The sequence below is a fragment of the Triticum urartu genome, chromosome 7 (genome assembly GCF_003073215.2).
Source record: "Triticum urartu cultivar G1812 chromosome 7, Tu2.1, whole genome shotgun sequence".
NCBI lineage: Eukaryota > Viridiplantae > Streptophyta > Magnoliopsida > Poales > Poaceae > Triticum > Triticum urartu.
Window position 1 is genome coordinate 56947261 of NC_053028.1, and position 72089 is coordinate 57019349.

The following is a 72089-nucleotide window of genomic DNA, read 5'->3' on the forward strand; positions in this document are numbered from 1 at the left end:
GGGACATGCAGACATGACCGAGATGACTCTCCGGTCAATAACCAACAGCGGGATCTGGATACCCATGTTGGCTCCCACATGTTTCCACGATGATCTCATCGGATGAACCACGATGTCAAGGACTTAATCAATCCCGTATACAATTCCCTTTGTCTAGCGGTACGATACTTGCCCGAGATTCGATCGTCGGTATCCCGATACCTTGTTCAATCTCGTTACCGGCAAGTCTCTTTACTCGTTCCGTAACACATCATCCCGTGATCAACTCCTTGATCACATTGTGCACATTATGATGATGTCCTACCGAGTGGGCCCAGAGATACCTCTCCGTTTACACGGAGTGACAAATCCCAGTCTCGATTCGTGCCAACCCAACAGACACTTTCGGAGATACCCGTAGTGTACCTTTATAGCCACCCAGTTACGTTGTGACATTTGGCACACCCAAAGCACTCCTACGGTATCCGGGAGTTGCACAATCTCATGGTCTAAGGAAATGATACTTGACATTAGAAAAGCTTTAGCATGCGAACTACACGATCTTGTGCTATGCTTAGGATTGGGTCTTGTCCATCACATCATTCTCCTAATGATGTGATCCCGTTATCAATGACATCCAATGTCCATGGTCAGGAAACCGTAACCATCTATTGATCAACGAGCTAGTCAACTAGAGGCTTACTAGGGACATGGTGTTGTCTATGTATCCACACATGTATCTGAGTTTCCTATCAATACAATTATAGCATGGATAATAAACGATTATCATGAACAAGGAAATATAATAATAATCAATTTATTATTGCCTCTAGGGCATATTTCCAACAGTCTCCCACTTGCACTACAGTTAATAATCCAGTTCCCATCGCTATGTGACTAACACTCAAGGTCACATCCCCATGTGGCTAACACCCAAAGAGTTTACTAGAGTCAATAATCTAGTTCACATTACCATGTGATTAACACTTGATGAGTTCTGGGTTTGATCATGTTATGCTTGTGAGAGATGTTATAGTCAACGGGTCTGAATCTTTCAGATCCGTATGTACTTCGCAAATCTCTATGTCATCTTGTAGATGTAGCTACTACGCTATATTTGGAGCCATTTCAAATAACTGTTCTACATGGAGCTATTCTAAATTGTTGCTCCATTATACGTATCCGGTATCTCTACTCAGAGCTATCCGGATAGGTGTTAAGCTTGCATCGACGTAACTCTTTACGTCGAACTCTTTATCACCTCCATAACCGAGAAACATATCCTTATTCCTCTAAGGATAATTTAGACCGCTATCTGGTGATCTACTCCTAGATTACCTTTGTACCCTCTTGCCAGATATGTGGCAAGGCACACATCAGGTGCGGTACTCAGCATGGCATACTGTAGAGAGCCTATGATAAAAGCATAGGGGACGACCTTTGTCCTTCCTCTTTCTTCTGCCGTGGTCGAGCTTTAAGTCTTAACTTCATACCTTACAACTCAGGCAAGAGCTCCTTCTTTGACTGATCCATCTTGAACACCTTCAAGATCATGTCAAGGTATGTGCTCATTTGAATGTACCATTAAGCGTTTTGATCTATCCTTATAGATCTTGATGCTCAATGTTCAAGTAGCTTGATCCAGGCTTTCCATTGAAAAACACTTTCCAAATAACCCTATATGCTTTCCAGAAATTCTACGTCATTTCTGATCAACAATATGTCAACAACATATATTCATCAGAAATTCTATAGTGCTCCCACTCACTTCTTTGGAAATACAAGTTTCTCATAAACTTTGTATACACCCAAAATCTTTGATCATCTCATCAAAGCATACATTCCAACTCCGAGATGCTTACTCCAGTCCTTAGAAGGATTGCTGGAGCTTTGCATACTTATTAGCATCTTTCAGGATTGACAAAATCCTTCCGGTTGTATCACATACAACCTTTCCTCAAGAAAATTGTCGGGGAAACAATATTTGACATCCTATCTGCAAGATTTCATAAATAATGCAGTAATCGCTAATATAATTCCAACAGACTCTTAGCATCGCTACGATTGAGAAAGTCTCATCGTAGTCAACTCCTTGAACTTGTCGGAGAACATCTTAACGACAAGTCGAGCTTTCTTAATGGTGACATTTACCATCATTGTCCGTCTTCCTTTTAAAATCCATCTGCACTCAACAGCCTTACGACCATCGAGTTGTTCTACCAAAGTCTACACTTTGTTTTCATACATGGATCCTTTCTCGGATTTTATGGCCTCGAGCCATTTATCGGAATCCGGGCCCACCATCGCTTCTCCATAGCTCGTAGGTTCATTGTTGTCTAGCGACATGACTTCCAAGACAGGATTATGTACCATTCTGAAGTAGTACGCATCCTTGTCATCCTACGAGGTTTGGTAGTGACTTGATCTGAAGTTTCATGATCACTATCATAAGCTTCCACTTCAATTGGTGTAGGTGCCACAGGAACAACTTCCTGTGCCCTACCACACACTAGTTGAACAGACGGAATAACCTCATCAAGTCTCCACCATCCTCCCACTCAATTCTTTCGAGAGAAACTTTTCCTCGAGAAAGGACCCGATTCTAGAAACAATCCCTTATTGCTTTCGGATCTGAGACAGGAGGTATACCCAACTGTTTTGGGTGTCCTATGAAGATGCATTTATCCGCTTTGGGTTCGAGCTTATCAGCCTGAAACTTTTCACATAAGCGTCGCAGCCCCAAACTTTTAAGAAATGACAGCTTAGGTTTCTCTAAACCATAGTTCATACGGTGTCATCTCATCAGAATTACGTGGTGCCCTATTTAAAGTGAATGTGGTTGTCTCTAATGCCTAACCCATAAACTATCGTGGTAATTCGATAAGAGACATCATGGTATGCATCATATCCAATAGGGTGCAGTTATGATGTTCGGACACACCATCACACTATGGTGTTCCAGGCTGTATTAGTTGTGAAACAATTTCCACAATGTCTTAATTCTGTGCCAAACTCGTAATTCAGATATTCATCTCTATGATCATATCATAGATCTTTTATCCTCTTGTCACGACGATCTTTCAACTTCACCCTGAAATTACTTGAACCTTTCAATAATTCAGACTCATGATTCATCAAGTAAATATACTCAACATCTACTCAAATCATCTGTGAAGTAAGAACATAACGATATCCACTACATGCCTCAGCACTCATTGGACTGCACACATCAAAATGTATTACTTCCAACAAGTTGCTTTCTAGTTCCATTTTACTGAAAACAAGGCTTTCAGTCATCTTGCCCATGTGGTATGATTTGCATGTCTCAAGTGATTCAAAATCAAGTGAGTGCAAACGGTCCATTTGCATGGAGTTTCTTCATGCATATACACCAATAGACATGGTTCGCATGCCTCAAACTTTTCAAAAACGAGTGAGCCCAAAGATCCATCAACATGGAGCTTCTTCATGCGTTTTATACCGATATGACTTACGTGGCAGTGCCACAAGTAGGTGGTACTATCATTACTATATTTTGGCATGAACATGTGTATCACTATGATCGAGATTCAATAAACCATTCATTTTAGGTGTAAGACCATTGAAGGTATTATTCAAATAAACAGAGTAACCATTATTCTCCTTAAATGAATAACCGTATCACGATAGACATAATCCAATCATGTCTATGCTCAACGCAAACACCAAATAACAATTATTTAGGTTTAATACCAATCTCGATGGTAGAGGGAGCGTGCGATGCTTGATCATATCAACCTTGGAAACACTTCCAACACATATCGTCAGCTCACCTTTAGCTAGTCTCCATTTATTTCATAGCTTTTATTTCGAGTTACTAACACTTAGCAACCGAATCGGTATCTAATACCCTGGTGCTACTAGGAGTACTAGTAAAGTACACATTAACACAATGTATATCCAATATACTTCTATCGACCTTGCCAGCCTTCTCATCTACCAAGTATCTAGGGTAATTCTGCTCCAGTGGCTGTTCCCCTTATTACAGAAGCACTCAGTCTCGGGTTTGGGTTCAACCTTGGGTTTCTTCACTAGAGCAGCAGCTGAATTGTCATTTCATGAAGTGTCCCTTTGTTCCCTTGCCCTTATTGAAACTAGTGGTTTCACCAACCATCAAAAATTGATGCTCCTTCTTGATTTCTACTTTCGCGGTGTCAAACATCGCGAATATCTCAAGGATCATCATATATGTCCCTGATATATCATAGTTCATCACGAAGCTCTAGCAGCTTGGTGGTAATGACTTCGGAGAACCATCACTATTTCATCTGGAAGATCAACTCCCACTCGATTCAAGCGATTGTTGTACTCAGACAATCTGAGCACAAGCACAACAAATTGAGCTTTTCTCCTTAGTTTGCAGGCTAAGAAAATCGTCGGAGGTCTTATACCTCTTGACGTGAGCACGAGCCTGAAATCCCAATTTCAGCCCTCGAAACATCTCATATGTTTCGCGATGTTTCAAAAACGTCTTCGGTGCCTCAATTCTAAACTGTTTAACTGAACTATCACGTAGTTATCAAAATGTGTATGTCAAATGTTCGCAACATCCACAGACAACGTTCGAGGTTCAGCACACTGAGCGGTGCATTAAGGACATAAGCCTTCTAAGAAGCAATGAGGACAATCCTCAGTTTACGGACCTAGTCCGCATAATTGCTACTATCAACTTTCAACTAATTTTTCTCTAGGAACATATCTAAACAGTAGAACTAAAGCGCGAGCTACGACATAATTTGCAAAATCCTTTTTGACTATGTTCAGGATAAACAAGTTCATCTTATGAACTCCCACTCAGATAGACATCCCTCTAGTCATCTAAGTGATTACATGATCCGAGTCAACTAGGCCGTGTCCGATCATCACGTGAGACGGACTAGTCAACATCGGTGAACATCTTCATGCTGATCGTATCTACCATACCACTCATGCTCGACCTTTCGGTATTCTGTGTTCCGAGGCCATGTCTGTACACATGCTAGGCTCGTCAAGTCAACCTAAGTGTTTCGCGTGTGTAAATCTGTCTTACACCCGTTGTATGTGAACGTTAGAATCTATCACACCCGATCATCACGTGGTGCTTCGAAACAACGAACTGTCGCAACGGTGCACAGTTAGGGGGAACACTTTCTTGAAATTTTAATGAGGGATCATCTTATTTACTACCGTCGTTCTAAGCAAATAAGATGTATAAACATGATAAACATCACATGCAATCAAATAGTAGTGACATGATATGGCCAATATCATATAGCTCCTTTGATCTCCATCTTGGGGCTCCATGATCATCTTGTCACCGGCATGACACCATGATCTCCATCATCATGATCTCTATCATCGTGTCTTCATGAAGTTGTCTCGTCAACTATTACTTCTACTACTATAGCTAACAGTTAGCAATAAAGTAAAGTAATTACATGACGTTTATGTTGACACGCAGGTCATAAATAAATTAAGACAACTCCTATGGCTCCTCCCGGTTGTCATACTCATCGACATGCAAGTCGTGATTCCTATTACAAGAACATGATCAATCTCATACATCACATATATCATTCATCACATCCTTTTGGCCATATCACATCACATAGCATACCCTGCAAAAACAAGTTAGACGTCCTCTAATTATTGTTTGCATGTTTTACGTGGCTGCTATGGGTTTCTAGCAAGAACGTTTCTTACCTACGCAAAAACAACAACGTGATATGCCAATTGCTATTTACCCTTCATAAGGACCCTTTTCATCGAATCCGATCCGACTAAAGTGGGAGAGACAGACACCCACTAGCCACCTTTATGCAACTAGTGCATGTCAGTCGGTGGAACCAGTCTCACGTAAGAGTACGTGTAAGGTCGGTCCGGGCCGCTTCATCCCACAATACCACCGAATCAAGATTGGACTAGTAACGATAAGCATATTGAACAAAATCAACGCCCACAACTACTTTGTGTTCTACTCGTGCATAGAAACTACGCATAGACCTAGCTCTGATACCACTGTTGGGGAACGTAGTATAAATTCAAAATTTTCCTACGTGTCACCAAGATCTATCTATGGATTCATCTAGCAACGAGGGAAGAGTGGACCTACATACCCTTGTAGATCGCGCGCGGAAGTGTTCAAGAGAACGGGGTTGATGGAGTCGTACTCGTCGTGATCCAAATCACCGATGATCCTAGCGCCGAACGGACAGCACCTCCGCGTTCAACACACGTACGGAGCAGCGATGTCTCCTCCTTCTTGATCCAGCAAGGGAGAAGGAGAGGTTGATGGAGATCCAGCAGCACGACGGCGTGGTGGTGGAAGTAGCGGGATTCCAACAGGGCTTCGCCAAGCGTTGCGGGAGGAGGGAGATGTGTCATGGGAGGGAGAGGGAGGCGCGAGGGCTTAGGTGGTGCCGCCCTCCCTTTCCCCCACTATATATAGGGCCAAGGGAGAGGGGGGGCGCAGCCTTGGCCCTTCCTCCAAGGAAGGGTGCGGCCAGGGAGGAGTCCCTCCTCCCCAAGGCACCTCGGAGGTGCCTTCCCCCTTTAGGACTCTTCCTTTCCCTCTTCTCTTGGCGCATGGGCCTCATGGGGCTGGTGCCCTTGGCCCATATAGGCCAAGGCGCACCCCCTACAGCCCATGTGGCCCCCGGGGCAGGTGGCCCCACCCGGTGGACCCCCGGGACCCTTCCGGTGGTCCCGGTACAATACCGGTGACCCCGAAACTTGTCCCGATGGCCGAAATAGGACTTCCCATATATAAATCTTTACCTCCGGACCATTCCGGAACTCCTCGTGACATCCGCGATCTCATCCGGGACTCCGAACAACTTTCGGGTTACCGCATAGTAATATCTCTATAACCCTAGCGTCACCGAACCTTAAGTGTGTAGACCCTACGGGTTCGGGAGACATGCAGACATGACTGAGATGACTCTCCGGTCAATAACCAACAGCGGGATCTGGATACCCATGTTGGCTCCCACATGTTCCACGATGATCTCATCGGATGAACCACGATGTCAAGGACTTAATCAATCCCGTATACAATTCCCTTTGTCTAGCGGTATGATACTTGCCCGAGATTCGATCGTCGGTATCCCGATACCTTGTTCAATCTCGTTACCGGCAAGTCTCTTTACTCGTTCCGTAACACATCATCCCATGATAAACTCCTTGATCACATTGTGCACATTATGATGATGTCCTACCGAGTGGGCCCAGAGATACCTCTCCGTTTACACGGAGTGACAAATCCCAGTCTTGATTCGTGCCAACCCAACAGACACTTTCGGAGATACCCGTAGTGTACCTTTATAGCCACCCAGTTACGTTGTGACATTTGGCACACCCAAAGCACTCCTACGGTATCCGGGAGTTGCACAATCTCATGGTCTAAGGAAATGATACTTGACATTAGAAAAGCTTTAGCATGCGAACTACACGATCTTGTGCTATGCTTAGGATTGGGTCTTGTCCATCACATCATTCTCCTAATGATGTGATCCCGTTATCAATGACATCCAATGTCCATGGTCAGGAAACCGTAACCATCTATTGATCAACGAGCTAGTCAACTAGAGGCTTACTAGGGACATGGTGTTGTCTATGTATCCACACATGTATCTGAGTTTCCTATCAATACAATTATAGCATGTATAATAAACGATTATCATGAACAAGGAAATATAATAATAATCAATTTATTATTGCCTCTAGGGCATATTTCCAACACATACTAGGGACACTCTGTTTGTGTATGCATCCACACATGTACTAAGTTTCCGCTTAATACAATTCTAGCATCAATAATAAACAGTTATCATGATATAAGGAATTATAAATAACAAATTTATTATTGCCTCTAGGGCATATTTCCTTCATATTTGATATACATGTTATTGATGTGTTCCTTACTAATGCTTGTAGTAGCGCCTGGGTACTTGATACTTGTTTTGTTGCTCATATTTGCAACTCGAAATAGGGGCTACGGATTAAATGAAGATTGGTTAAGGATGAGGAGACGATGCGCGTGGGAAATCGTTCCAAAGTCGATGTCATCGCCGTCGGCACGCTACCTCTACATGTCCCGTTGGGATTAGTTTTAGACCTAAATAATTATTATTTGGTGCCGGCGTTGAGCATGAACATTATATCAGGATCTTTTTGATGTGAGACGGTTATTCATTTAAATCAAAGAATAATCGTTGTTCTATTTGTATGAGTAATATCTTTTATGGTCATGCACCCTTGATGATTGGTCTATTTTGTTGAATCTAGATTATAGTGGTACACATATTCATAATATTGACGCGAAAAGATGCAAAGTTAATATTGATAGTGCAACTTATTTGTGGCGCTGCCGTTTAGGTCATATTGGTGTAAAGCGCATGAATAAACTCCATGCTGATGGGCTTTTGGAATCACTTGATTATGAATCACTTGATGCTTACGAACTATGCCTCATGGGTAAGAAGACTAAGACTCCATTCTCCGGAACAATGGAGCGAGCAACTGACTTGTTGGAAATAATACATACTGATGTATGCGGTCCGACGAGTGTTGAGGCTCGCAGCAGGTATCGTTTTTTTCTAACCTTTCATAGCTGATTTGAGCATATATGGGTATATCTAGTTAATGAAACATAAGTCTGAAACATTTGAAAAATTCAAAGAACTTCGGAGTGAAGTGGAAAATCATCGCAACAAGAAAATAAAGTTTCTACGATCTGATCATGGAGGTGAATATTTGAGTTATGAGTTTGGTCTTCATTTGAAACAATGTGGAATAGTTTCGCAACTCACGGCACCGGAAACACCATAGCATAATGGTGTGTCTGAACATCGTAACCATACTTTATTATGTATCATGCGATCTATGATGTCTCTTACCGATTTACCGCTATCGTTTTGGGGTTATGCTTTAGAGACGGCCGCATTCACGTTAAATAGGGCACCATCTAAATATGTTGAGACAACAACATATAAACTGCGGTTTGGCAAGAAACCTAAGCTGTCATTTCCTAAAGTTTGGGACTGCGATGCTTATGTGAAAAAGCTTCAACCTGATAAGCTCGAACCCATATAGGAGATATGTTTCTTCATAGGATAACCAAAGGAAACTGTTGGGTACACCTTTTATTACAGATCCGAAGGCAAGATATTCGTTGCTAAGAATGGATCCTTTCTAGAGAAGGAGTTTCTCTCGAAACAAGTGAGTGGGAGGAAAGTAGAACTTGATGAGGTAATTGTACCTTCTCCGGAATTGGAAAGTAGTTCATCATAGAAATCAGTTCCAGTGATTCCTACACCAATTAGTGAGGAAGCAAATGGTGAAGATCATGAAACATCAGATCAAGTTACTACCGAACCTCGTAGGTCAACCAGAGTACGATCCGCACCAAAGTGGTACAGTAATCCTATTCTGGAAGTCATGTTACTAGACCATGACGAACCTACGAACTATGAGGACGCGATGATGAGCCCAGATTCCGTGAAATGGCTTGAGGCCATGAAATCTGAGATGGGATCCATGTATGAGAACAAAGTGTGGAGTTTGGTTGACTTTCCCGATGATCGACAAGCCATAGAGAATAAATGGATCTTTAAGAAGAAGACTGACGCTGACAGTAATGTTACTATCTACAAATCTCGACTTGTTGTGAAAGGTTTTCGACAAATTCAAGGAGTTGACTACGATGAGACCTTCTCACCCGTAGCGATGCTTAAGTCTATCCGAATCATGTTAGCAATTGCCGCATGTTATGATTATGAAATTTGGCAAATGGATGTCAAAACTACATTCCTTAATGGATACCTTAAAGAAGAGATGTATATGATGCAACCAGAAGGTTTTGTCGATCCTAAAGGTGCTAACAAAGTGTGCAAGCTCCAGCGATCCGTTTATGGCTGGTGCAAGCCTCTCGGAGTAGGAATATACACTTTGATAGTGTGATCAAAGCATATGGTTTTATATGGAATTTTGGAGAAGCATGTATTTACAAGAAAGTGAGTGGGAGCTCTGTAGCATTTCTAATATTATATGTGCATGGCATATTGTTGATTGGAGATAATACAGAATTTCTGGATTGCACAAAAGGATACTTGAATAAGAATTTTTCAATGAAAGACCTCGGTGAAGCTGCTTATATATTGGGCATCAAGATCTATAGAGATAGATCAAGATGCTTAAATGGACTTCCCCAAAGCACACACTACTAGGGAAAACCTTATACACAGAAACATAACAATAGTGCGGGACAAACGAAGTGCTACTACAATTTACCACTAGCGCATGTTATCCAAACGCGTTGCAGCTAAGATCATAGCAGTAGTGCGTCTAACTGTAGAGGCACTACTACTACAATTCTCCTTACTATTCTCGCCAGGGTACCTATAGTAGTAGCGTGCCTAAGGAAAGCGCGCTGCTGCTAAGATTGTTGTAGCAGCGTGTTTCGCGCAGGAAGCGCTACTGCTAAGGAAAGGAAAATAAGATCAAAAACATATAGAAAAGTAAATGAAAATGAAAGAAATAGAAAAAGGGGAAGGAAAAAAAGAAAATGTGAATGAAAATAAATGAAAAATAAAAATAAAGGAGAAATGCGTAGCAGCAGCGGGCCTTATGGACAGGCGCTATAGCTAATGTAGCAGTAGCGCTTTCTGTGGAACGCGCTGCTGCTACTTTCCACGTAACCAACCGTTTTCTTCTTCCCCAACGCCCACTTCCCCCAAATCCAACAAGCGTGCGTCTGCTGTCGCCGCCGTGCGCTCTCCCGTCGACCTCTGCACTCCGTCGACGCTGCCCCCGACCCCGACCTCGACGCCCCCCTACATCGCCACCGTCCGTCGTGCGCCCTGCTACCTCTTGAGCACCGCGTTGGTTTTCCCTTGAAGAGGAAAGGGTGATGCAGTAAAGTTGCGTAAGCATTTCCCTCAATTTTTGAGAACCAAGGTATCAATCCAGCAGGAGATCACGCTCGAGTCACACACACCTACACAAACAAATAAGAACCTCGCAACCAACGCGATAAAGGGATTGTCAATCCCTTCACGGTCACTTACGAGAGTGAGATCTGATAGATATGATAAGATAATATTTTTTGTATTTTTATGATAAAGAGGAATAAAGATGCGAAGTAAAATAAATGGCAATAGAAATAGCTAAGTGTTGGAAGATTAAGATGATGGAAGATAGACCCGAGGGACATAGGTTTCACTAGTGGCTTCTCTCAGGAGCATAGGTATTAGGTGGGTAAACGAATTACTATCAAGCAATTGATAGAATTGAGCATAGTTATGGGAATATCTAGGTATGATCATGTATAGAGCCATCATGTCCGTGACAAGTAGACTGAAACGATTCTACATATACTACTATTACTCCACACATCGACCGCTATCCAGCATGCATCTAGAGTATTAAGTTCATAAGAACAGAGTAACGCCTTAAGCAAGACGACATGATGTAGAGGGGATAAACTCATGCAATATAATATAAACCCCATCTTTTTATCCTCGATGGCAACAATACAATACGTGTCGTTTCCCCTACTGTCACTGGGATCGAGCACCGCAAGATTGAACCCAAAGCTAAGCACTTCTCCCATTGCAAGAAAGATCAATCTAGTAGGCCAAACCAAACTGATAATTCGAAGAGACTTGCAAAGATAAACCAATCATACATAAAAGAATTCAGAGGAGATTCAAATAACATTCATAGATAAACTTGATCATAAACCCACAACTCATCGGATCTCAACAAACACACCACAAAAGAAGATTACATCGAATAGATCTCGAAGAAGATCGAGGAGAACTTTGTATTGAGATCCAAAGAGAGATAAGAAGCCATATAGCTAATAACTATGGACCCGAAGGTCTGAACTAAACTACTCACACATCACCGGAGAGGCCATGGAATTGATGTAGAGGCCCTCCGTGATCGATGCCCCCTCCGGCGGAGCTCCGAAAAAGGCCCCAAGATGGGATCTCTCGGGTACAGAAGGTTGCGGCGGTGAAATTAGGTTTTCGTGGTGCTCCTGGATGTTTGGGGGTACGTGGATATATATAGGAGGAAGAAGTACGTCGGTGGAGCAACGAGGGGCCCACGAGGGTGGAGGGCGCGCCCCCTGCCTCGTGGCCTCCTCGATTGTTTGTTGATGCCCACAACAAGTCTCCTAGATCACGTTTGTTCAGAAAATCATGTTCCGGAAGGTTTCATTCCGTTTGGACTCCGTTTGATATTCCTTTTCGGTGAAACTCTAAAATAGGCAAAAAAACAGCAATTTGGGTTGGGCCTCCGGTTAGTAGGTTAGTCCCAAAAATTATATAAAAGTGTAAAATAAAGCCCATTAACATTCAACATAGATAATATAATAGCATGGACAAATCAAAAATTATAGATACGTTGGAGACGTATCATGCATCCCCGAGCTTAATTCCTGCTCGTCCTCGAGTAGGTAAATGATAAAAAAGAATTTTTGATGTGGAATGCTTTCTAACATATTTCTCAATGTGATTTTTCTTTATTGTGGCATGAATGTTCAGATCCGAAAGATTCAAGACAAAAGTTTAATATTGACATAAAAATATTAATACTTCAAGCATACTAACTAAGCAATCATGTCTTCTCAAAAATAACATGGCCAAAGAAAGTTATCCCTACAAAATCATATAGTCTGGCTATGCTCTATCTTCACCACACAAAATATTTAAATCATGCACAACCCCGATGACAAGCCAAGAAATTGTTTCATACTTTTGATGTTCTCAAACTTTTTCAATCTTCATGCAATACATGAGCGTGAGCCATGGACATAGCACTATATATGGAATAGAATGGTGGTTGTGGAGAAGACAAAAAGGAGAAGATAGTCTCACATCAACTAGGCATATCAACGGGCTATGGAGATGCCCATTAATAGATATCAATGTGAGTGAGTAGGGATTACCATGCAACGGATGCACTAGAGCTATAAGTATATGAAAGCTCAACAAAAGAAACTAAGTGGGTGTGCATCCAACTCACTTGCTCATGAAGACCTAGGGCATTTTGAGGAAGCCCATCATTGGAATATACAAGCCAAGTTCTATAATGAAAAATTCCCACTAGTATATGAAAGTGATATCATACGAGATTCTCTATCATGAAGATCATGGTGCTACTTTGAAGAACAAGTGTGGAAAAAGGATAGTAGCATTGTCCCTTCTCTCTTTTTCTCTCATTTTTTGGGGCCTTCTCCTTTTTATGGCCTTTTTTCGTCCGGAGGCTCATCCCGACTTGTGGGGGAATCATAGTCTCCATTCCTCACTTGGGACTATGCTCTAATAATGATGTTCATCATACTTTATTTACTTACAACTCAAGAATTACAACTCGATACTTAGAAGAAAATATGACTCTATTTGAATGCCTCCGGTGGTGTACCGGGATGTGCAATGATGCATGACTGACATGTATGAAGAATTATGAACGGTGGCTTTGCCACAAATACGATGTCAACTACATGATCATGCAAGCAATATGACAATGATGAAGCATGTCATAATAACGGAACGGTGGAAAGTTGCATGGCAATATATCTCGGAATGGCTATGGAAATGCCATAATAGGTAGGTATGGTGGCTGTTTTGAGGAAGGTATATGGTGGGTGTATGATACCGGCGAAAAGTGCGCGGTACTAGAGAAGCTAGCAATGGTGGAAGGATGAGAGTGCGTATAATCCATGGACTCAACATTAGTCATAAAGAACTCACATACTTATTGCAAAAATCTATTAGTTATCGAAACAAAGTATTACGAGCATGCTCCTAGGGGGATAGATTGGTAGGAAAAGACCATCACTCGTCCCTGACCGCCACTCATAAGGAAGATAATCAAAATAAATCATGCTTCGACTTCGTCACATAACGGTTCACCATACGTGCATGCTACGGGAATCACAAACTTCAACGCAAGTATTTCTCAAATTCACAACTACTCAACTAGCATGACTCTAATATCAGCATCTCCATATCTCAAAACAATTATCAAGTATCAAACTTCTCATAGTATTCAATGCACTTTCTATGAAAGTTTTTATATTATTCCTAAAAGAAAATTTCCATGTTGTTCTAAAGGACTCCCAAAATAATATAAGTGAAGCATGAGAGATAAATTATTTCTATAAAATAAAACCACCACCGTGCTCTAAAAGATATAAGTGAAGCACTAGAGCAAAAACTATATAGCTCAAAAGATATAAGCGAAGCACATAGAGTATTCTAATATATTTCGAATCATGTGAGTCTCTCTCAAAAGGTGTGTACAGCAAGGATGATTGTGGTAAACCAAAAATCAAAGACTCAAATCATACAAGGCTCTCCAAGCAAAACACATATCATGTGGTGAATAAAAATATAGCTCCTTGTAAAGTTACCGATAGACGAAGACGAAAGAGGGGATGCCTTCCGGGGCATGCATGCCCAATCTTAGGCTTTTTGGTGTCCTTGAATTTTACCTTGGTGTGCCATGGGCATCCCCAAGCTTAGGCTCTTGCCACTCCTTGTTCCATAATCCATCAAATCTTTACCCAAAACTTGAATAGAAAATCTCGTGAGCTCCGTTAGCGAAAGAAACATTGGTAGGAACCTTTTTTCTAAGGTTCTCATTAAAAGCAACATAGTCTAAAGATTGAAAACACATTATTTCCTCTGGATCAAAGAGGATTGCCTCTATGGGAGGACGGCCAACGTCCACACTATAGTGCGTAAAGATTTCGTTGGCCTCTTTTACTATGAATCGGAACTCATGAGCCAAAAAGATAGTAGCGGCACGCTTTATAGAAGAATGCTCAATATTAAAAAACTCTAGGAAAATCCTTTGTATGCAAGGATGCATGTGCATAAATGGCCTTTCAAGTTCAAATACAAGCATGGCGATAGCATCCGCAAGACTACTAGTTCTATGAAGAATAGAACTACCCACAGAAGGCAAAGCACCGGCACAAGTAAAGAAATCTTCGATAACTCCTTTTCCAATAATAATACCACTACCGATTCGGAATTTTTTTGTATGTAAGATAGGGGGTTCCTCAGCAGGAGCATCAGAATTTTCCATGTTATTATTATTGTCCATACCGACAATAATTTCCCCAATTTTAGACATAATGGCAGAAAGTGCGAGGAGCAAAAGAAAGAGGGAGGCGCAAAATAAAGGGCGAATAAAATGGCAATGGTGAAGTGGGGGAGGGGAAAATGAGAGGAAAATGGAAAATAATGTAATGTGAGGGATAAGAGTTTGTGATGGGTACTTGGTATGTCTTGGCTTGTGCGTAGACTCCCCGACAACGACACCCGAAATGGCTCGTTGTCGGGAGTCAAATCTTGACTTGACTTCTCATGAATCTCCCCGCCAACGGCGCCAAAAATCCTTCTTGCTACCTCTTGAGCACTGCGTTGGTTTTCCCTTGAAGAGGAAAGGGTGATGCAGTAAAGTAGCGTAAGTATTTCCCTTAGTTTTTGAGAACCAAGGTATCAATCCATTAGGAGATGACGCTCGAGTGCCACGCACCTACACAAAAAAATAAGAACCTCGCAACCAATGAGATAAAGGGGTTGTCAATCCCTTCACGGTCACTTACGAGAGTGAGATCTGATAGATATGATAAGATAATATTTTTAGTATTTTTATGATAAAGAGAAATAAAGATGCAAAGTATAATAAATGGCAATAGAAATAGCTAAGTGTTGGAAGATTAATATGATGGAAGATAGACCCAGGGGCCATAGGTTTCACTAGTGGCTTCTCTCAAGAGCATAAGTATTACGGTGGGTAAACGAATTACTGTCGAGCAATTGAAAAAATTGAGCACAGTTATGAGAATATCTAGGTATGATCATGTATATAGGCATCACGTCCGTGAAAAGTAGACCGAAACGATTTTGCATCTACTACTATTACTCCACACATCGACCACTATCCAGCATTCATAAATACATAGTAACGCCTTAAGCAAGACGACATGATGTATAGGGATAAACTCATGCAATATGATATAAACCCTATCTTTTTATCCTCGATGGCAACAATACAATACGTGTCGTTTCCCCTAGTGTCACTGGTATCGAGCACCGCAAGATTGAACCCAAAGCTAAGCACTTCTCCCATCACAAGAAAGATCAATCTAGTAGGCCAAACCAAGCCGATAATTCGAACAGACTTGCAAAGATAAACCAATCATACATAAAAGAATTCAGAGGAGATTCAAATATTGTTCATAGATAAACTTGATCATAAACCCACAATTCATCGGATCTCGACAAACACACCGCAAAAGAAGATTACATCGAATAGATCTCCAAGAAGATCGAGGAGAACTTTGTATTGAGATCCAAAGAGAGAGAAGAAGCCATCTAGCTAATAACTATGGACCCGAAGGTCTGAAGTAAACTACTCACACATCACCGGAGAGGCCATGGAGTTGATGTAGAGGCCCTCCGTGATTGATGCCCCCTCTGGAGGAGCTCCGGAAAAGGCCCCAAGATGGGATCTCTCGGGTACAAAAGGTTGCGGCGGTGGAATTAGGTTTTCTTGGTGCTCTTGGATGTTTGATGGGAATATGGATATATATATATATATATATATATATAGGTTTTCTTGACGCCCACTCCAAGTCTCCTGGATCACATTTGTTGAGAAAATCACGTTCCGGAAGGTTTCATTCCGTTTGGACTCCGCTTGATATTCCTTTTCGGCGAAATTCTAAAATAGGCAAAAAAAACAGCAATTTGGGTTGGGCCTCCGGTTTGTAGGTTAGTCCCAAAAATGATATAGAAGTGTAAAATAAAGCCCATTAACATCAAAAATAGATAATATAATAGCATGGAGCAATCAAAAAATATAGATATGTTGCAGACGTATCACGCCCGCCGCCCCGACCCCGACCCCGTCCCCGACCTCGACGCCGCATGCCCCTCTCCCTAACTCCGTAGGCGCCCGAGGTGAGCACGCCCTCCTCCTCCTCCCCTACCTCTGCCTAGCTGGGGTTCTTAGGGTTAAATTTCAGAGTTCATCTAATTAGTTAGGGTTCATCAAATTAGATGCTAATTATGGCAGTAGTTGTTAAATAGAATTAGGTTTAGAGTTCATCAAATTAGTTAGGGTTAAATTTTAGAGTTCATCAAATTAGTTAAATTTTAGACTTCATCTAACTAGTTTTTTGTACTGTTTTTTAGTAAGTGTTTAATAGATAGTAAGAAAATTAATATAACTTGTAGAACTAGTTTATTTTTAGTAAAAACTAGTTTTTTTATTTATATTAAGTGATTAATTGAACTAGTTGAGTTAATACAACTATTTTATTTTTTGTACGAAAATTAATAGAACTAGTTACTTTTTTAGTTAAAGCAATTATTCCCGCATCATCCTCGTCGTCGAGTCGGCAGAGAACACTTGCATCACCAGATGGGCCATGTTCGGGACTGGGCTCCGCTCGGGTGGTACTGGGAGGCGCTACCTCCTGGGGGCACAGGTTGGTGAGGAGTCAGCCCATCGCTGACCCGAACCTTCTTTGGTGGCGGTCGCGTGGGCCAGTGACGGTCCAGAGGCTCGAGGACCCCGCGGAGGTGGTGCGTCACCGTGTCAGTGAGGAGGACGCGCACATCCATCGCTACTTGTTTGCGTTGGACCACAGGTTCTCCAATACCTAGCAGGTTCTCTAGGGATCTCACTAGAGCTATGATCATGTGATGGTTCCTTCTCTGTGGGTGTCCATCGCCCGCACCGATACCCGTCGTGCGCTAGGGTTTTAGTTATGTTAGTGATGTTATATGTATGATACTATCCGGGATGTATTAGTGATAATATTCGACGATTTACGAACGCATGAGATGATTTACTTTTTCTTACTGAATGCCTGCTAATTTGAATACTTATTTATTTTACGATTTGGTTTTGCTTATTGAATGCTCATGTCAATATGAGTCCTATAAAATAATTTTAAATGTATATCTTGTGTTGCTCAAATAGGATATGTGCTTGCCCAAGTCGCCGGTCATGTTTGCAGGTTACACCTTCGAGTGGCCTATGTTTTGCTGGAGTGTTGATTCATTTCCGTTCCGGCAAATTTCAGGCGCTCAATATGTCCTATTTTAGCAAAGGTCATGCCGGATTTTTCCATGAATTTTGGCATGAATTGTGCCAGAATATGTAGGAAATATCGAGTGCCCCGGATTTGTGTGTTGAGTATCCTGGTAGTTGCCTTCGATCGATTTTCAATTGTGGATACAGTAAGTCACAACGCAAGTCTTTTTTTCGTAATTAAGAATGACATTTTCTTCATTTGCTTAAACTTATAATTTAAACTTTTTACTATTCTACTAGCGTATCCCCTGCCATGCAAGAGTTTGTGTCTTGGATAAGATAGGTTTCAGTCCTATGAAAACTACTATGGAGGTAAAGAGAGTTAACTTGAAGACCGAGCATGGTTATACTTTCCACGCAAAATTATACAACACAGACACCTATGCAAGGCTTATGCATTTGAGCCTGATATGGTTATCACCTTTGATATTCGTCCCGAAGATGATATTGAAGGTAATATCAACATCTGGGTCGATGTGCAGACGCCTCCAGTTATACCATTATGTGAGTTTCTCAACCATATTTATGTCTTCGATATTGTTTATTCAAAAATAGTTGACAACTAATTTCTATTGACAGCTAATTTCCATTCAAGCAAACATGTCCGGCGCTTGGTAGACATGACCGTCCACTGTCCCGGGCTGAACTAAACTGCGAGGAGATAGATCGTTATGTTTCATGGCTTGAGGATCTTCATACTATCAAGACAAATTATTTTCCGGGATTAAATATCTTAGTACTAAAAACGTGCGACCAATAGTGTTCGTACTGAACTACGGTAACATCTATTTAGGAAAGATGGTAAGATTTTTACTATTTGTCCTCGGTGCATCTTTTGCATACATTATTTTTTAAGCTAAACTTCATTGCTAAGTATGTTACTATACGATGTTCTTCAACAGGGACTCCCGATGAATGTTGTGCCTCATTGGATCGAGACTAAAGGTCGCATGAGAATTGTTAGCTTATGGCCAAGATTTCCTACAATGCACTTTGGTGCATTCAGGATTTCTAATAGCGAGGAATGCTTAATAGTGAAAGACTGGAGCAAAATTGTGAACGATTGCAGAGAAGTACTAGGGGGCAGCAATCAGAAGTGCAGCGCACGATTAGGAGACAGGTTCATCTGCATGCTCCAACTTGATGAACAAGGAGTGCTACACATGTTTTATGGTATTTTAGCTGAGCAAGAGCAGCATGACTGATTAGTTAGCTAGAAATGAGTTATGACGATTAAATAGCTAGTGTTGGTGGTAATAACTATGATGATTATTATTAGCTAGTGTTGGTGGTGATTAGATAGCTACCGCAGCTAGTGTTGGTGGTGATTAGCTAGCTAGAATGAGTTTGAAGATGATGATGTGTGCTACACTATGACTATGATGATTAAATAGCTACTGTTGTTGGGAATGACTATGATGATGATTAAATGGCTTGTGTTGGCGGATTAGATTCAAGTGGAGGCAACATGTGGTGCACATCGAAAGTACTACTAGTCCAAACTAGATCAAGTTTGGATTAGTAGTATACTTTTGACATGCACCACATGTTCCCTCCACTTAAACCTAATCCACCTTCATTTCACACACTGTTATGGACATATTGATATAACAACCTCATAATTGGTATTGTACCAAAATTTATATAACGGCGTATAAATACACTAAAAATTAAAAAAATGAGAAAAAGAATACTAGTAGCGATGCAGAGTAAACACACTACAACTAGCTATATTAGCAGTAGCGCTGGAGTGAACAAACGCTGCTGCTATATGTCTTAGCAGCAGTGCACGTAGCACGCGCTACTACTAAGGAATAGCTATAGCGCCTTATCAGTAGCGCGTCCTCCCGCGCTACTGATAGGCAAAATACCCGCGCTACTACTACGGTTTCCCTAGTAGTGACATACCTTGATAAAGTTTTGAAGAAGTTCAAAAGGATCGGTCAAAGAAAGGGTTCTTGCCTGTGTTACAAGGTGTGAAGTTGAGTCAGGCTCAATGCCCGACCACTGCAGAAGATAGAGAGAAAATGAAAGTCATTCCCTATGCCTCGGCCATAGGTTATATCATGTGTGCAATGTTGTGTACCAGATCTGATGTGTGCCTTGCTATAAGTTTAACATGGAGGTACCAAAGTAATTCAGGAGTGGATCACTGGACAGCTGTCAAGAACATCCTAAAATACCTGAAAAGGACTAAGGATATGTTTCTCATTTATGGAGTTGACAAAGAGTTTGTCATAAATGGTTACGTCGATGCAAGCTTTGACACTGATCCGGATGACTCTAAGTCACAAACCGGATACGTATTTATATTGAATGGTGGAGCTGTCAGTTGGTGCAGTTCCAAGCAGAGCGTCGTGGCGGGATCTACGTGTGAAGCGGAGTACATAGCTTCTTCGGAAGCAGCAAATGAAGGAGTCTGGATGAAGGAGTTCATATCTGATCTAGGTGTAATACCTAGTGCATCAGGTCTAATGAAAATATTTTCTGACAATACTGGAGCAATTTTCTTGGCAAAGGAATCCAGATTTCACAAGAGAAGCAAACACATCAAGAGATGCTTCAATTCCATCCGCGATCAAGTCAAGGAGGGAGACATAGACATTTGCAAAATACATACGGATTTGAATGTTGCAGACCCGTTGACTAAGCATCTTCCATGAGCAAAACATGATCAGCACCAAGACTCTAGGGGTGTTAGAATCATTACTATGTAATCTAGATTATTGACTCTAGTGCAAGTGGGAGACTGAAGGAAATATGCCCTAGAGCCAATAATAAAGTTGTTAGTTATATTTCCTTATATCATGCTAAATGTTTCTTATTCATGCTAGAATTGTATTAACCAGAAACTTAGTACATGTGTGAATACATAGACAAACAGAGTGTCCGTAGTATGCCTCTACTTGACTAGCTCGTTTATCAAAGATGGTTAAGTTTCCTGACCATACACATTGTTGTCATTTGATGAACGGGATCACATCATTAGAGAATGATGTGATGGACAAGACCCATCCGTTATCTTAGCATTACAATCGTTTAGTTTTATTGCTACTGCTTTTTTCATGACTTATACATATTCCTCTGACTATGAGATTATGCAAGTCCCGAATACCGGAGGAACACCTTGTCTGCTATCAAACGTCACAACCTTATTGGGTGATTATAAAGACGCTCTACAGGTGTCTCCGAAGGTGTTTGTTGAGTTGGCATAGACCGAGATTAGGATTAGTCACTGCGAGTACCAGAGAGGTATCTCTGGCCCCTCTCGGTAATGCACATCACTATAAGCCTTGCAAGCAATGTAACTAATGAGTTAGTTGCGGGATGATGCATTACGGAACGAGTAAAGAGACTTGTCTGTAACGAGATTGAACTAGGTATGATGATACCGACGATCGAATCTCGAGCAAGTAGCATACCGATAACAAAGGGAATAACGTATGTTATTATGCGGTTTGACCGATAAAGATCTTCATAGAATATCTAGGAACCAATATGAGCATCCAGGTTCCGCTATTGGTTATTGACCAGAGATGTGTCGGTCATGTCTACATAGTTCTCGAACCCGTAGGGTCCACATGCTTAACGTTCGATGATGATTTGTATTATGAGTTATGTGTTTTGCTGACCGAAGTTTGGTCGGAATCCCGAATAAGATCACGGACATGACGAGGAGTCTCGAAATGGCCGAGAGGTAAAGATCCATATATTGTAAGGTTATATACAGACACCGAAATGGTTCCGAAGAGGTTCGCAGATTTTTTCGGAGTACCGAGATGTTACCGAAACCCCCCGGGAAAGTTAATGGGCCTAATGGGCCTTAGTGGAGGAGAGGAGGTAGGCCACGGGAGGTGGCGCACTCCCCCCATCCCCAATCGAATTGGACAAGGGGAGGGGGCGCCCCCCCTTTCCTCTCTCCCCTCTCTGTTGGAAGGAAGGGGGCGAATCCTACTAGGAGTAGGACTCCCCCTAGGCGTGCCTCTCCCTGGCCGGCCACCTCCTCCCCCTCTCCTTTATGTACGGGGGCGGGGGCACACCAAGATTTCTCTTAGCCATGTGCGGTGCCCCCTCCACAATTTACTCATCCGGTCATAGCGTCGTAGTGCATAGGCGAACCCCTACGCGGATCACATCACCATCACCGTCACCACGCCGTCGTGCTGTCGGAACTCTCCCTCGACCCTCTACTGGATCAAGAGCTCAAGGGACGTCATCGAGCTGAACATGTGCTGAACACGGAGGTGTCGTATGTTCGGTACTTGGATCGGTTGGATCGTGAAGACGTTCGACTACATCAATCACGTTAACCTAATGCTTCCGCTTTCGGTCTACGAGGGTACGTGGACAAACTCTCCCCCTCTCGTTGCTATGCATCTCCTAGATAGATCTTGCGTGATCATAGGATTTTTTTAAAAAAATGCATGCTACGTTCCCCGACAAACGCCACCGTCCGCGCATGTCTTCATCACGTTGTCGGGTTCTTCCTCGCCTACTTCGAGCATCACCGCCGCACTGCTAACCTAGCTACCACCATCGTCGTCAGGCCTCGGCCGCCACTCTTCTTCGGTGTCGTGCCGCTTGTCCAGCCCTTTCGTCTTCGTCCCGCACCAGCTCATCGCCCGCGTCGCCGCCATCTTCCCCGACCACTTTGTCTACTCCGAGCACCGCTGGCGACATCGGCCCCATGTCAATTGGCGTTGCAACCATCATCGAGTCCTCCTCTGCTTGCCCGTTCCACTCCTCCGGCATGGCATACAACTCATGCAGGTCCCTGTCTATGCATGCTCGGTGCTGACAACACCAACGCGTGCCTTCGTCCCCGATGTGCTCCCAGGCATGGTAAGCCTGGAGCGGCGCATCGCCAACATCGACTTCGTCCGTCTACGCATGCCCGGTGCTGGCACCACCAATGCGTGCCTTCATCCATGATGTGTTCCTAGGCTTGGCAAATCCGGCGCGACGCCTTGTTAACAACATCTTCTTCCCGGCGCACCACTACGCCTATAACTAACTCAGTGCCTCCTTGCGCCCGCCGCTCCCCAGCGACTTCCTTGACACCGGCCACCCCGACTTGGCATCGACCACTGCGTTCTTCGCACGGCTACCTCGACCATGGCTCCACCCTATGCTCTCAGCTACCTCAACAACGACACAAAGGGCTACCGCCTTGCTTGAGAAACCTCGTCGGTTTCTACTCCAGACACGACTTCCGTGATGCATCGACTGTTACGACTATGTGTGTGTGGGAGGGGGTGTCCGTCGGCTTACCTTGAGATTTTTCTTCAGTCTCATCGTCTGCGTTGCTCCCGTTGTGAATGCAGGGGATGTTGAATATCGTGATTAGATTGGAAACACATGATAGACTAGGAAGTATTCTGACTTGTCTTTGTATTCCAAGAAGATCATGTACTTTTATATATATGCCCACGAGGCTAAAGCAATAAACATCGATCCCACCAATCCCTCTTTTTCTAAGAACATCCATATTTTGTCTCAAAAAAACCTCCACATTTATATTTATTATAAATAAATGTAAGTAGGAGTAATATAATTCGGTACTGATCAATCAGTGGAGGGAGAAAAAATGCCACAACCGGCGTAGGCAAACATGCCTACACAAAAAGCATAATATTGGATCATCTATCCTACGTAAAATGTTATATTATTTTTAAACAAAGAAAAAATATTTGCCTCATCTATTAAGTAATAAAAGAATGATGGGAGGGGCGTTTTGGTGGATGAACGGTACCGCAAAAAAAGATGTCAAATGTTTCCAAAAAATTCTGAATTTTTTTGTGGATGTTCGTGTTAGTGTCACAAGCATGCTTGACAATTTTCATGTGAAATAGAGTAGTAGTGTTTCGTTGCTGAAAAAATCAAATTTGGGGTGATACTTTGGGGCAAATTTGTTGTTCAAATTTGTTTTTTTGCATAGACCAAAATGTTTAACCTCTTTGCCTAAATCTTTGCAGGTAGCATTTGGATGTGACTATAAATACATAAAAAAATTGTTGAGATTATTTTGACATTTGAAAAATTATTTTTCACACGCAGGAGCACGTGCTCCCAGAAGCCAAATTGAATTTCCGAAGAATGACTAAAAAAAGTAAAATGAGAATAGAGTGCGTGTTACAAGCCCCAAATTATAAAAAGATTACTCTCAAGCCCCAAATCTAGGTGACTTTTTATATGACATCACCCTTATAGATCGTAAAAGATTTTAGTACATTATTCGGACAGATGATCGAATTTATTTTCCTCAAAAACACGTGCTCAACTTTATCCAAGCGCATATTCGTATACACCCTCGGGACAAAAATATATGATATTTTTACAATTTAAACGAACTAAAAACATTTTCTCTTCATGAAGGCGTTGCTGTTGAAGAATCTCATTGTCCTTGTGGTGTAATGAGATGGTTTGTGCTGACATGGTTACTACTGTAGATTGTCGGGTGTGGATTTGATCTTTTCAGATTTTTTTTCGTGTTTAGACATAGCTTTAGTCTTATATGACTTTGCTATTTGCCGGCTGTTTTGTGTGTGTAGAAGTTGGTGTTAGTTGTGTGCGTCTTAACTATGCAGAGGCCAAATGTGTGCTTATTTTAATTGTATTCACTTAATGCTTTATTTTGTGTAATAAAATTCACCCTTTAACGAAAAAGGGGGGCCGACCGCGGCAAACAAAGGATCAGGCGCTGGCGGAATTGGATCGCCAACTGGTTGGCCGTAAACTGGGAGCGCCCACACCACACACGTCGCCAACAAAACGGAGTGCACGCAGACAGACACTGACTCCACTCGAGCACATGGTCCTACGTTTTATCCTACGCACGAGCACGCTCCCCGCCTACTCCGATGGATCGATCCATGCCCCTGGCCCTCTTATCCGGTGCAGAGTCCGCCACCTGTGCTCTGCCGCACCGCCCGCCGGTACCAAAAAACCACGGTCTTCCTGCCCGGCCGCACGCTGGTTGCGCGGTTTCCTGCAACCTATAAATCCCGCCCGATCACCTTGCTCTGCCCATCTCATCTTACTCACATTCACTCAACTGATACTACTAGGTAGTCCCCTTCCTTCGGATCTCTTGCCACCAAGCTCTGCTCACGCGAAGATGTCGACGGTGACCCGTGCCTACCTCGACCAGAGGCTCGCCGCCGCCAAGCGCTGCTCGAAAGGTAACGGTTCCGGCCTTAGGCCAGCACTGCTCTGCTCGTATATCCCATTCATTGCAGCTTTATGTGTCTGCTGAAACTTGATCTTTGATTAACATTCCTGCGTTGATCTGAAACTGCAGAGGCTGCCATGGCGGGAGCTAAGGCCGCGGCCGTCGCCACCGTCGCTGCCGCAGTCCCCACCGTAAGTAGCCGTTCAGTTCTTCAGTTCCAGAGTTCATAGCACATATCTCATGAATGTGTTGCCTGTAATTTCAGCTCGCGAGCGTGAGGATGCTGCCGTGGGCGAAGGCGCACCTCAACCCAACCGGGCAGGCGCTCATCATCTCCACCGTCGCCGGAATGGCCTACTTCATCGTCGCAGACAAGACCATCCTCTCCATGGCAAGGAAGCACTCCTTCGAGGACGCGCCGGAGCACCTCAGGAACACCTCCTTCCACTAATTAGCCTATTGTAGATCCATTAGTATAGTGCGTAATAAACCGTGTTCTGCTGAAGCCTGAAAGATGGTATAATGTTCAGCGAGAGGGTATAATTATCTGATGATGTATGTAATAATGTGGCCATGTTCTCCATCTTGTCATCTTTCCAGGGATCGTGAAATAATAACCAGCTCTTGTACAACTTTGCTTCAAGTCCAGTCACTCATGACTCATCTCACTTTTTTCTTGTTTGCGATTACAGTTTGACACGCGTCAGATCATTGCAAAGACCGAGATAACACTAGACTACTAGTACATTCTGTCGACCCCCCCTACTACTATCCTCTGTTCTGTCGCCAAAGGCCACCTGACCTCACACTCTAAATCTTTTGAGACAGTTTATTGGATGCCTTGGCAAATAAGGATGGAAAATTTAGCAGTTTTGAAACTAGCTTTCTGTACTAGTGGAGCCCCCCTGATTAGGTTGGAGGTGTTTCTCGAGACCGGAGACACCTCGACATTTTTCTTGGTCGCGAGTTAATATACATTTATATCACATCCGCGTGTAAGAGTGCATGTGAGATATTCCAAAGAATGAAAACATATGTAGAATATACAAAAGTTCCTCTTGTTGGGCAGGATTTAAGACTGTAAACCTATGTGTGTCGAATTTGTTACGCAAGAGCTCCTACAGCCAGAGCTCCCATATCCATCCTAAACTTCTCAAATTGCTTAACTAGATCCCTCCGAGTTACTATGGTAGCGTCTAAAGGCAATTGATAGTAAAATATGTCACTAATTAATTGTCTACCTACCATCGGGCAGACGATCAGTGTGACACCTATGCCGTATCTTCAACAACATCATTAAGCTGCTGGGTGACACTAACCAATGCAAAGTAGCATAGCATGGCACTACCAGAAAAAACCTTATACACAGAAACTTATCAGTAGTGTGGTCTATGAGGGGACGCTACTGCTAATTAGTAGTAGCGAGGGGTATAAAACCCGCGCTGCTACTAACTGGTCTCCACCATGTCCCCGGGATAGGCTATAGTAGTAGCGAGTGGTATAAAATCTGCGCTACTACTAAGTAAGTAGCTATAGCGCAGGTAAGACCCCCACACTATTACTAAGCGTTTCCACTACTGCACCATCCACTCCGGCATGATCCACTCCCACCCCATCACACTCTCTCTATCTCATCCCTAAAAAAACTCTCTCATGAACTCACTTGTTCTTTGGTCCACCCCACCCCGGCTTCTCTCCCCACGATCTCCTCGCCGCCGCCACCACCCATGCCGGCCGGTTCCGGCGAGCACCGGCCGCGCGCAACACTCCCCCAAGCTCCGCCCCTCCCTCCCCTCCGTCCAGATCCGTGCCTCAAGGCCTGCACCCTTGCCCCAAGCTAGCGTTTCAGGCGCCTCCCGTGTTCTTGCCTGAATCCACCACAATCGGCGATGGCGAGGCCAGAGCTTGCGGAGACCGCAATTGTCAGGTCTACCTACCGGATTCAGTTTTCAGTTTACTTTTTGAGAATAGTATATTTAGTATCACTAGTACAGACATGCTCTACAAGTACTTATCTCTTTCTGGATCTTCCTTTTAAGAAGTTTCGGGCATTGTCTGATCAATTTTACCGAACTCCTGAACACCATAGATTTGTGCGGCAACAGGTGGTGAATCAGGTTAGTATTGTGAATTCAAGCATTCCACCCCCTCTCATAGTAAATTCAGTGTTATATTAACAATGACCCCCTTGCATAAACACCGGTGCAGCATAGTCGTATGTATAAGAAGCAGAGCGCATCAGTTCATGCTCGAGCCCCGAAGAAGGTAGCAATGCGCGCGGCTGCTAGGGGTGCTCACTAGAACGCGTAGATGATTTCTCTTGTCTTGACGGCGAAGTCGGCAAAAGACTGATTGACATGGTTCATGTCCCTGTAAGTAGCACTGCTCGCTTTCTACCGATCCAAGTCCATATATCCAATATAACAGAATAATTTGCTAGAATGGTTGGGACCAAGGTTGTCAGAATCGCGATTCTGTTATACGATTCTACGACTTTACGATCCAAACTAACCCCTCTGATTCTACGATTTTAGTTCATAGAATCTACGTTTTTACGATCCTGATAGTGAAGATTCTACGATTTGCGATCCTACCATCTGAGCTCCGATCCGATTCAAAATCACGATCCTGACAACCTTGGTTGGGACATATGCTAAAATTTCTTCACTACATCAAGGGGTTAAGCACAATAGTTTTGAGTTTCTACAGTTCCAAGGGGATTCAGAGTTCCACCTCTGAGTATTTGGGTCTTATGTAACCATGCTCTGAGATTTAGATGTGTTGGGGAATGGGGATTGCTAGTTCCTGCTGGGTAATCAGAATAATGTTTGGGTTTTCCTCGAGGATGGCAGACACTATTTACAGTATGTTAAATGCAGACAATGTTGTTGATTTATGAGAATTATTTATTTACCTAGTGGATCCTCAATTGTATATATGTCCCTCTCAATGCAAATGTTGAGCCATGTTCCACTTTTACTGCTCTACATTATATTTTCACTGCCTGAATGGGTTAGTATGCTCCTTGTCTTTTTCACTGATTGTATTTTTCATCAACATACACCGCATTATTTTTCGGTGTCATTCTTCTGAAGAATCTGAAGTTTCTGATCCTCTGTTGGTAATGCTGCAAGGTTCTGGTGGCGATGCCGAAGGTCGTCGAGAGGTTCGTGGACTGGACGGTGTCGTGGCTGCCGATGTACGGAGAGGCGAAGCTGCTGCTCGTCATCTACCTCTGGCACCCCAGCACATGAGTGAGCAGTCGATCAGACACCCCGAGCCCGAGAGATGATCAACATTTCAGATAGACTTGATTCGGTATGTGTCCAATTCTGAAGATGAATCTTAATGGTGTTCGGATTTCAGGGTGTGGGGCACGTGTACGATGGCTTCCTCCATTCGCTGGTAGCATGGCACGAGGCCGACATCGACCAGGGCCTGCTTGAGCTGAAGGCTAGGGCGAGGGACGTGACGATGTCGCTACTCAAGGCGGCGGCTGCCGTCGGTCAAGTGTGCTCGTTGAGGCTGCCCGTTGTGTTTCGTCGCAGATGCAGGCCGCGAGATCAGGCCGGGAAGGCGCCCGCATTGACGGGTGAGCCAACTTTTGGATCGGACCATAACAAAGTGTCTCAGTCTTTGATGTCTAGAAGTAGTGGTAAAGTTTTGAATTTGAATTTGCATGGCAGGAACCATGTAACGCCCCGTATGTAACCTTTCATATTTGTATTCCAACTCTTGCCATTTCCGGCACTAAGATATGATATTTCCTCGTTGTTGGGTTTCGTCTTCGTGTCGCTTTTGTCTTTGTCATGCATCTCATATCATGTCATCATGTACATCGCATTTGCATACGTGTTCGTCTCATGCATCCGAGCATTTTCCCCGTTGTCCGTTTTGCATTCCGGCGATCCTATGTCCTCCGATGTCTCATTTTACCTCTTTTCATGTGCGGATGTCAAACGTTCTCAGATTGGACCGAGACTTGCCAAGCGGCCTTGGTTTACTACTGGTAGACCGCCTGTCAAGTTTCTTGCCATTTGGACTTCGTTTGATACTCCAACCGTTAACCGAGGAACCGTAAAGGCCTCATGTGTGTTGCAGCCCAACACCTCGACAAAGTGGCCCAAAACCGACCTAAACCCCCTCCAACATCTCGTTCATTCGATCACGATCGCGTGGCCGAAAACCGCACCTCATTTGGAGTCTCCTAGCTCCCTCTACCTATAAATATGTGCCCTTCCCGTCCATTTCGCGGTCCAAAACCCTAGATCCATCCCCGCCACCGCCGGACACGTCCGCCAACGCCCGCGTCCAATAAGAATTTGACACGTGTCCCCCGCCGGCTCTCTCTCCTCCGGCCCGCCGGGCCCATCACGGACCCGCCCGGCCCGGTCGCCGCCGTCGCTCGCCCGAGGCGAGGCCGCCTCGCCACGCCGCCAACGCGGTTTCGCCCCGCCGTCCCCGCCGCAAGTCCGGCCGTCTCCCCGCCGGCGATCACCACCGACCATCGCTGTGCCCGCTTCCGGCGCCGCCTCGCGCGCTATGCTCCGGCCACCGCTCGACCCGCCGCCGCCAGTCGCCATCGCCCCGAGCGCCGCCCCACCACCAGCTCCTCGTCGCCGCGCCTCCTACCTCGCCGCCTTCGGTGACCGGAGTTCGCCGGAATCGCCCTCTGTCGCCGTCACCCACGCTTCCGGCCACCTCGCCGTCGCCGGACCCGGCCCGCTCCCGATCCGGTCCGGGTGGACCAGATCCACCAGGCCCGCGATCCAAACGCCTCCTCTCGTCCCCGCACGTCTCCGTCCCGGAACCCCGAGATCCAGTTTTCCCGCGAGGTCGTTTTTCTACTAAGTCCCCAGCATTTTTAGCATACTTCATCATGCCATATCTTTGCACCCGTGGCTCCGTTTTGGGCGTGTAGCATATCAAATTGTTCGTCTCGATGTGGACTTCATTTCATTCCATTGCACCATGTTCATTTGAGTTCATCTTGATGCCCTAAATGCTGTTGCAAGAGTGCTATGTGATATTAGTTTCAGATTCTTAATAGATATTGGACATTTGTCATTTTTGCCATGTTTAATGTGTGCCTCCTATGAACTTGAGCCCTACATGTGTTTTGAAGTATGCCATGCCATCTTTACAGGGGTGTATGCCATGTATTTTTGTGATCATTGTGGTGACTAGCACAAGCATGCAAAGTAGCTCTCGTAATGTTGCTGATTTCAGGGACATCGAATTCTTCCAAGTCTTTTCCCTGATAATATTTTTATGCCATATATTCTTATTGCTAGAGAGTGATCCATGCCTCTTTTGAGCATGTTCAGTAAGGATTATTTTGAGATATTGTTATGCTCTATCCATCCATGTCTTTGTTTGCAATTATGGAGTTCCCTAGCATGACTCAATCTTTCTCTACTTTTGCTATAAAATATTCCTGGCAGATTGTTTACGTGTTAATCAATTTTGCCGAGGTTGTTATAGTCTATCCATGCATGCTATGAGAGTGTTCTTGCCATGGATAGCTTATTTATCATGTCTACTTGCTGGGTGTATGCTTAGTTTGTCATGCAATGCCTTGTGGTGAGTGCATCGAGCTCGTAAACATGCCTACGTAAATCTGTTTTGCCATGTTCCAGTTTTCTGCTAAGTCTGAATCTGTTAACGAAACTTGCTATGTTCACATGGTTGCCATTGTACTTTCTGATCCCTTTTGGCTTATGGTCAGTAAGGGACTTTTGTTGTATGCTTTGAGTACTTCATGTCATGCCTTGCTTTGCCATGTTATGTTCCTGTAGCATGTTGTTATCTTGCTCTAAACATTGCTTCCCGATGTTAAACATGTCATGTTGTTATTTTCACTAAGTCTGAGAACCTGATATCTTTTGCACTTTTGTCATGCTTGTTTGAACCTGCTATTGAGTGAACTAGCCGTAGCTCAGTGTTCATCTTTTGTCAAGCATCTTGATTGGATCACTTCCATGTACTTTGTTGCTATGTTAGAGTGCAGTAGCTTGTTGTTCTTGATGCATTTAGATGGCCTCGTGCTGTTAATCGCAGATCGGTGCCATATTTGTTTTGCTTGTCATTTGCAAACCGTGGATCCGTTTCTGGTGATCTTTATATCGATTTCGACCAAAATCAACTCATCTTTCTAGCGGAACTCTTGGTTTGTCAAGTTGAGGCCTGGTTCAATCATTCTCTTCCAAAGCATGCATATGCATTGAATATCACATCCCGCATATCATGCCATGTTTTGCATCATGTTGCTTGTGCACTGCACCGTGGTTGATCGTGGTTCCCTTTTGTTGTGTTCTTGCTTTGGGTAGAGTCGGGAGACGGGTACGTGAACGAGGAACCCGTTGAGTATGCTTACGAAGATCAAGGTTACGCAAAAGCGGAGAACTTTGCAGGCAAGATGACCATACCCTCAAAATCACTTCTATCTTTGCTTGCTAGATGCTCGCTTTATTGCTATGCCTATGCTACGATACCTACCACTTGCTTATCATGCCTCCCATTTTGCCATGTCAAACCTCTAACCCACCTTGTCCTAGCAAACCGTTGTTTGGCTATGTTACCACTTTGCTCAGCCCCTCTTATAGCGTTGCTAGTTGCAGGTGAAGATTGGAGTTTGTTCCTTGTTGGAACATGTTTATTGTTGGGATATCATTATCATATTTTTGTTTACTTCAATGCATCTATATACTTGGTAAAGGGTGGAAGGCTCGGCCTTATGCCTGGTGTTTTGTTCCACTCTTGCCGCCCTAGTTTCCGTCATACCGGTGTTATGTTCCTTGATTTTGCGTTCCTTACACGGTTTGGTTATAATGGGAACCCCTTGACAGTTCGCCTTGAATAAAACTCCTCCAGCAAGGCCCAACCTTGGTTTTACCATTTGCCACCTAGCCTCTTTTCCCTTGGGTTCCGTGGACTCAAGGGTCATCTTTATTTTAAACCCCCGGGCCAGTGCTCCTCTGAGTGTTGGTCCAGACTAGAGTGCTTTGCAGCGCCCCCTCGGGGAAACTCGAGGTTTGGTTTTAATTGTACGGAGCGTTCATCCATTTTGCCCTAAGAACGAGATATGTGCATCCCCATGATTCACAGTTTATTTCCAAAAACCAGATGCAGGGACCGATGATACCATTCCAGAAGATGCGACTGAGCTCAAGTGGGAGTTCGATGAGGACTCACGACGTTACTACGTTTCCTTTCCAAACGATCAGTAGTGGAGCCCAGTTGGGGCGATCGGGGACATTATGCTTTTGGGGTTGTCTTTATTTTGGTTCCATAGACGGACCTTGATTGTATCTGGATGATTGTAATGATATATTTATGCTATTGTGTGACGTGGCGATTGTAAGCCAACTATGTACCTCTTTCTTATTCAGTACATGGGTTGTGTAAAGATTACCCCTCTTGCGACATTGCCTTCAATGCGGTTATGCCTCTAAGTCGTGCTCCGACACATGGAAGATATAGCTGCATCGAGGGTGTTACAAACCACTTATGTAGGTAGCTGACACACACAACAGTGTGTTTACACTCTTACTTATGTAAAAGATATGAATTATACATGAGTTGCCTCTACAATGAGGAACCGTGATAGTAGATACGGCAATTGTGTGATATAATGGAATTGATTGAGTTTATTTTTTTTAATTTCTAATAAGTTAGTAGTAGGGTTGGAAAAAACTGCTCGCTAGTAGTATTTAGGATACTAGTAGCGTTGGAATTGTAGACACGCTACTACTATTTCGTTAGTAATAGTGCGGGTACGAAATAGCAGTAGCGTGGGTGGCACACGCTACTACTAACGAAGTTAGTTAGTAGTAGCACGGGTTTAACCCACGGTACTATTAACTATTAGCTGTAGTGTGATACTAGGAGTGTGGGTACCCATGCTGCTAGTAGCCTTTTTCCTAGTAGTGTGACCACACTATTCGAAACACAAAAGGGGAATCACAAAACAACACAAGACAATGATTTCTTTACCAAATGGGAGAAATGCCACTTTCAACGGGCTCCAGAGGGCGTTGTTCCTCGCCGCCAAGATCCGGGTAAATGGAGGCCGTGGAAGCAACAAGGCGGTGACAGATCAGTGGGAGCATATGACTCAAAGTGGTGGGGAAAAGGGGGGCAACCAAAATTTAGGGGTGTGTCACTATCGAGCACTGCAGGTGCGCCCACAGTGGAGAAAGGCACGCACCAGAGGGGCAAAATGGGAATTATGGCCCCAATGGTGGGTCCCCACATCAACGGACACTCAAAGAGTCTTGTCATCAATACTGGTGGGCCCATGTTGGAGTGGAAATGGAAATTATGGCGCAATGTTGGGCTCGCACATCGCCCAGAAAGGGTCAATCGAGTCTCGTCGTGGGTGCAATTGATGTGGTGAAGTGGTGTGTCCAAAATGGAAGGAAGCAACGCAAAGTTGACGACAAGCGATGGAGATGACGTGTAGTGTCATACACCTATTTTTTCACAATTGTTAGTGCCCAGACCCGAAATATGGAAGATGGAGTGGCAGGATTCGAATACGCAACTTTGGCAGTGGCACGGACCAATTGTTCCCGAAAATATAATATGAAAACTTTTTCATGATGGGTTTGAGGATATTGATCGCTATCATACATGTTAATATTTCCTTCTTATAAACTAGATCAAAGTGTAATCAACAAAACTAATATGCACTCTATTCTGAAATGAGGGGAGTAAGCCCTATCTATAAGACAACATGACCGTAGCTATTGATGATTTCTCGATTTACTAGTAATGACATTTCATAGGATTTACTCCCTCCATTCCTAAATATAAGTCTTTTTATAGATTTCAATATAGACTACATACGGAGCAAAATGAGTGGATCTACACTCTAAACTATGTCTATATACATCCGTATATAGTTCATATTGAAATCCCCAAAAAATACTTATATTTAGGGATGGAGGAACCATTGCCATCTATTTGGAGAAGGATAACCATTATCCAAAGAAAAATGAAACATGTCATTTAATGACATTATTGGATAAGGATAACCTTGATGCCACCACATATATATAAGGCGACTGAACGGTACCCCTCACGACCACAAAAACATACTGGTTGACAAATTATTGCATAACTATATATCTTTTGTTGTTCTGTGTTCTTAGGCATTGGCGGACAATGGCATCTTCCAAGTGATCATAGTTTTTCTCATGGCGCAAGCCTGCTTGCTCATGATGATGGCTTCATCGGTAGCACATGCAGCTGCTAGACCGGTGGGGTACAATCCAGTGTGCTGCCCTAGGAACATCTTTTGTTGCGGGTTCTGTAGCGGATTGGCCAATTCACCCGCACCATCCATTGTATCTTGATGTGTGACTTTATTCTCCGCCAAGTAGTAAGCCCAACGTATAAATGATATGTGTGGTTCATGTGTTACCTAATCCTAAATATTTGTGATGCTACTTTCAAGAAGTTATTGTACTAGTTACTTACATAATAAAATGAGAGGAGATTATTATATGTCTTGTTCGCAATATACCGCAAAGAGACTTAAGCTTATGTTTACTTTAGTCCTTTTGAAACTAGATTATTTTGCCGCATTGATTTAAGAGAAAAAAAGAGTGGCCAAGCATACACGTTGACCCCATGAGTCTGCAGTGCGTACCTGTGGGAATCTCTGTTTTATCATTCGGTTGGCCGTACATTATGTCAAGATCGTCCATGTGATGGCGACATGCTCTATGTTTGCAGAGAACATAATGTTGTAAAGCATTTATTGGGTAATGGAGTATATCGTCAATTAGTAGAAACCAACTACCATTGGCAGGCTTGTCTACGAATTCACGTATGTACACTGTTTCGTTTTGCATGAATGCCAACATCATATATTAAAATGGTCACATCCCCGACAGCGGTGGATCCGACCCAGGATCGAAGCAAGTGCCAAGGACTTGATTGCTTTTTAGTTTCGTCCTTTGGGTTCCTGTTTGCAAAGTTTCTCACCTAGCCTGTAATTTCTACTTTCTGTTGGGTCCTTTTGTAAAATGTTGCATGCTTATCTAATTTAAGTCTCGGTTCTTCCCGAGTCTAGAAAAATATATACATTAAATGATCCAACCCTTACAATACCATCCTTCCAAAACCAGAAAATAAAACACATACCCTCGTGTATATCAACGACGTCTTTCTCCCGCACTTGCACCCCATGGGCAAAGCTCGATATTGCATTTGGATATCCAAAATACTCTCAGAGCCAGGGTAGATCATTCTCTGTGTGTGCCCATATGTGTAATCTATATGTGTAATCTATCTATCTATACTATACCAATTAAAGAGTTCTCAGAAACTCCAATGACTAATCAGAAATTATGAATTGTTCATTTGGTGGGACCTAGTTTGGCACATGGTCTGTCCAAGGACCGAAAAAGGGAAGTGAAATGGACGGAAACTAAAGTGAAGGCAGAGGACCAGTAGACAAAGAGAAGTGAAGGCCCTGTCCTGATCTACTCACTAAGCTTAGGCGGTTTCAATAGTAAATGCAGTTTTTCTTTGTCACCAGCCGCCTCCAATAGTTACTGCAAGCGGTTATGTTGTCCTAACCGCCTCCGGTGTGCATATATACAGGCAACTTCGTTTTATTTGATCACAACCGCTTGCGGAGGCCGCTTCTAATGCCCGCTTTCTGTTAGTAGATGTTGGTTTCGTGCATCAACCTTTGATGATTGTTTTGTTGATGGTCGCCTTCGATGAAGTCGGAGTCGCTTGATCCAGGGCGATAGGTGATGATGATGACGCCTGTATGCAGCCATGGCGGTTGCTCTTTCCGTTTATGTGTGAAGTCTATGTTGGTAGCTAGATCAGCCGCTGGCATGTGTATTATCATGTTCCATGACGATCGTTTTTGGGCTTGTTGTTATGGTTTTTGCCCAATTTTTCTAAATTAACTAGAGGATTATATTTTTAATTAATGAAAATGATAAATCTTTTGTCTCGTTTAATTTTTTTCAAATCAACTAACTAGTACTTTCTCCGTTCTTAAGTATTTGTCTTTGTTGAGATTTCAACAAATGACTACATACAAAGCAAAATAAATAAATCTACACTCTAAAATATGTCTATATATATCCCCATGTGATAGTCAATTTAAAATCTAAAAAAAGCAAATATTTAAAAACGGATGGAGTACTTGTTAATTTTCCCCTGGAGATGGACGTGCCATTTGTTTTTTGGGAGTACCTAGAACTCATCTAGATGAGACGTAATTTGGTCTCATTCATCTGGAAAACAAGAACGGATACAACCCACGTCAGCACACACGCATCTTATAGCACCACATCCAATGGCTATAAAAGGTGAATGAGACCAAATTAAATCTCATTTAGATGAGTTCTAGCAAAACTGTTGTTTTTTACCCAACCACTAGCTGAATTGGCCTGATTGCCGATGCGGCGAGCCGAGATGGTATTCTTAGTTCAACTATCTATTCAACAAATAAATGGAAGTTCAATCTATCAATATCTATGATCTTGGACCGCTCAGTAATGAATTTTCTTTAGAATTTGGATACTTGATTGACCCAGTTACTTCTATTATATTATATCTAGGCCGAAAACTAGGAGCACCTGCTCAAACAGAAATGGGGTGCACGCTGACTGACACTGCACTCACGCACATGCTCCTACCTATGTGTTATCCTACGCAGACGACCTGCCAACCCCGATTGATCGATCATGCCTCTTATCATGTGGAGAGTGTAGTGGAGTGCCCGCCCATCACGTGCTATGTTTTCTATATGACCAACGACAACGAACCGCCGCCAACTGTGCTCTGCCGCAGCGCCGGTCATCCCGCCCGCCCGCCGCTCGTCTCAATACCCTTCCCACCATATCAAACCGCCTTTTTCCCCGCCCGCTGGTTGCGCAGTTTCCTGCAACCTATAAATCAAGCCACAGAACCTCAGTCAACTCCAGCGTGGGATCCCGTCTTGTCCGGCCCTGTTTGTTTGAAGCAAAACAGACATACTACACAGCCTAGCGCGCGACATCGTGAACCCATTTAGTCCGTTTTGTTTCGGACCGGGCAATTTCAAGCGCAAACATGCGTCGAGTTTGCATCGCGGCGGACAGCAAACGAACACGTCGTTCGTCCGCTCCGAGGCCGCGTGGCAGGCAGTCACCTACCACCCACCGCCCGACCTTAATGCACACACGCAGTCGGCCTCATCTGTCATCCGCCCAGGCGAACGGTCGTCTTCCTTCTTAAATGGGAAGTCGTGGATCGGTCGCAGTCCACTCCAGCCCATGCTGCCTCCTCGAAACCCGACACTCCCCAAACCCTAGCTCTTCCTCTCCCCATCCTCGATCTCGCCGGCCGACCGCCACGCAGCCATGGGATTCTGGAACACCGGGCGCAAGGGGAAGCACGACTGCGAGGCTGGCTCGTCCTCGGGCCGCCGCCGCCGCCGCGGCGTGAAAGAGGAGCACGCGTCACCACCGCAGAGGGAACCCCGCGCTGCCCGCATTCTGTATCGCCCCCACGGCCGCCGGCGAGCGCTACCGGCACTACATCCACGCGGATGTATGCCGTCGTTATTGGGAGAAGAGGACGCCGCTCCCCTGGAGCGACGTGCACCTCCCCAATAACTGGCATCTCTCCACCAATCCGGTGCCGATCCTGCCGGTCCCTACGAGCGGCCATGCACGCCGTGAGGAGATCGAGTGACGCCGCCTCCTGTCAGACGACCTGTACTACGACCCCAGGTACGCCGTCGACTCCAACCTTTGGGACACTTGGTTCCGTGACGAGCACGACATGCGGCGCGCCTCCTTCGCCGGCACGTCGTCTGGGCCGCGACAGCCACGTGAGCGCCGCGCGCGTGCTCCGAGCCCTCCCCAAGTTCGCGGGCGTAGGGTGGTGTGCGGCATCACGCCGACGCCGTCACCATCGCCCTCCTTGTCGCCACCACCTCCTCATCGCATGACAGAGGAGAAGGATGTTCGGCTCCTTCAACGTGTCATGGAAGAGTCCATGAACATGTACGACGAGCGCCAATGGGTGGGCCTAGAGACCGTGATGACCCTCTCTACTCCCGGCGACGTGGCTGTGCCGGAGCTAGAGATGGTGAGGATCGAGGAGGTGTTGGAGAACGAGCCCGTCGCCGCGTTCCACCCGGGCCTGGTGGGCCAGCGGTGGAGCTGGTCGTGCATGGTTCAGGAGATGGCCGACGCCGCGGGGGCGTGAGTGAAATGGTGCCCCACGCCACCGCGATCACCGGAGCAGGAGGCGTCGCCACAGAAGGAGGTGGTGCAGGCTCAGAAGGAGCGGGAGGCGTCACCACGGCATCGACGGGCATGGCAGGAGCGCGCGGGCGACGGATTTCTTTTATTTGTTTTATGTTAATTATGTCCATGTGGACTGTGGAACTAGGCCGTTTTGTGGCCGTGATGTTTAATTATGTTGTCTGTTTTTATGTTTGCATTTATTTTATTTGTTTCGGTATTTTGTTTTAGTTTTTACATTTTTTTAATCACGTCCACCTCGGACATGATTCGGGGTGCGGCTGCGCGTTGGGTGCACTGACAACCCAACGGCACCAAGCGGACATCAATGTTTTAAATAACGGGCTATGGAAAATAGAGACGGGCCTACAAATCAGCTATAGCGGGCTAAAGCGGGCTATTTGTGAAGGTGACCATTTAGCGGCACCCTGTTGCTGGCTATTTAAAACTATGGCGGACATGAACGTCCTCATTGCCGCCCCAAACGGACGAAAACAGACCAAACCAGACGTCCGTTTGGGGTCGTGGGCTGGAGTTGGCCTCAGCTGTTCATCCATCTCATCTCACTCAGACTACTACTGATCTACAGCTACGTGTACTTGAGTTCACTACCTACTAGTTCACTTCCTTCGGCACCAAGCTCTCTCCGGCAAAGATGTCTACGGTGACCCGCGCCTACCTCGACCAAAGGCTCGTCGCCGCCAAGCGCTGCTCCAAAGGTAATCAACGGCGGCCTGCTCCTACGGCCAACGCACTCTTGCCATTTTTTTGCTGCTTTCTCTCTGTGCCGACACATGACTTGATCCTGTGACATCGGGCTTACCATTTAACTCAAACTGCAGAGGATGCCATGGCCGGAGCCAAGGTAGCAGCTGTCACCACCGTCGCTGCCGCAGTCCCCACCGTGAGTCCATTAGAAGCAACCACTCACTGACTCGCCCTACATTTTTGAGAATACCATCTGATGTCTTCCGTGCAATTTCTCTGCAGCTGGCGAGCGTGAGGATGCTGTCGTGGGCGAGGGCGCACCTCATCCCGAACGGGCAGGGGCTCATCATCTCCACTGTCACCGGGATGGCCTACTTCATCGTCGCCAACAAGACCATCCTCTCAATGGCCAGGAAGCACTCCTTCGAGGACGCGCCGGACCACCTCAAGAACACCCTCTTCCACTGTTTACGCTATAATGGATCCATTAGTAGTGTGTAATAAACTATACCGTGGCCCGTACGGCCGCACCTGTCTGCTGAATGATACAATAATATAATGTTCAGCGAGAGAGGCGAGGCGATGCAGATCAGGCCTTGCGCTTCTATCGGTGCGAGCACTTATCTGATGAAGTTACCATGTAATCCAGCCAGTATTCTTGAATAAATGGATTCTATTAGTATTTGTACAACTCTGGTTCATCTGCAATCACTACTAATCTTACATGTGCCAGAGCATGCAAAAAAGAAGGGCACCTCCAACGCCAGCCCCTAAAAGAATACTAGTATTTGTACAACTCTGGTGCATCTGCCATCACTCATCTTACATGTGCCAAAGCATACAAAAAAGACCAAACTAAGGGCATCTACAACGCCAACCCCTAAAACAGATACGATATCCGTTTACGAGCAGGCCATCCAATGATCAAACTCCAGAAACATCTCAGATAGTCCCTCCGTCCTATAATATAAAAGCGTTTTTGACACTAGTGTAGTGTAAAAAATGCTCTTATATTATGGGACGGAGGGAGTAGAATTTAAACAAACTAGATAAAATTCATACAAACCAGATAATTTTCATTCAAACCGGATCAAAATAATTACATTTTAGATATGTTTCAATTAAACGAAAGCGGACGACACCTTTTTATCCCAGTCTAAATATTTGTCTATCATGGAGCGTTCGTGTTCTGCATCTGTCTTCCCCATGTCCAGCTAGTTCAATGGCCACGAGCTCTGTGAAGTGAAGTTACGGAGGGGAAGAATATGACATGGGACACGGCTCACATGGGACACGAGACTTGTCCATGTCGGTGTCCCAACTCCTACTCTTCCCGGCCAGAGTCTGTCATGTGGACGTCGCCGGACGTGGATGGGTCGGCCTCGTGGTCGTTGCGGCTAGGCACAAACCATGCTAGCGGCGCGACCAACATGGGACTGACGACATCCGTGATCCTTGCGCCTCCTCTTCTTGTTGGACCCAAGAACACCGACGAGGCCTAGATCGCTATCGCAAGGAGAACAAGAGGTAGACGAAGACACACACAAGGTTTTGTGCTGCGCACGGTTCTGCAGCTTTTCTCATTAATTTTCAGAATATGTGTACATCAACTAAGGAACGGGAAAACCTCCACGTTGCCGAGCCTACCGGACGTGCCATCCCATGTCGCCCGTCGTGCGCGAGGTGAGTGCGAGCCGAGTCCTACGTTGCATGCCATCCCATGCACTCACAACGGCCGCACTAATCTAGCTAGCTACTAACTCGAAACAAAGACAGCTTCTGCGTGTACATGCACACGAGACAGAGCCGGTTATTGAGCTAACTGAAAAACAAACTATCCTAACAGGCAAAGGATTACAAGCTCAACAATTCACCCCCTAATCCTTGTGCCCAGAGATCACCTTAACGACGCCGAGCTTCTCTCGCAGCTCAATGAACTTGATTCTGCCCAGCGCCTTGGTGAGAACATCGGCAAGCTGTCCGTCAGTGCCAACATGGTCGACATCCACCTTGCCATCTTCAATGCATTCACCAATGAAATGATATCGTATGTCAATGTGCTTACTTCTTTCGTGATGCACTGGGTTCTTGCTGAGCTCGATCGCCGACTTGTTGTCGACGCGCAGCTTCGCCATTGTTTGGCGCGTCGCCGGTGAGCTCGCCAAGGAGCCTGCACAGCCACACACCTTGGCATGCCGCAGATGCCGCCGCCATGTACTCAGCCTCGCATGACGAGATGGCGACGACCTTCTGCTTCTGAGATATCCAGGTGATCACGCTGGAGTTGAGGAAGAACACCACTCCAGTCGTGCTCCGCCGATCATCCCCATTGCCGGTGTGATCGCTGTCGCTGTAGCCGATCACCTCCGGTGCTGAAATTCCTCCCCACTTGTAGCAGCAACCATACTCCAAAGTTCCACTAACATAGCGGAGGATTTGCTTCACTACAGCCCAATGCAATTCTGCTGGCGCCTCCAGATACCTACTGACGATGCCGACGGCGTAGGTGATGTTGGGTCGAGTGTTGCAGAGGTATCGTAGGCTGCCGACGACGCTTCTGTACCGTGTGGCATCCACGGCGTCGCCTGCGCCTGTCTTGGACAACTGGAGACGGTTTTGCATCGGAGTGTCGCTAGCGTTGCACCCCCTCATCCCAGCAGCTTCGAGGATCTTCATGGCGTAGGCGCTCTGACAGAGAGTGATATGTCCGTCCTTCTAACGTACCTCGATCCCAAGGTAATAGCTCGGGAGACCGATATCGCTCATGTCAAACACTCTGCGCATCTGCTTCTTGAACGCCTTGATGTCGTCGATGCTGCCACCGGTGATGATAAGATCGTCCACGTACATGCCGACCAGCAGTGTCGCCGCGCCGGTGCTCCTCCTGTACACCGCATGCTCAAGGGGGCTGCGCTCAAACCCGAGCGATGCAAGCGACGCGTCGAGCTTGGCATACCACGCTCGGGGCGCCTGTTTCAGACCGTACAGGGCCTTCCGAAGATGCAGTACCTTTCCCTCCTCGCCGGCGATGACGAAACCCGGTGGCTGGTGCACGTAGACCTCCTCGATCAGATCGCCGTTCAAGAACGCCGACTTGACGTCCATGTGATGGACTTGCCATCCTTGCCGTGCCGCCAACGCCAGCAGTAGCCACACTGTTTCCATGCGAGCCACCGGCGCGAACACCTCGTCATAGTCCACGCCTTGCCGCTGCGAGTAGCCCTTCGCCACCAAGCGCGTCTTGTGCTTCACAATCTTGCCGGCGGGATCCCTCTTGACCTTGAACACCCATTTGAGCCCTATCGCTCGGTGCCCAGGCGGGAGCGCGGCAAGCTCCCAGGTCTTGTTCTCGCGGATCGCGACCAGCTCGGCGTCCATGGTGCGCATCCAGCACGCCTCCTCCAACGCTTCATCGACCCTAGAGGGCTCTTCAGCAGCGATGAGGCAGAGCCCAACTTGGTCTTCTCTCGCCGCTTCCACCTCAGCCAGTACATGCGTCATCTTGCGGTAGCGCGTTGGCGCATGGTCGAGGTCATGCCGCTCCCAGTCGTCACTGGGCGGCGTAGCCCAACCTCGTCATCAGGGGCTGGAGAGCGCGCTGGCGCTGTTGGTGTGGCCGAACAACCCCTCGATGCGGAAGAGCTCGATGAAGAGGATGACGTGGACGACCCGTCTGAGCTCGACGAGGCAGACTGCATGTCGACGCTCTGTTCATCGATGTAGACGACCACAAAGTGTTCGTCGATGGGGGTCGCCGTAGCACCTGGGGCCGGCGTCCAGTCCCACTTCCTCCGTTCTTCAAAAACGACGTCGCGCGTGACGTGCACCTTATTCGTGGCCGGATCAAACACCCTGTACGCCTTAGCTCCTTCTGCGTACCCAATGAAATCATCGGCGTCGAGCGATCGGCCAGTTTATCGATGCCGGGGCCGATCCGCTTGACGTGTGCGGGGCACCCGAAAGTGCGCAGGTGATGGACCGCCGGCTTCTTCTTGTGCCACGCTTCGTACGGCGTCTACCCGTCGACGCTGCGCGTGGGGGGTCGATTGAGTAGGTACACCGCGGTCTTGACCGCGTCGCCCAAGAACATGGCGGGCACGTCCATGCTCTTGAGCAGACACCGCGCCATCTCCACCACGGTCTGGTTGCACCTCTCGACCACGCCGTTTTGCTGCGGCGTGTATGGCGCGGTGGTGCAGTGCTTGATCCCTCCATCCTTGCAGTACAGACGAAAATCAGTGGAATTGAACTCACCGCCCCGATCGGAGCGGAATGCCATGAGCCGGCGTCCAGATTCGGCCTCTGGAAGAGCCTTGATCTTCTTGAAGCGTTGAAATGTCTCGTCTTTTAATTTGATCACCTCCAGCCACATGTATCGTGAGTGATCATCGAAAACTAGCAGGAAAAAACGATTACCTCCGGTCGTTGCCGGCTTGATCGGTCCACAGAGGTCCGTGTGGACGAGCTTGAGCGCGTGATCTGCGCGGTACGGCGAGGCTTGCGGGAACGGGAGCTGGTGCTGCTTGCCCAGGACGCATCTGTCATAGTACTGTTCGACGCGGTCGACGAGGGGCACGCCATTCGCCATCTCCAGGCGCGCGAGATCGCGCAGCGCCCTGAAGTTCAGGTGGCCATAGCGCGAATGCCACAGCCACGCCGTGTCGTCGCCACTCGCCAGCAGGCACACCGGCTTGGTTAGCGCGAGGGGAAGTACGTAGAGGCGCCCCGCGTTGCGTGCCACGCGGGTGAGCAGCCGCCCGTCCGGATTGCGGAGGCGAAGGACCCCGCCGTGGATCACCATCTCGCAGCCGAGCTCATCCATCTGACCGATGCTCAAGATGTTGCTGCACAAATGGGGTATGTAGTATACCTCAGCGAGCGTCACATGCTCACCGCTGCGGCACTCGAAGTGGGTCGTCCCTCTCCCCTCGAACTGCATACTGGACCCGTCACCGTGCTTCACGGTCCCCCGCGCTCCCACGTCGAGCTCGGAGAAGATCTCGCGGCGACCGGACATGTGGTTGCTTGCCCCGGTGTCCAAGTACCAGGAGGTGTCGCAGGTGCCACCCTCCTGGGCAGCGCGCGCCTGGGAGCGTTCCTCGTTGAGAAGAACCCGCTCGACCGGGCGCTCGGTGGTGACAGTGAGCGCGGTGACCGTGGCGAGCAGAAGTGCCGCCTCGTCGTCCTGGTTGCCCGCGACCGCAAGGTTCGCCTGATCCTTGCGTTCACGACGCGGCTCGGTGCAGTGCTTCGAGAAATGCCCAGGTTTGTTGCAGTTGTAGCACTTCACCTGAGACATGTCGTGTTCTCCGTTCGGCGCGCCGTCGCGGCAGCCGTTTCCGCCGCCGCCTTGACCGCCGCCCCGACGATTCGAGCCGCCGCCTTGTCCACCGGACCCGCCTGGCCTGCTGGAGCCACCGTGGCCGCCGTTCTGGATGCCGCCCTGGCTTTGGACGTGCTAGTTCTTGCGCGCGTTCCACTACGCCTCCGTCATCAGCAGCTGGGGCCCGCCGCCTCCACCTTGATCGTTGGTGAGATAGCGCTCCTCCACGGAGCACAGACGGCCGACGAGCTCCTCAACTGAGAGCGTGTTGAGGTCGAGCATCGTCTCGATGGCGAGGGCGATCTGCATGTAGCGAGGCGGGACGACGCGTAGGAACTTCTGAACCACTCTCACCTCGTCCATGGTGTCGCCGAGCGAGCGCAGATTGTTGACGAGCGAGGTGATCCGCATGCCGAACGCGTCGAGTGTCTCGCCGTCGCGGAACGTGATCCCCTCGAACTCGGAGCGCAGCCATTGCGCCGTGGCCTCGCGCACGCGCGCGACTCCCATCCGCATGGTCTTGATCGTATCCCATGTCTCCTTCGCGGTCTTCTTCACCATGATCATGCCCACCATCTCCGGCGGAATGGATCGCAAGATGATCGTATCCCATGTCTCCTTCGCGGTCTTGTTCACCATCTCCCCGCCGCCATTGTCATTGGGGACGCTCGACGGGTTTCCTTCCACCGCGTCCCACATCAAGTTTGCCTCCATGTTGATCTGCATCAGCATAGACCACTCGAAGTAGTTTGTCGACGTGAGCATCGGCCACACCGTGGTGCCGCTCGGGACGAGACGCTCCTGGACCGTGCGCTCGTGGATGACGACCTCCTTGCCGTACCGGCGGGTGCGGCTATGACCGCGGCTACGGCCGCGATCGGGCGTTGGCGAGCGCGCGCCACCACTGCCGCTGCCGTCGCCCTGGTGGGCTGCAGTGCGTGCCGCTGTCGAATTCGCCGGAAAGGTCATGCCGGCCATGGTCACCGAGGAACAACACGGCTCTGGTACCACTTGTTGGACCCAAGAACACCGACGAGGCCTAGATCTCTATCGCGAGGAGAACAAGAGGTAGACGAAGACACACACAAGGTTTTATGCTGCGCACAGTTCTGCAACTAAGGAACGGGAAAACCTCCACGTTGCCGAGCCTATCGGACGTGCCATCCCACGTCGCCTGTCGTGCGCGAGGTGAGTGCGGGCCGAGTCCTACGCTGCATGCCATCCCATGTGCTCACAACGGCCGCACTAATCTAGCTAGCTACTAACTGAAAACAAAGACAGCTTGTGTACATGTGATGTTGCTATTGCTTTCTTCATGACTTATACATGTTCCTATGACTATGAGATTATGCAACTCCCGTTTACCGGAGGAACACTTTGGGTGCTACCAAACGTCACAACGTAACTGGGTGATTATAAAGGAGCATTACAGGTGTCTCCAAAGGTAGATGTTGGGTTGGCGTATTTCGAGATTAGGATTTGTCACTCCGATTGTCGGAGAGGTATCTCTGGGCCCTCTCGGTAATGCACATCACATAAGCCTTGCAAGCACTGCAACTAAAGAGTTAGTTGCGAGATTATGTATTACAGAACGAGTAAAGAGACTTGCCGGTAACGAGATTGAACTAGGTATTGGATACCGACGATCGAATCTCGGGCAAGTAACATACCGATGACAAAGGGAACAACGTATGTTGTTATGCGGTCTGACCGATACGTAGAATATGTAGGAGCCAATATGGGCATCCAGGTCCCGCTATTGGTTATTGACCGGAGACGTGTTCGGTCATGTCTACATTGTTCTCGAACCCGTAGGGTCCGCACGCTTAAGGTTACAATGATAGTTATATTATGAGTTTATGCATTTTGATGGACCGAAGGTTGTTCGGAGTTCCGGATGTGATCACGGACATGACGAGGAGTCTCGAAATGGTCGAGACGTAAAGATTGATATATTGGAAGCCTATGTTTGGATATCGGAAGTGTTCCGGGTGAAATCGGGATTTTACCGGATTACCGGGAGGTTACCGGAACCCCCCCGGAGCCATATGGGCCTTATTGGGCTTTAGTGGAAAAGTGAAAGGGGCTGCCCATGGTGGGCTGCGCGCCTCCCCCCTCCCCTAGTCCAACTAGGACTAGGAGAGGTGGCCGGCCACCTATCTCTCTCTTTCCCACTTGGGAATCCTATTTGGAATAGGATTGGGGGGGGGGAGTCCTACTCCCGGTAGGAGTAGGACTCCTCCTGCGCCTCCATAGGGCTGGCCGCACCCCTCCCCCTTGGCTCCTTTATATACGGAGGCAGGGGGCACCTCTAGACACAAGTTGATCCACGTGATCTATTCCTTAGCCGTGTGCGGTGCCCCCTGCCACCATAACCCTCGATAATACTGTAGCGGAGTTTAGGCGAAGCCGTACTGTTGTAGTACATCAAGATCGTCACCACGCCGTCGTACTGACGGAACTCTTCCCCGACACTTTGCTGGATCGGAGTTCGGGGATCGTCATCGAGCTGAACGTGTGCTCGAACTCGGAGGTGCCGTAGTTTCGGTGCTTGATCGGTTGGATCGTGAAGACGTACGACTACTTCCTCTACGTCGTGTCAGCGCTTCCGCAGTCGGTCTGCGTTGGGTACGTAGACAACACTCTCCCCTCTCGTTGCTATGCACCACATGATCTTGCGTGTGGGTAGGAATTTTTTTGAAATTATTACGAAACCCAACATACACAACATCCATACACAATGCACATGTGGACTAAAGAAACGTACGCGGTGAAGGAAACATACGAACAAGGAACTGCTTAAGTGCTTATACATATGCGATGGTTACACTTTACATGAAGGACCTCCACATAGAAAAACAATAAATGAGTCCTTCTTTCTTGCAAGAAGAACCTTACAAAAAATTGTAAAAAAGCAATCGAGTCTTCGTCTTCTCCTGGGCAAGGCAGGGCCGGCGGTGTGGCTGGGTGCGGCGGTGCTGACATGGCGAGGCAGGGAGGTCCGGCGGGGTCATGGGCATCAGATCCGGCGATGGCTGCTCGACCTCGACCGGATCTGCAGGGTCGTGCGCGACGTTAGGAGCTCGGGCGGCGGCAGCGTGAAGGACCTCCATGGCCAGCTCCTGCGGAAGAGAGAACTTCGTGTGAGAGGGAAATAAATGAGGAAAGGGAGAAGAGCTCGGGCCACGGTGTATGGTGGCCGGCCGGTGGGAGTCCGTGGTCGACGGGCGGCGGACGCGGACGGACGCTTATGGTGGAGGTGGCGACGGGAGGCCGGCGCGGCGGAGGCAAGGGGAGACGGGCCGACCGCGCCTGGGCGACGGGGCACCCGGCCGGCACAGTGGAGGCGATGGGCGACAGGCCGACGCGTCGGAGGCGACTGGAGGCGGGGCCGACCGCGCTAGACGGGCACCGGGCCGGCACAGCGGAGCCGACGGGCGATGGAGGGGCCGGCTGGACCGGAAGTGACTGAAGGCGGAGCCGGCCACGCCGGTGGCGAGTAGAGGCGGGGCCGCTGCCTCCCTACTCGCCTGCGCTGGCCATGGATGTGTGCTAGATGTGTTGTGTGGTGTGTAGTGTGCGTGGGTGGGTGGGGTGGGACGTGTAGTGGGTGTGTGGTGTGTAGTGTGCGTGGGTGGGTGGGGTGGGGTGTGGGTTAGTGGGTGGGTGGGCCTGGCTAGGTAGTGCGTGTGTCAGGATGGGTAGGTGGGGCTGGTGGGTTTTGGATGGGCTGACACGTCATCGATCCGTGGGATCGATCCGCGTGATGTGCTTCTTCTTTGCCGTCTATGATTTTTATTACAGACGGCAAAGAGCATACTTTGCCGTCTGCAATAAAAAACACAGACGGAAAAGATCTTTGCTGTGTGTAATTTCTTATTATAGACGGCAAAGTGTATATTTTGCCGTCTGTAATAAAAAATGTAGACGGCAAAGATGTTTGCTGTCTGTGTTTTTTATTGCAGACGGCAAAGTGAGCTCTTCGCCGTCTGTGTTTTTTTCCACAGACGGCAAAGTATATTTTACCGTCAGTTTTTCTTTGCCGTCTATTTGGCAAACCCTTTCTTTGCCGTCTTGCCCGACGAAAAGCTGACGGCAAAGCTGCCTACTGACGGCAAATTAGCTGTTTCCCGTAGTGCTTATAATGTGGCTTCCATCGTAGGGCTTGAACCCACGTCCACAAGGTTAAGAACGTTGTGCTTTACCAACTGAGCAATGGATCCTTCAATATTATGGACGAAAACTTGTGTACCTTGAATTGTTGACAGGAGCAATTGGTAGCCTCCAAGGGTCGGCTCATTATAATATGATGAGTTGGGTCTTCAATAAGACTAGTAAAAATGACTTTGCATTAGCCCCCAATTGTCATGGTGCATGCTTGCAGCGACATGAGACTTGCATGTAATCTCAATTTGAATAATATAGCCCCCAAGTGCCGGGTTGTAAGCCTACAACGACTCGGGACTATTCCTTTCATTGTAGAATAAATCATATCCTTTGATAAAATAATAGCCATTGCGCTAAAGCGACTTTGAAAACTCGATAATACCGGTTATTAATAACCATAAAAATACAGCCATGTTGGCTATTCAAGATAATATAATCTGGTGAAAACCTTATTCATTCAATATCATAATGAAAATTCAGCCAAGTTTGGCTATTTGAATAATATAACCCAATGATTTGTAAGCGCATGATTTCAATGGCGCAATCCAAATATATATATACTGGCGACTTATAGTACAAAGCTAGGCCGGCTTAACAAACCTGTTTTTGCATACAACAAGTTTAAAGTGTCCTGGCGGTTTATCGTCGGACGGGTCATAATGCCCAACATATGACCCGGGTTTATAACCAAGGCTGCACTTAAGAATAATCAAATATAAAATATATCATACCTGTGACATTGAATCACATCATTGGTTTTACCAACTTTTTGTAGTAAGGGTGATAATCCCAATCTCGAGTACTGATAACTCTTTCCATATTGTGCCGGTTTATGATAAAACTGTACAGGGTTATGATAGACACCGGATTATCCATATATAATACTGGCGACTTGTAGTCAACCAGACCGGGTTAATAATCGCCGGATTATAACTGATCATGTACTGACAACTTGTAGTTGATAGCCGAACCGGGTTGATGAACACCGGTTTACTCCATCATAAAATGGTAACAGAAAATCAAACCGGGCAGATAGTCTCCGAATTAAGATTTGACTGTGTTCCGTCAATTTGACAGTCGAACCGGTTTGAGAATTTGTGGGTTTAAAAACACAACAAAAGAAATATTTATCAAAAGAAAGGCAAGAGTCAATCAAAGGCAAAGATAAAACCATTTGCAAAAAAGAGGTTGTTTAGGCCGATCAAGTGGCATTACCATGATCGGACACGACCAAGCCCCCAGTAGGCGTAGCTATGGTTCAAGTCAGCCAGGTCCCCAAATGATGCATTGACATTATGCCGATCAAGAGGCGTGGCATGGTTCTGGTTCGACCAAGCCCCCAAGTGATTCTGTGGCCTTAGGCCGATCAAGAGGCGTGACTATGGTTCAGACGTGACCACAAGTCCCCAAGTGATGCATTGGCATTACGCCGATCAAGAGGTGTAGCGATGGTTCGGGTTCGACCAAAGCCCCCAAGTGATGCTGTGGCACTAGGCCGATCAAGAGGCGTGACTATGGTTCAGATGTGACCACAAGTCCCCAAGTGATGTTGTGGCTTTCCGCCTACCAAATGGTGTTGCTATGGTTCGGACGCGACCAAAGCCCCCAAGTGATATTGTGGCATTGCGCCGATCAAGAGGTGTGACTATGGTTCGGATACGACCAAAGCCCCCAAGTGATCAAGAATATGATAAGCCAATAAGGCATGATACCCATGTTTGAACCGCGCATCATGGCAGCAGGTCCTCTTTGGCACCCTTTAACTTTTTGCAAGAGATAAATCCTTCTTGAACCAGATGTTAAACCGGATATTGAGAGCTTCAAAGCTTCGTGGAAGACATCTTTACCTTGAACCGGATTGTAAACCAGAATACTTTCTGATGACCCGGAAATTTTCTGACAGCCTCTTAAACTCGAACTTGCGAGAAGTTAATTCCTTTTTGAACCGGAAATTCTTAAACCAGATTTGAGAGCTTCAAAGCTTCGTGATTTAATTTGTCCTACATTGAAGAACTTGCAAGACAAAGTAATGGCTCCTCTTTTTTAAAAGAAAGCAATATATAATATAAAAATATACCGGATGGATTTCACCTGATGCGTCAGGTCAGAGATTATCACCGCGGAGTTGATGATCACCGGCTGAAGCTGAAATTACTCACAGGTGAGTCGGCCGCGGGAGCTAAGCAGATGAGCCGGCCCGGTGTTGTAAACCGGCGCGGACGAGCAAATTGTCCTCCACGTTGTAGACCGGCGCAGACGCGTGAACCGGCCGCGAGGGTGGACGGGCGAGTTGTCCGTGTCGTTGTGAACCGGTGCGGCCGCGAGAGACGGCCACGGCGTTGTAAACCGACGTGGGAGTTCATCGAGTAACGACGACCACCTGTGCCAAAAGGTGTTCGCGTGCCTCCATCTCCGAGGCATAATATCATTTTTTTGTCATAAATAATTGCCCTGCATAGACAATATTGCACACCAAGGCAAAGATAAACTTGTTTTTTGACAGAAACAACATGTGCTCATAAATCAAACTTGGATGGATATCACCTGATTTTTTATCGGACAGACAGAGACGAAGCAGTGCTTCCACGGCTCTTGGCAGAGGTGACGGCTCAGGCAATAGAAAAAAAAAACAAAGCCGGGCAGCTCAAGCCAAAGAATACGTAACGGTGACAACGATTTGGAAACGCGGCAGCGCAACAGCTTGAGCAATAGAAGCAGAGACGAGCCGGGGGCCACGGGCGAGCCAGCGCTGGAGTCCAACCGCTCACGCGCACTGGCCGGTTGACGGCGTGGACAAACCGAGCGGGTCGAGGCGCTGCCGCAGCTGCAGCAGAGACGGAGACCGTGGAGATGTCAGAATCGGAGTCCAATCCGGGTCTTCCTCCACATCGTGGTTGGTTTGATCAATCCGTGTCCGGGCTGGAGACCCAAGTTGATCTGATCCTGTATCTGTAGTAGTCCTTGATCTCTGTGTTGGGATTAGTACACGCCTTGACGTGATGGCTGTCCGATTCACTTTCCTGATTGTCACCAATTTTGACTTTTCTCTCTTGACGTGACGTGCACTAGTCGATGTGCTAGTATACATCATTTGTGCGAGCATAACAGTGAGTCGCTTCTAATAACTGTGGATTTCCTTTGGTTGTTTTGCGATCGAAAAGATCTAAAAACAATGGACGCAACAATTTACACAGATCCTTCCAAACATGCTATTTTCATTGCAAACTTCTCCCGTGTCTCCTGTTGCAGACAGATGTTGGTGCGAACTTTGGCGGGTCAACAGATGCGGCCGACGCGCAGTCGGCAGAGGAGGCGCCCGAGGCGGGTCAGTACGGCGGCTTGCGGCAAGGTCTCGTAAGCAGCAATGACAGAGTCCGAGTTGTTTTTTCCTTTTCTGTGCCGGAAGTACTAATTTTACTTGATTGCTTACCAAAAGCTGGCTCAGCACATAACAAGGGAAACGGCAGGTTCCGTGTGTCAGAATCAGACTATGGATTCGATCCCCTTTTTTCTTTCTTTTTTATCTAGCGGATCAGTTTACCAGTGGTAGTGCAAGTTGACCCGGACTGATATGACGCGGTGTACAGCGGCTCCAGTAGGTCCTTTGTCTGCCTCGGCAACACACATCGCGTTGATGGAGCACAGAACACCAAGCTCTAATTTTCTTTGGAACTTCAAACTTATACTGCCAGCTTCCAAAGTCAATAAAGATTCTAATTATCAACCAATGAATTCGCCGGCCTTGTTCAAGATTATCCCCTGTAATTGTTTCGTGATGGTTCTTCTTTCATCTAACCAGCGCAGACTTCTTGATCCTTAAAGAAATCCTCCAACAACTCAACACCACCGTGCGCAGGCCTCACGGTGGGCGCCAACTGTCGTGGATTTGTCACGGCAGATGTCCTTAGTGTCAGGACTTAGTCGCGAGGCCAACGCAGCTATGTGGTAACTTGAGAGGGGTTGAGCAGGACGAGAGACGCGATGTTTTACCCAGGTTCGGCCCCTCACGGTGGAGGTAAAAACCTACATCCTGCTTCATTGATATTGATGATGATGATCACGGTTACAAGAGTGCTCTATCTTGAGAGCTATTGTCTAAACCTAACTTGTCCAACTTGTGGAACTTGTGAATCTTGTCCCTTTTGGGGAGCCCTGCCCCTCCTTATATATGTTGGAGGGCGGGTTACATGTAGAGTCCTATTAGGATTAGGACCAGTCTATCTCTAATACAAACCGGATACAAGTCCAGGCTTTAACTCCTTGTAAGATAAATGTTCCTCATGCCTTTCCTCTTAAACCGGTCCACCATTAACATAAACCGGCCTTCTGGGCCTTGGGCCTTGTCATTCATCTGACCCGTCCGCCGGGTCACAAGTGTGTCATAATGTTCCGGTGGGTTGCTTGTAAACCGCCAGGTCAGGGCAGGTCGCCAGTGAATCGCCAAGTGTAAACCGGGTCTCAAGTAAACCGCCAAGTCCAGCCGGGTCACCAATGAGTCTTCAGGCTCGTGAATCGTCATACCTGTGAACCGCCAGACACGTAAATCGCCAAACCTCTGGCGGTTTACCAATGAAACGCCTAGTCCGGCCGGGTTATACTTCCGGCCGGTTTACACCGTGGGGTATATCCCCGACAGATATGAAGATTCCTCTCTCTGTAAACCGAATTTAAACCAACCCTAGCCCCCTTCGGTGTCTATATAAACCGGATGGTTTAGTCTGTAGAGGCAATCATAATCATACATGCTAGACATCTAGGATTTAGCCATTAAAATCTCGTGGTAGATCAACTCTTTTAACCCCTATACTCATCAAAGTAAATCAAGCAGGACGTAGGGTTTTACCTCCATCAAGAGGGCCCGAACCTGGGTAAACATCGTGTCCCCTGCCTCCTGTTACCTTTGATCCTTAGACGCATAGTTCGGGACCCCCTACCCGAGATCTGCCGGTTTTGACACCGACATTGGGGCTTTCATTGAGAGTTCCTCTGTGCTGTCGACAAAGGATTCGATGGCCCCCTGATATGCCTCCGTCGTATCTACTTTTCCAAACACTTTTGCCCTTGTTTTGGACTCTAACTTGCATGATTTGAATGAAACTAACCCGGACTGACGCTGTTTTCAGCAGAATTGCTATGGTGTTATTTATGTGCAGAAACAAAAGTTTTCGGAATGACCTGAAACATCACGGAACACCTTTTCAGAAAATATAAAAAATCCTTGCAAAAGATGAAGGCCAAGGGGCCCACCACCTGTCCACGAGGGTGGGGGCGCGCCTGCCCCCCTAGGGCACGCCCCCTACCTCGTGGGCCCCCTGGAGCTCCTCCGACCTCAAGACCAACTCTATATATTTGCTTTCGGGGAGAAAAAATCATAGAGTAGAAATCATCGCGTTTTACGATACGGAGCCACCGCCAAGCCCTAAAACCTCTCGGGAGGGCTGATCTGGAGTCTGTTTGGGGCTTCGGAGAGGGGAATCCGTCGCCATCGTCATCATCAACCATCCTCCATCACCAATTTCATGATGCTCACCGCCGTGCGTGAGTAATTCCATCGTAGGCTTGCTGGACGGTGATGGGTTGGATGGGATCTATCATGTAATCGAGTTAGTTTTGTTAGGGTTTGATCCCTAGTATCCACTATGTTCTGAGATTGATGTTGTTATGACTTTGCTATGCTTAATGCTTGTCACTAGGGCCCGAGTGCCATGATTTCAGATCTGAACCTATTATGTTTTCATCAATATATGAGAGTTCTTGATCCTATCTTGCAAGTCTATAGTCACCTATTATGTGTTATGATCCGTTAACCCCGAAGTGACAATAATCGGGATACTTACAGGTGATGACCGTAGTTTGAGGAGTTCATGTATTCACTATGTGTTAATGATTTGTTCCGGTACTCTATTAAAAGGAGGCCTTAATATTCCTTAGTTTTCGTAAGGACCCTGCTGCCACGGGAGGGTAGGACAAAAGATGTCATGCAAGTTCTTTTCCATAAGCACGTATGACTATATTCGGAATACATGCCTACATTATATCAATGAACTGGAGCTAGTTCTGTGTCACCCTAGGTTATGATTGTTACATGATGAACCGCATCCGGCATAATTCTCCATCACCGATCCATTGCCTACGACCTTTCCACATATTGTTCTTCGCTTATTTACTTTTCCGTTGTTATTGCTATCATCACTACAAAATACCAAAAACATTACTTTTGCTACTGTTACCTTTTGCCACCGTTACCACTACTATCATATTACTTTGCTACTAAACACTTTGCTGCAGATATTAAGTTTCCAGGTGTGGTTGAATTGACAACACAACTGCTAATAATTGAGAATATTCTTTGACTCCCGTTGTGTCAAATCAATAAATTTGGGTTGAATACTCTACCCTCGAAAACTGTAGCGATCCCCTATACTTGTGGGTTATCAAGACTATTTTCTAGCACCGTTGTCGGGGAGCATAACTCTATTCTTTGAGTCACTTGGGATTTATATCTGCTTATCATTATGAAGAAATTGAGATATCCTAAAACCAAGATCTATCCCTCAACTACGAGGGGAGGTAAGGAACTGCCATCAAGCTCTGCACTTGATTCACCTTCTGTTTTGAGTAAACTTGCGACACCTGAACCTGCTTCTGCTATTTGTTCTGATATGTCGCATGTTATTGATGATGCCACTTCTGCTATGCATGATACTTATGATGAAACTACTTCTATGCTTGATACTACTATGCCACTTGATGAATTTCTTGATGAACAGCTTGCTAGGGCTAGAGAGAATGAAAATATTGAATCTGACAATACTGATGAAAGTAATGACGAAGACTTGTCTGTTATTCCTAAGGGTTATGTTTTTGATAAAGAAGCTTCTTTAGCTATTTTAGCTTGCAAAGATAGATACGAACTTAAGAGGTTATTAGCTAAATGGAATAAGCAATCTCTAAATGCTAGAATGAAACTTGACCCTGCTTTTGCTACTTCACCTATCTATGTTACCGATAAGGATTATGAATTCTCTGTTGATCCTGGTATAATTACTTTTGGTTGAATCTGATCCTTTTCATGGCTATGAATCTGAAACTGTTGTGGCACATCTTACTAAATTAAATGATATAGCTACCCTGTTCACCAATGATGAGAGAACTCGTTACTTTTATATCCTTAAAATATTTCCATTCTTATTAAAGGGTGATGCTAAGATATGGTTTAATTCTATTGATCCAGGTTGTGTGCATAGTCCCCAGGATATGATTTATTACTTCTCTACTAAATATTTCCCTGCTCATAAGAAACAAGCTGCTTTAAGGGATATATATAACTTTGTGCAAATTGAAGAAGAGAGTCTCCCACAAGCTCGGGGGCAGCTTCTCCAATTACTTAATGCTTTGCCTGATCATCCTCTTAAGAAAAATGAAATACTTGATATCTTTTATAATGGACTAACCGATGCTTCCAGAGATTACCTGGATAGTTGTGGTGGTTCTGTTTTCACGGAAAGAACGCCGGATGAATCTGAAATTCTATTGAATAATATGTTGGCAAATGATAATAATTGGACACTTCCTGAACCAGTTCCTGAACCAACTCCTGAGCCTATTCCTAAACCAACTCCGAAGAAGAGGGGTATTCTATTTCTCAGTCCTGAAGATATGCAAGAGGCAAAGAAATCTATGAAAGAAAAAGGTATTAAAGCTGAAATCCCATTTACTAAATTTGCTAGCCCTTGCTTAGATGAGTTTGATAAATTTATGGCTAAGCAAGAAGATTTTAATGCTTATTTTGGTAGACAATTGAAATACAATTCAAATATGCTTGAACACTTGGGTGATTATATGGCTAATGTCAAAGGTGAACTTAAACTTATTAGTAAACATGCTTCTATGGTTGCCACTCAAGTAGAACAAGTACTTAAAGCTCTAAATGATTTGTTCAATGAATTGAATAGTAACAAGAATGATAATGCTGTTAGAGTTATGACTAGATGTGGTAAAATGACTCAGGAACCTTTGTATCCTAAAGGCCATCCTAAGAGAGTTGAGCAAGACTCTCAGAGAAATAATGTAGATGCACCTAGTCCTTCTAAAAGGAAGAAAAAGAAAAATGATAGGACTTTGCATGCTTCTAGTAAACCTGTTACTGAAACACCCGAGAATCCAAATGATATTTCTATTTCTGATGCTGAAACACAATCTGGTAATGAACCTGAAACTAGTGATAATGTTAATGATAATGTTCATGATGATGCTCAACCTAGTAATAATAATGATATAGAAATTGAACCTGCTGTTGATCTTGATAACCCACAATCAAAGAATCAACGTTATGATAAGAAAGACTTTGTTGCAAGGAAACACAGTAAGGAAAGAGAGCCTTGGGTTCAGAAACCCATACCTTTTCCTCCCAAACCATCCAAGAAAAAGGATGATGAGGATTTTGAGCGCTTTGCTGAAATGATTAGACCTATCTTTTTGCGTATGCGATTAACTGATATGCTCAAAATGAATCCTTATGCTAAGTATATGAAAGATATTGTTACAAATAAAAGGAAGATACCGGAAGCTGAAATTTCCATCATGCTTGATAATTATACTTTTAAGGGTGGAATACCAAAGAAACTAGGAGATCCCGGTGTACCCACTATACCATGCTTCATTAAAAAAACTATGTTAAAACTGCTTTATGTGATCTTGGAGCCGGTGTTAGTGTTATGCCTCTCTTTATATCATAGACTTGATTTGAATAAGTAGACACCTACTGAAATATATTTGTAAATGGCTGATAAATCAACCGATATACATGTCGGTATTTGTGAGGATGTGCCTGTTGTAGTTGCAAACGTTACTATTTTAACGGACTTTGTTATTCTTCATATTCCCGAGGACGATAATATGTCTATTATTCTTGGAAGACCTTTCTTGAACACTCCAGGGGCTGTTATTGATTGCACTAAAGGCAATGTCACTTTTCATGTTAATGGTAATGAGCATACGGTACACTTTCCGAGGAAACAACCTCAAGTCCACAACATCAATTCTATTGGAAATATTCCATCAATTATATTTGGATGTTTTGAATTTCCTCTTCCTACTGTCAAGAAGAAATATGATATTCTTATTATTGGGGATGTGCATATCCCTGTTGAGGTAACATAGTGTTATTCGAAATAGCTCCGGTTCCATGTTATTCGGAATGAGTTCGTTAACAAGACCTGATCAACCTTGTTAGTGGATTCCTTTTGATGAGCATGAAATGGATGAAACTAGAAGGCACAACCTGCTGTACCCTCCTTTTACTTTCTGTTATTTATATTAAATACATAAAAATATTATTTTCTGTCTGTTATCTGAATTATCCATGCAATATAAAAATACCCCGAAAATAAAAGTTCTCCAAATGCCCTGAAATTTAAATATGATTTTTTCTAGAATATTTGAGAATATTTGGCACTGAGAACACAGCAGGGGGGTCATCCACCTGGCCATGAGGGTGGAGGGCGCGCCCTACCCCCCTGGGCGCACCCCCCTGCCTCGTGGGCCCATAGTGGCCCTCCTCCACATATCCTATCACCCACACACTCCTTCTTTCTCCCACAAACACGAATAACCAGCTCAAACCCGAGTCCAAGCTCGTTTTGCTGCCATTGTCGATCTCCTTGCTCAAAGCATCACTCACAAAACTGCTTGCGGAGATTGTTCCTTGGTATGTGACTCCTCCATTGGTCCAATTAGTTTTTGTTCTAGTGCTTTATTCATTGCAAATTTATGCTCTCTAGGTGACCATGTTCTTGAGCTTGCATGTCAAATTTATATGGTTACAAGTAGTTTTGATGCATGATATAGGCTCTAGGCACTTGTATGAGTAGTTTCTATCAATATTATTGAGTTTGGTTTACTTTTATTTTGAAGTTACTAAAAATTTCAGAATTTTTCAGAAAATAATGAAGAGACTTTTGAGGGGCTCATCGAGCCGAACCTCGAAGGAAAAGGCACAGAAGCCCAAGTATGATCTGCCTCGAACCACGGAGGTTCGGCCGTGTGAATGGCCTTTCGATGAATTCTTGAGAGCAGCCGGGATTTATGAAGATTTTTATGAATTGGCTGAAAATGCAGGCCTCACCGCTTTCCTCCACGACCAACGCGATCAGTATCTCTTACTCATAAATATCTTTGTGCAAAACTTCGATTTCCATTCTAGGAGCTCACCACCTACGGTGGAGTTTTATTTATATGATGAGCATAAGGAGATGTCACTTTATGATTTTTGTCAGGTTTGTTTGGTCCCTTTCGAGGGAAAGACAGAGGAACCACATCGCAAGGATGTGGATGGGTTTATTGATACCATCACTGTAGGAGAAACGAGGAAGGTTTCCGATGCATGAATCACTAGCATACATTTTCCTGTTTTACGCTACTTTGCACTATTTGCTAGTCGTTGCTTAATTGGTCGCGGAAACTGTGGAAACCTTAGTGTTCCTGATATTATTATTTTGTTCCACGGTTTATTCAGTGATAACTCTGTTAGTATGGGTGCTATTATTGCTAAACGGTTAAGTCTGAACCGTACAAAGGGCCCCATCTTTGGAGGCATCTATGCTTCACGCCTAGCTGCACATTTTAACATACCTATTAGGCATTATGAGAAGGAAGAAAAATCGTTGCCTCGTGTTTATTTAGATTATAAGAGTATGGTGGCACATGATTTTATTGTTAAGAATAGGGAAGGAGAGCTTAAATACAAATTGTTCTTTGATAAACATCATCCTGAGACTATTACCCTGCCTGCTCCTTCCTTGTTTGATTTATCTGCAGGCCAGTACCTTGTTCCGTTAGAGGCTATTCATGCCTATCGGAACCCTACATCAGCGACAGAGCCAGAGCCGGAACCACAAGTTGACCCTCCACGATAGTCTAATTACCATTGGGATCCGTAAATGATTGCCAACCAGTGGCAGTCAGAGTCCTCTTCATCTCAGTACGACCCCAACTACTATTATGGATATCCGCCAGGCCAGCCGTGGCCATAAACCAACTTAGGCCAAAAGCCTAAGCTTGGGGGAGTATGTATTTCCCACCGACAATACATTTATGTTCACACACTCATTGCTAGATGTCGGTGCTCATACTTTTTCATTGTATCATCCATGTTAGTTTATTTCCTTTTTATGCTTTCTTCTTGTGTGTTTAATAAACCTTAAGAAAAACAAAAAAAAATAGTTGTCGCTTTTAATTAGTTCACTTTCCATGCTTGTAGTAGTAATTAAAAAGAAAACCCAAAAAGATTTCCTGTTCTTCTTCTGCTTGTTGGGAGCTTTCCCGTGTAAATAGTTTTTTTCTTTTCTTTAAGTTCGATAGGAGAAGACAATGATTAAATTGTTGAAGTGGCTCTTATATGCATCATTGTTGATCTGACAAAATAGCCCATATCGCCTTGTCTTCTCCTGCTTGTTCAATGCTTGCAGATTCCAGCTTAGTTCAATGCATGCACACTATTATTATTATTCACATCGTTCGGTCGTGCAAGTGAAAGGAAATTATGACGATATATGATGGACTGACTGAGATGAGAAAAGCAGGTATGAACTCGACCTCTTTTGTATTTGTAAATATGATTAGTTCATCGTTCCCGATTCAGCCTATTATGAATAAACATGTTTGCAATGACAACTAGAGATCATAGTTTCTTGTGCCATGCTTGATTAGCTATGAGTTATAATGGTTTACCTTGCATGCCAACATGCTATTAAAATGGTTGTGATGTGGTATGATAGGGTGGTATGCTCCTCTAAATGATTTAAGTGACTTGACTTGGCGCATGTTCACGCATGTTCATGACTGTTGTCGCTCTCTAGCTGGTCGCTTCCCAGTCTTTTGCTAGCCTCCACATGTACTAAGCGGGAATACTGCTTGTGCATCCAACTCCATAAACCCCAAACTTATTCCATATGAGTCCACCATACCTACCTATATACGGTATCTACCTGCCGTTCCAAGTAAATTTATATGTGCCAAACTCTAAACCTTCAAATAAATATCCTGTTCTGTATGCTCGAATAGCTCATGTATCAACTAGGGCTGTCTGTATCTTTCACGTTAGGTGGGTTATTCTCAAGAGGAGTGGACTCCGCTCCTCACTCACGAGAAAGTGGCTGGTCAACGGGATGCCCAGTCCCATGCTTTATGCAAACTAAATCAAAATAATTGCAAACAAAACTCCCCCTGGGAATCTTGTTAGTTGGAGGCACTCGTTGTTTCGAGCAAGCCATGGATTGAGGCTTGTTGGTGGAAGGGGGAGTATAAACTTTACCATTCTGTTTGGGAACCACCTATAATGTGTGTAGCATGGGAGATATCGCCATCTCTTGGTTGTTATGTTGACAATGAAATTATACCGCTCAAAATATTATTCACCGCTATTTCAAAATCGAGCTCTGGCACCTCTACAAATCCCTGCTTCCCTCTGCGAAGGGACTATCTATTTACTTTTATGATGAGTCATCATCCTCTTATTAAAAGCACCAGTTGGAGAGCACTGCTATCATTTGCATTCATTACCGTTAGTTTACATTGAGTATGACTTGACTGGATCTCTTTTACCATGAATTATAATGTCTAGTCAGTCCTTGATCTTTAAAGGTGCTCTGCATTTATGTTTTGCGGTCTCAGAAAGGGCTAGCGAGATACCATCCTGTTATATCACATTATGATTGTTTTGAGGAAGTGTTGTCATCTGAGATTTATTATTATTGCTCGCTAGTTGATTATGCCATTGATATGAGTAAACTTGAGACCTAAGCGTTATTGTGAATGTGGTTAGTCATAATCTTTGCTGAAAACTTGAATGCCGGCTTTACATATTTACAACAACAAGAGCAAACAGAGTGTGTAAAGGTTTTTCTTTATCACTTTCAGTTTGTCAACTGAATTGCTTGAGGACAAGCAAATGTTTAAGCTTGGGGGAGTTGATACGCCTCCGTCGTATCTACTTTTCCAAATACTTTTGCCCTTGTTTTGGACTCTAACTTGCATGATTTGAATGGAACTAACCCGAACTGACGATGTTTTCGGCAGAATTGCTATGGTGTTATTTATGTGCAGAAACAAAAGTTCTCGGAATGACCTGAAACTTCACGGAACACCTTTTCGGAAAATATAAAAAATCTTTGCAAAAGATGAAGGCCAGGGGGCCCACCACCTGTCCACGAGGGTGGGGGGCGCGCCTGCCCCCCTAGGGCGCACCCCCTACCTTGTGGGCCCCCTAGAGCTCCTCCGACCTCAAGACCAACTCTTTATATTTGCTTTCGGGGATAAAAAACAAAGAGAAGAAATCATCACGTTTTACGATACGGAGACGCCGCCAAGCCCTAAAACCTCTTGGGAGGGCTGATCTAGAGTCCGTTCGGGGCGCCGGAGAGGGGAATCCGTCGCCATCGTCATCATCAACCATCCTCCATCACCAATTTCATGATGCTCACCGCCGTGCGTGAGTAATTCCATCGTAGGCTTGCTGGACGGTGATGGGTTGGATGGGATCTATCATGTAATCGAGTTAGTTTTGTTAGGGTTTGATTCCTAGTATCCACTATGTTCTGAGATTGATGTTGCTATGAATTTGCTATGGTTAATGCTTGTCACTAGGGCCCGAGTGTCATGATTTCAGATCTGAACCTATTATGTTTTCATCAATATATGAGAGTTCTTGATCCTATCTTGCAAGTCTATAGTCACCTATTATGTGTTATGATCCGTTAACCCCAAAGTGACAATAATCGGGATACTTACCGGTGATGACCGTAGTTTGAGGAGTTCATGTATTCACTATGTGTTAATGCTTATTTACTTTTCCGTTGTTATTGCTATCATCACTACAAAATACCAAAAACATTACTTTTGCTACTGTTACCTTTTGCCACCATTACCACTACTATCATATTACTTTGCTACTAAACACTTTGCTGCAGATTTTAAGTTTCCAGGTGTGGTTGAATTGACAACTCAGCTGCTAATACTTGAGAATATTCTTTGGCTCCCCTTGTGTTGAATCAATAAATTTGGGTTGAATACTCTACCCTCGAAAACTGTTGCGATCCCCTATACTTGTGGGTTATCACCCCCGGGCCAAATTTTCGTATTCGGCGGCTTCGCACTATGTGCCAACTCAATTGGCCACCTCGAGCGGATCGACAGCTACGCCCCTGGTCATCAGATCAGTTTCGGGAACTTAAACTATGTGGCTGATATCCGAGGAGATTTGATCTTCGAGGGGTTCGCGTCCCTAATTACCGCTCTGACTTTAGATCCAGAGCAGTCCGACAGGTCCGAAGACGGGAGTCTAGAGCCAGCCGGACTCTCTGCACTTATGGAGTTTGCTGCCGGAGAAGCATCGGACACTTCTCCGGACTCTAGGTCTGAACTCTCGAGGTTCATGCCAAGTGGGCGCCGCCAGGAGACTCCGATTCCGGACAACCCCATGGGCTCTCGTTTCTCTGTCCAACCCTCACCTTTAAACGAGGCCCTGGACTTAATGCGATCAGTCGCCATTACGGAAGGATCAATTCCGAATTACGCCCAGCCCAGACTAGGGGCTGAGATTGGGCAATTTTGCGTCCCACTCACCACCCACTTCATAGCCACTGTCGAAGACTTAATCGACATGTTGAATTACGCCTCCAAAGACATCGACTGTATGGACGACGATGCCGGAGACGAACAAGGCCAAAACCCTCCATTTATCGAACGATGGACGGCCACCTCCACATACGACGTGTACATGGTGGGCACACCCAAAGAGGATGGCGACGACGGCAAGGAGAATCCGGTTGAGGAAAAGCTTGCCGAAGCACCTCCAAAACATCGACGTCAGCGGCACCGCACAAAATTGTGTTGCCAAAAAGATGGCAATACTGGCACCGAAGAGAATAACACTCCGGAGAACGCTGACGACCCTGAAGCCCCTGTAGAGCCAACATCCGAACAGGATGCTGATATGTCTCCAACGTATCTATAATTTTTGATTGTTCATGGTATTATATTATCTGTTTTGGATGTTTAATGGGCTTTAATATACTCTTTTATATTATTTTTCAGACTAACCGATTAATCGGAGGACCAGTGCCAGTTTCTATTTTTTACCTATTTCAGTGTTTCGTAGAAAAGGAATATCAAACGGAATCCAAGAGGAACAAAACCTTCGCGAGGATCTTTCTTAGAACTAATGCAATCTAGGAGACTTGGAGTGGAAGTCAGAGACGCAAGGAGGCGGCCACGAGGCAGGAGGGCGCGCCCCCACCCTCGTGGGCCCCTCGTAGCTCCACCAACGTACTTACTTCGCAGATATATACTCTTATACCCTAAAAACATCCAAGGGAGCCACGAAACCACTTTTCCACTGCCACAAACTTCTGTACCCATGAGATCCCATCTGGGGCCTTTTCCGGCGATCTGCCGGAGGGGGAATCGATCACGGAGGGCTTGTACATCAACACCATAGCCTCTCCGATGATGTGTGAGTAGTTTACCACAGACCTTCGGGTCCAAAGTTATTAGCTAGATGGCTTCTTCTCTCTCTTTGGTTCTCAATACAAAGTTCTCCTCGATGTTCTTGGAGATCTATTCGACGTAATATTCTTTTGCGGTGTGTTTGCCGAGATCCGATGAATTGTGGATTTGTGCTCAAGTTTATCTATGACCAATATCTGGTTCTTCTCTCAATTCTTATATGCATGATTTGATATATTTGCAAGTCTCTTTGAATAATCGGTTTAGTTTGGCCTACTAGATTGATCTTTCTTGCAATGGGAGAAGTGCTTAGCTTTGGGTTCAATCTTGTGGTGTCCTTTCCTAGTGACAATAGGGGCAACAAGGCACGTATTGTATTGTACCCATTGAGGATTAAAAGATGGGGTTTCTATAATATTGCTTGAGTTTATCCCTCTACATCATGTCATCTTGCCTAAAGCATTACTCTGTTCTTATGAACTTAATACTCTAGATGCATGCTGGATAGCGGTTGATGTGTGGAGTAATATTAGTAGATGCAGAATCATTTCGGTCTACTTAACACGGACGTGATGCCTATATTTCATAATCATGCCTAGATATTCTCATAACTATGCGTTTTTCTATCAATTGCTCAGAAGTAATTTGTTCACCCATCGTAATACATGCTATCATGAGAGAAGCCACTAGTGAAACCTATGGCCCCGGGGTCTATTTTATATCATATAAGTTTCCGACCTACAATTCTAGTTTAGTATTTTTTTTATTTTGCAATCTTTACTTTTCAATCTATACAACAAAAATACCAAAAATATTTATCTTATTATCTTTATTAGATCTCAGTTTTGCAAGTGGTCATGAAGGGATTGACAACCCCTTTATCATGTTGGTTGCAAGGTTCTTGATTGTTTGTGAGACTTATATGAGGGAAATACTTACGCTACTTTGCTGCATCACCCTTTCCTCTTTAAGGGAAAACCAGCGCATGCTCAAGAGGTAGCAGATGCTTGGGAGGATGGGCAAATAAACCCCGACGATCCTGTCGGGAACGAGGACTCGGAGGATAGTAATTACCTACCCATCTCCGAAGAGGATGTGAGCCTCGGAGACGAAGACTTCATCGTGCTAGAGGAACCCCTCGAACAAGAGCGCTTTAAGCGCCGGCTAATCGCCACTGCGAGAAGCCTAAAAAAGAAGTAGCAACAGCTTCAAGCTGATTAGGATTTGCTCAATGACAGATGAACTAACCTCCCGGCAACCGAGGAATACCGCCTCACACCCCCAAAGAGCTACCCGAAGCGCAAGCTACTGCCACAATTTAACGATTAGGCCCTAGAGAGCCCATACCACCAACGCGTAATGCTGCTAACAGACCTAACTGACCATCGCGTGGCCAGGACAGAACGACAACTCAAGCCGAGCACTAGCCCGCACCACCTCGCCATAAAAGCAGGGGAACGGTGGCTCCAGAATATACAAACGACCTACGACAGGACCTGGACAATAGAGCCAGTCAAACCAGATCAATCTATGGATCAAGGGGACGTGCCCAGTGCGAGAGGACGGCCGTCAGGCCTGGCGCGACAAGCACAACCTTACTCGGGCCGAAAATCGCATACAGACTTCATCCGAACTGCGTCCGGACATTGCCCAGTATAGAGGCGCCGCACACCCCCTATGCTTCACTGACGAAGTAATGGAGCATCAGTTCCCAGAATGGTTTAAACCCGTTAACATTGAATCATACGACGGCACGACAGATCGCACAGTCTGGATAGAAGACTTTCTTCTCCATGTTCACATGGCTCGCGGTGACGATCTACATGCCATCAAGTACCTCCCGCTCCAATTAAAGGGACCATCTCGGCACTGGTTAAACAGCCTCCCAGAGAATTCTATTGGCACCTGGGAAGATCTGGCAGATGCCTTTAGAGACAACTTCCAGGGTACCTATGGACGGCCCCCGGACGCCCATGAGCTCAGTCACATAGTCCAGCAACCAGGAGAGTCAGCCCGGAAACTCCGGACAAGGTTCTTAATTAAAAAGAACCAAATCGTTAACTGTCTGGATGCCAAAGCCCTCGCGGCCTTTAAACACAACGTCCACGATGAATGGCTCGCCCGACACCTCGGCCAAGTAAAACCGAAGTCCATGGCAGCCCTTACCACACTAATGACCCACTTTTGCGCGCGAGAACATAGCTGGCTAGCCCGCAGAAGCAATAGCACCAGCGACCCTGGCACCTCTGAAGCCAGGACGGCAACGGCAAACCACAATGCAACAAGCACAAGCGTCGAATCAATAACAAAAATACCGAAGGCACAACGGTCAACGCTGGATTCAGCGGCTCTAAATCCGGTCAATGGAAGAAGCCATTCAAAGGAAACAGAGATGGTCCATCTAGCTTGGACATAATACTCAATCGGCCTTGCCAGATCCATGACACCCCCGATAAGCCTGCCAATCATACCAACATAAATTGTTGGGTCTTTAAGAAGGCTGGCAAGCTTAACGTCGAACATAAAGGGAAAGGTCCGCCCAGCGAGGACTATGATGAAGAGCCTCGCCCACCGAACGCGGGAAGATAGAAGAAATTTCCTCCCGAGGTAAAAACGGTGAATATGATATATGTCATACATATCCCCAAAGCTGGAGCGAAAGCGCACGTTAAGGGACGTCTACGCTGTCGTGCTGGTCGCCCTAAAATTCAACCCATGGTCGGCTTGTCCGATCACCTTCGATCGAAAGGACCACCCAACAAGTATCCGTCATGGACGTTCGGCAGCTCAGGTCCGTGATCCAATCATAGACGAATTCCACCTTACGCGAGTCCTCATGGACAGCAACAACAGTCTCAACCAGCTTTATCATGACACCGCCCGCAAAATGGGCATTGATTCATCAAGAATCAAGCCCACTAAAACTACCTTTAAAGGAGTAATACCCGGTGTAGAGGCCCGCTATACGGGCTTAGTAACATTGGAAGTCTTCTTCGGTTTGCCGGACAACTTCCGAAGTGAAGACTTGATCTTCGATATCGTCCCCTTCCGCAGTGGATATCACGCACTGCTCGGACGAACCACTTTCGCCCGTTTTAACATGGTCCCGCACTACGCTTACTTAAAGCTCAAGATGCCCGGCCCACGTGGCGTCATTACAATCAATGGAAACACAAAACGCTCCCTTCGTACTGAGGAGCATACTGCGGCCATCGCGGCCGAAGTACAGAGCGGCCTGGTCAAGCCGCACACCTCATCGGCCGCCAAGCCGCCGACATTCATTAAACAAGACCGGTCAGTTCTGCCTGCTGACAGCCCAGTAATTCCAGAGCTGGACTAGCAGTTTGGCCTCCGCTGGTCGCCGCACACATCCACGAACTTCGCACCGCGCGTGCATAATTATGCACTTAAAATACCTTGGGCATCGGCGGAGGCACAATACGGATAGGCCCATAGTACGGTTCGACCCTATATGGACTTCCCCTTTTCCTCAATTATTTCTTCTCTTTTACCACGCGTGAATTGAAATCTATTCATCATACGGACCTACAAGGCCTCTTTTGGAGCCCGGTTCCAAATACCCGAAGACCATTCCTCTCAAGGAATCTCTCTCTCCAAGGAGAAAGTGGCACAAACGTGTGACATGAGGTCCAAAGGATTTTGTAGACCAAACCTTTGTTCTAAAACCTGCATGGAGCTTTTCCCCTTCTTCTTAGACCCCTGGCATGTAAAATGGCCTTGGTGATTATGGTTCCCTCTGTAAGATCACGTTTTGACGTAACAATCAGATTTCAGTGAAAACAATTTTTATTCGGTATCACCTTTATTCATAGACAATATACCGTCTCGCCAGTTGTCTCACTCACCTCGGCACAAATTGCCAGGGGCTCTATATGGCCACACACGTGTCGCCAAACAAAAGCCCGAATAACTTTATAGCACAATTCGGCGTCCCGAGCTTGGCATTATATGCATCGACTCTGAATCATGTATTTGGTCAATAGTTGGGTTGCCCGGCTCCTGTGTTTGCTACCTTACGTTCCATTTGTTCGACTAGGGTAGTAAAGGGAGAACAACTGCGATCCTGTTTCTGGTTCGTCCGGTCAAGCACCTCAGTAGAGAAAGTCGAAAATTGACTGTCATGATGCGGCGAGAGCTGGTTAGCCACTTGGACCGCTTTTCCAGTCACATACATAACGCATCCACATCCGGATAGCCGCGTACACACCAGGGGCTATCTTCTAGCCCCATTGTCAAACTCCTATGGCTAACTGAGAGTGGTAAAGCCACATAGTCTGATTGCCTAGTTCGCCGCACTGACAGCTCCTTCACGGACCAAGACGTTGGGTGAAGTGTGATCATGTGCTATTCCGAACACCCTTGTCGTATCTACGTGGGGGCTAAATCCGATGACTAGAAAACTCTCTAGAATATAAAACGGCCACACAGGAGGGAACAACTTTCGGACAAAGGCACAAATATATTACAAAAGCCTTCTTATATAATAAAAAGTCCGGACAATTCGGGTACATTTGTTCGAACATAATGTCTTTTGAACATTGACCTTCTATCAAGCGGGCACCCTCTAGGACGTCCTCTAAATAGCGCTCCGGCATGCGGTGGTTCTTGCCTCCGGGAGGGCCCTCGACAGCCACTTCGGTAGCCTACATCTTCGCCCAGTGCATCTTGACGCGGGCGAAGGCCATCCGTGCACCTTCTATGCACACCGACCGCTTGATTGCGTCAATTCGGGGCACTGCATCGACAAGTCACCGCACTAGGCCGAAATAACTGTTCGGAATGGGATCGGCGGGCCATAGCCGAACTATGACGTCCTTCATAGCCGCTCCGGATATCTTATGCAGCTCGGCCCATTGCGCCATCTGGTCGTTCAGCAACGCTGGGCGCTCCCGCGCCGCGAACTGTGAACGAAACAGCTTCTAGAGAATTGCGCGGCATTGGCGACACTCTTCGAAAGATCCGCAAAAGCCTCTGGAGAACATCATAGTCGATTAAGCAAGGCATATATCTGATTGCCAAACTCGGTCTGTAAAAGAAATGGCTTACCAGCTGCTATCTGTCCGGCCTGCCGGATCTCCTCGTGAGCCGCCCTAGATTCAGACCATGCCTCTTTGGCCTCCTGAAGGGCCTTGGCGAGCTCGGTCGACTTGGCTTTATTCTCCTCCTCGAGGGACTTGCACTTGCGGGTGGCGTCCTTGAGCTCTTGCTCTACTACAGATACCCGCTCCTCGAGTGGCTCCGGGTGGCCTATTCGGCCTTCAAATCTGCAGCCGCTTTATCAGCAGCCGCATTGCTCACTCTCGCCTGCTCCTTGGCCCATGCAAGTTCGCCCCTGAGGGTCTCGATCTTAGTAGCACCATCTGTAATTTCACACAGAACAAAGTCCAAATTTCAACTTGGCATTCGCACATTCATATAGGCACAAATGGGATGTTCGCAGCATACCTTGTGCCTCGTCGAGCCGCTTGTTAAAAAAGATGATGTCCTCATCGGCCTGCTTTAGTTGCCGTTTCAGTTCGGAAACCTCCGCGGCCTGGGCAGTTGCCGCTAACAGTGAAGCCTGTTGTTCCAACCAAATAAGTATGTTATTTCCAGCAGATATATATAGATCCTATGTTCGCCTTTCTTCCTAGGCCGAACAGAGTCTCACGGGCTACTGTCCATATACAGGCATATTTTCCATAGGAAAGTGGCTGAAGACATTACATCGCATACCTCGAAGCCTGTTAGCAGGCTCATAAAGGCTTCATGCAGCCCGCTTTTAGAGGACTAAACCTTTCCAGCCACCATACCCATCAAGGTATGGTGCCCCTCCGAGACGGACGCACTTCGCAGTCCGTCCCTCAGCATGTTGGCGCCTCCTTTGAAGGGGGCCGCTCACTCGACTCCGGATCCGTCTCCGAAGCGGTATTCGGCTGGGGGCCGAACAATCCAGGGCCCCCATCCCCGGTCTTTACGAGGGTCGCACCCCGCGTGTCCTCAACGGCCAAGGTATTACCCTCTGGTGTCGTGCTGATGGTCCCCTGCACCTCTCGACGATCCAGAGAAATCCTCTGGGATGACACCTCGATGTCATCCGCCCTAGGGGGTGAGGAAAATTGCGGAGGCGTCTCGCTCTCCATGATCTCCGGCGGCAAATCCCCTGACGAGGAGGATTGTTGAGGGAGATCGCGGGCTGGGCTAAAACACATGATTTAATATTATTCTCACAATTCGTAAAAAAGTGGATGTGTGTAAAGCGTCCTTAGGTACTTACGATTCGGCAAGGGGCTTGGTCCGGGGACGGGGCTTGGGGATATCCTCGATGTCTGAATCCAAGTCATCCGAAAGGGATAACTTTCCCCTTTTGGACGCCCTCGCCTCCGGGTCAACAGAGGCTGCCCTCTTTTTCCCTTCGAGAGAAGGGTCATCTTATTCTTCCTCCTCCTCGTCCTCATTTTCGTCTCCCTCGTGAGAGGAGGGAGCCTCGGTCCCTCCGGACATAGCGTCTAAGGTACCTTCGTGGTGGAGGCCACTTTCGGCCTCTTTGTTCCACTTCTTCCTATCCTTGTTTACCGGCACCTGGTATGGCGCCGGGACCAGCATCCTCATTAGGAGGGAATCGGCTGAGCCTTCGAGAAGAAGGCCCGGACACCTGATCCGCTCCGCCTTCTTCGTTTAGACCTGTTTAAAGGATGGAATGGTTGGTATATCCCCTGGATTAACAAACCAAGCTAGAAGCGGAAGCTTAACCCTTACTCGAGGGCCGGATGGTTGCAGTCAAGACCAACATCTTCGGACGTCTCCGGCCATGACTTTTGAGATTTAAAGAGCAATTTCCAGATCTCTTTGTGCGTCATGCCAAAGAATTGTTGCAGAGTTCGCGTCCCTTCCGGATTAAACTCCCATAAACGTAGAGGCCATCGCTGGCAGGGAAGGGTTCGGCGGATGAGCATCACCTGAATCACGTCAGTGAGGCGGTTGTTCTTCTCTATGATACTTTTGATGTGCTTTTGCAGCATCAGCACCTCATCGGTCGATCCCCAGTCTGGACCCTTGTTGGTCCATGAAGCGAGGAGCAGAGGGGGTCCGGATCTGAATGCAGGAGTGGCCGCCCACTTGGTGCCACGGGGTTCGGTGATATAGAACCACTCCTGTTGCCATGTCTTGACGGCATCGACAAAGGCCCCTTTAGGCCAGATAGCATGAGGAAGCTTGCTCACCATGGCTCCGCCGCAATCCGCGTGCTCCTCGTCGACCACCTTCGGCTTCACGTTGAAGGTCTTGAGCCATACGCCGAAGTGTGGGGGGATGCGGAGAAATGCCTCGCACATGACGATGAACGCCGAGGTATGGAGGAAGGAATTCGGGGCCAGATCGTGAAAATCTAGCCCGTAGTAAAACATGAGGCCTCGAACAAAGGGGTGAAGGGGAAACCCTAACCCGCGGAGGAAGTGGGGGATGAACATTACCCTTTCACCTGGCTCTGGAGTAGGGATAACTTCCCCTTCATCGGTAGTCTATGTGCGATTTCCGCGGTTAAGTACCTCGCCTCCCGGAGTCCCTGGATATCCTTCTTCGTCACGGAGGAGGACACCCACTTGCCTTGCGAACCGGATCCGGACATCGTCCGAGAGCGTGGTGGCAATGGAGAAGGATTGAGACTTGGGCGTTGGAGCTTAAAAATGGGAAGGCTGAGGAAGGAGAAGGCGCGGGGTAAAAGATGGGTCCTTATCCCTTTATAAAGGCAACGAATGTCAAGCGACCCCGCACAAGCCTTAAAATTTGCCTATTCCCAAGGGGACGGGCGGATGGCACGGTTGGA

General features: G+C 46.2%; 2 protein-coding genes and 1 pseudogene across 2 annotated transcripts; all 3 read left to right on the top strand.

Moving 5' to 3' along the window:
• The first annotated feature begins 25095 nt into the window (after positions 1-25095).
• LOC125522725 (early nodulin-93-like) lies at positions 25096-25926 on the top strand. The gene is made up of 3 exons (XM_048687763.1): positions 25096-25304; positions 25424-25485; positions 25560-25926. Exons 1-3 carry the CDS (start codon positions 25241-25243, stop codon positions 25743-25745), a joined length of 312 nt encoding a protein of 103 aa, XP_048543720.1. The 5' UTR covers positions 25096-25240; the 3' UTR covers positions 25746-25926.
• A 1257-nt stretch (positions 25927-27183) lies between these two features.
• LOC125518336 lies at positions 27184-28890 on the top strand (annotated as a pseudogene).
• A 10327-nt stretch (positions 28891-39217) lies between these two features.
• On the top strand, positions 39218-39771 carry LOC125518337 (early nodulin-93-like). Its single transcript, XM_048683210.1, has 3 exons — positions 39218-39281; positions 39405-39466; positions 39553-39771. Exons 1-3 carry the CDS (start codon positions 39218-39220, stop codon positions 39769-39771), a joined length of 345 nt encoding a protein of 114 aa, XP_048539167.1.
• The last annotated feature ends 32318 nt before the right edge of the window (positions 39772-72089 follow it).

Bases quoted from the DNA above. Each gene is read 5' to 3' on its own strand.
- LOC125522725 (XM_048687763.1), top strand. From the start codon at position 25,241: ATGTCGACGGTGACCCGTGCCTACCTCGACCAGAGGCTCGCCGCCGCC. The intron at 25,305-25,423 runs GTAACGGTTCCG...CTGAAACTGCAG, and splicing joins CGCCAAGCGCTGCTCGAAAG to AGGCTGCCATGGCGGGAGCT. The intron at 25,486-25,559 runs GTAAGTAGCCGT...CTGTAATTTCAG, and splicing joins TCGCTGCCGCAGTCCCCACC to CTCGCGAGCGTGAGGATGCT.
- LOC125518337 (XM_048683210.1), top strand. From the start codon at position 39,218: ATGTCTACGGTGACCCGCGCCTACCTCGACCAAAGGCTCGTCGCCGCC. The intron at 39,282-39,404 runs GTAATCAACGGC...CTCAAACTGCAG, and splicing joins CGCCAAGCGCTGCTCCAAAG to AGGATGCCATGGCCGGAGCC. The intron at 39,467-39,552 runs GTGAGTCCATTA...ATTTCTCTGCAG, and splicing joins TCGCTGCCGCAGTCCCCACC to CTGGCGAGCGTGAGGATGCT.